Genomic DNA, 72,089 nt, shown 5'->3' with positions numbered 1-72,089 from the left:
CATTCGCAATTATTTTTGATGTTTGAGGTGGTCTGACTGCTAGAGTGCTTCAAGATTAAAATCTACAAAGTTGTATCACAATTAAAACCCTCATAAGAAAAATACTTGCGAAATGACGCCACTATCGTTGTTATCGATACGTTGTTATTGTTACGTTGATAACGTTGTTATCGCTGCGATATCGGATATTGCGTTCAAGTTGATTCATTCTTCTATATTCTATTCTGTCGGTCTCTTTGCAATTACAGAGGTTATAATCACACTTCTGCATGATCTGAGCATTTTATATGTGATCAAGTTTTATTGATTTAATCTTAAAACATCCTGGCTATCAGATCACCTCAAACATCAAAAATAATCGTAAAAGATAAAAAAGTCAATGCTTTTTGATAAAATTTACTAAAAATTTTGAGAAACTTATCTTTTTTAGATTCTGTAAATAGAAATTTTATGCATGAAAAGGTTATACAAAGTTATATATATTCCTTGATTTGTGACAATGCATTGATTGTGGATATAGTGATATCTAATATCACAAAATTTCTGTAACGCTCTTGTTACTAGTGCATTTGGCAAAGAATGAAGATGTCACCTTATCTGTTCATTCGAAATCAATCACCCAGTTAGAGTCCGTCTGTGGTTCACTGGATTGACTGCTAGCGTGAAAAAATAAAAAGATGAGCGCTGGCTTAGGCAAAAATCAATGAAGCTGATCAAATATCAGCCCAAGCCCATGACCATTGTAAGTTATTAACAGGAAGAACAGAACACAAAGTTTCTAGGTCACTGAGTATAATGTAAACAACACTTCTGTAGAGCATTTTTATAGTCCATTTAATATTCTGTCGTCAAACCAATCCTAGAATAGTTTACATCATTTATATAGCAATAGCTTTGAGGAAGTCTTCCTGAAACTTGCATTAGCAAACCAGGAAAAATCTGCTGAAGCATTAAAACTTGTTGGCATGTTTGTCAGTAGTTTTATGGAATTTTATTTGTGTTTGTTCCTTTGTTATATTAGCTAATAAGCAAAATAATGCAGCCTAAGTTCTAAAGAACAACTTGGACCTACGCCATGTTTTTATTCAAACAAGATATTAATATAAGTAATTGGACACACTCACCAACAGAATGTTACGAGTGTATAAGAAGTACGGATTTGCTGAGACCTTTTATTTTTACACCGTTGTTCAATTACTTGAGAAGAAATTTTTCAAATATATAAGCGCTTTGAAGCATAAAAGACAACCCGCCTGGTTTTTACAAAGAAGGTTACGAAGTCCGTTTTCACCTTAAACAGAACTAATAAACTTAGACTTGAAGTCTATACTCTGCAAGTCATTTTAATATTAATGCTAGAGTTTCATATCCCAACATTGATGCAAAGGGTCATAAAACCTCAATTCTTCTCATGCCCAGTACCAATATCATATATTGATCTGACTAACATTCAATATCAGTATTGAATATTGAGCCTCACTTCAGCAAGTTTTTTACTGAGCGAAGTAGAACTATTTAGTAATTTCAAATAATATATGTTTGTACCTATTCATCCTCATCGATTATTTATAACAATAACACAAATATTACAGTGTATTTGTATTAGAGTCAACTTTAGCAACAATAAAACGTACTATTTAATTCATTATAAAAAACTAGATCGATAACTTTGATTTGATATATTTTACAGTCAATATATGTTACACCTTGCAATCTAGAAAGCAAGGTGAAAGACAAAAGTATTACATCTTGTTTGACTTAAATGGTCTGCTTTAATTGATTTTTATATCTTCAAAAAATATACATCACAAGGTACTTACATGTACATCACATGGTACTTAAAACAAATAACTCATATAACACAGCCAGTATTGTGCTGAAAAAAGACAAAAATATTTATGTCAAATATCAGGGAGTAATTGTTGAATTGTGTAATGGTTATAATTAGCTGGTGTCATATGGTCTTCATATTGACACTTATTGTTTAACCAGACTTGTGGATTAGTTCTATAATTACTTCAAGTCTTGCTGTGCCGCCTTACTTGTTGTTTTATTCAGTGGTTCAAATATAACTGAACACATTGCTAAACTTGCTAAGATGTTCCAGACGTTTATGCCAACTAAATACCAAAGTACCATAGTAATTACCCACATTGTGTACATTGAATTATGCTTCATGTGATGCTGCCCAGGTCTGCATCATTTGTTCAGCAGTAGGTATCGTTGCTTATGTCTGGGTTTAATTTTTTTCTACAGCGAACAATCATTTTCAAAAACTTATGCATTCATCTTATCCTCAAAGATTATATTATAATATCAGCTTTTTCTCCTTACAATGACTACATGTGCTCCATTTCTTAGTGATGGTGAAATGTCATTTGACATGCTTTTGTACTCAATGACACTCCATTACAAGTGGCAGGTAATTTGCTACAAGTAATAGACAGTCTGTTGCAGATGATTGGTAAGGTTCAAACATTACTCAAAGTCTTTTACAGGTAGAAAGCAGTCTATCATCTGTGAGGAACAGATTTGGCTTTTGTATGTAAACCGGCAGAAATGGAGTCAACAGGAGCGGACATGTCTCTAGATGAAGTTGGCTCATAATCGGTTGAACTAACTCGCCTGGCACAGAGCACTTTCCTGGCATCTTTCTGTAAAAGACACATTTAGTAGATTAGTAGTGCTGTACAGTAATCAAACCAACAGAATATGTTGAAGTTACTGGCTTACAACTCCAACATACATGTAGTTAAACTGTGAGTAACTAATAGTTATAGCTAATCACTCTATGATTTTACAACCTAGGATAGTATTGAAAATATTAAACTTGGTTGTAGATAAGTAAGGTAATCGGAATTCAAAGGTCAATCTCATCAGATTTAAAAAGAGTTTATCAGAAAGTATAGATATCTTTTCATTATTTGAAATTTTGTTTGCTGTTTTAGGTGATCTGAATGCCAGGATACTTCAAGTTTAAAATGGATAAAACATGATCGCAGTCAAAACACTCAAAATAAAAAGACTTCCACAAAAATGACACCAATGGCCGTACTTCTTGCATGGCCGTCTCATTATAACATCCGCTATTGTGTTTAGGCTGCAGTGTTCCGCGTTTCTATTAAAATATATTTTATTTTGTGTTTGTTCATCACTGTTGGATTACAACTTCAAATATAGCCTCAGATACATTGCTAGAGTTGTTTCAAATAATTTAAAGATAGGTTGATAAGAATTTCTGTAATTGTTTTCCTTTAACTGCTGTGTAAACATATGTGTTGCCCAATGATGATGAGACTATATTATCACCTTTATCACAATTTTTTCTGGGGAAATGTGGGCACACCATTTTATTTTGAACATGTAACTACAATCAAGTTTTGTTGATGCTAATCTTGAAACATTGTGGCAGTCAGATTAACTGAAACAGTGAACAAAACCTTAAAATGATAGAAAAATATCCTTATTATTCTAATAAAATCTTCTCTAAAATTTAACGTGAGTGACCCTTTACTAGTAATGTGTTAAAGGAAGTGTGACACTTGCAAAGTCTAATTATTTTTAAATGATTGCTTCAGAACAAAAAGCTTTCCTCAATCCAAAAGACGCAATATACAAGTGTTTAAGATGCTTATACAGGGAACGTAACACATGTTACTGTACATACGTGTTACATGTAGTCACACATAACAGTTACAATATAGTGTTATATTATAACCTTATAATATTGAGGGATGTAAAATAATACTATAATATATAGTGTTAAAAAATAATGATATAACATATAGTGTTATAAAATAACACTATAATATACAGTGTTATAGAATAACACTATAATATATAGTGTTATAAAATAACACTATAATATGCAGTGCTATAAGATAGCACTATAATATACAGTGTTATAAAATAATACCATATATTATAGTGTTTTACTGTAACACTATAATATAGTGTTATACTATATTATAGTTATATTATGTTTGAATCAATACAGTGTTATACTATAACACTATACTATATTTTCTGTAATAAAATTGATCGTAATTTCATTTAATTTTGTGTCGCACTTTTGAAGTTGACTAGTCTATCTTCTTTCACTCTCTGATGGTTTTAGCTCAGCTTTGCTTAGCTTTGCTTTAGCTCAGCTTTGCTTACTTGCTCTGCAAGTAACGAAAACTGAGCTAAAATTATATAAATATATCATATATATCATATCATATATTTATAAATATGTCGTAAATATACTTATATAAACATTGGTATAATAAATATATAAATAATATATTTATTATTATTGATATTATTTATTATATTTATACTCCAACTGTTTATGCTAATACAAAACATATAGTATCTCTTTGCCTCTTAAGATAATACTTTAATCAAGAGCTTCTTATTGTAACAATAATTTGGTTTTACTGAATTTGCACAGAGAGCTAGAGTATTGGTTTGGAGTTTATAATGAAATTCTTCGTTTGATTTTTCTTTATAAAAGGTATCGTTTGCTTTTTTGTTAACACACTAAGTAACGAAGTTTTGTATAAAACAGCAAAACTTGGTATTTAGCGAAGCTGTCTTTAGCAAAACTTACCATTGTTACCACGAGTTGAAATTGATGTTCGAATCAATCTCGCTGTCTCTAAACGCATTTTTCTACAGCCACAGATATTCTCTAGATATAACTGCTTTTATCCTAAGCTATTGTCTGTTACTGCTTTCTCAATAATTTAAAATTAATTTTTTGCAATTCATCATTGCTTCATCATATTTCATCTCACGAACTGTACTGTGGTCGCTTAATTCTATTAACAGAAATCTATTACAGAAAGCATCTATGGTGGTAAATGTAGTGCATGCTACACGTAACGGATATTAATGCCGAGTTGCTAGGTGCTCAGACACTATTCCAGAAATTCCAGACACTGTTATATCGTTATTATTGATTTTGTATTAGTTTTCATTTGCAATCGACCCAAAAGTGTTGCACTTGCAATTCAAACAGTAAATGAATTAGAGCAGACATGATTGGTTAACATGAATCAAGTACAGCAATAAATCTATTTCACAGTTCCAACCAGGAAAATAAACTGAGTGTTAGCTCAGATTCATGGTAAAAATGTGTCGATCTGAAGCAGGTTCGACCAGCTCTTTTGAGATCTACATGTACTTTAATGGTCAGTATTACATGCCTGGCATGAAGTCATGATTTTGAGTTTCAATAAGTTATCATCAATAGAAAGATGGAGTAAAAATATTGGTCTAATATAAATGAAAGATGCAACTGCAGTTCATTACAGTTTGGCAAGAGATGACACAACCAATCAGTAACCGTGTGTTGTAGCTGTAAGCCATTAATTAAGGCAAGTACTTCTATTACCAGCTACTAACTACTTGTATTACCAGATTTAGAAATATGTTCTGTCTCTGAACACAAGCCCGGCACCGCGAACTTTACTTCTTTGTTCTATAACTACATTCCTGTAAGATTTATTTTTTGATATAGCGTTCTGCATGTAGTAGCAAAATAGACAACTGCTTCTTGTATGTTACAAACTTGCCGTGCTTCAACAGCAAAACGCTTATTCACTGGACAAAGTTAAGAAGTAGTTTCAGATTTTTATACAGGATCACTTTTAGTTTGTTGCTATGGTAACCATAAACACTGAAATGGTGTATTCATTACTAATGACCCCAGAAAAAGCACAGTTTCATATTGCAGGTACTTCGCTCAATGACAATTGTATATATCAACTTTAACAGAGTTCAGTGTTCTAGAAAACAGGCAGCTAGACAGAGAATGCTGTCTTAAAGAAACAATTTTATAGAGGTTGTTGAAGTATATTAACTCTAGATCAAATTGAAATACTTTTTACATAACCTTACTATACAAAATCAGATATGTAGAATAAGTAGTTGGATTTGAATTTTAAAGAACTTCATGCATTGACTTCAAAATATACTCGGAAAAAGTTGTAGTTAAAACTATATTATACTGAACCCTAGCCCTAGTTTATATTATATTATACTGAACCAGTGCCCTAGTTTATATTATATTATACTGAACCAGTGCCCTAGAAGAATTTTTGAGTAAATCCTCACAAATTGAGGTGAGGTCTAAAGTGAGTTCTAGAGACAGTAGTGAGCTAACTAATATTAAAATACTCTGGTGACACAACTGAGTAGCTAAGAAATGTTCATTAACTGACATAAAATGCAGGTAATTAGGTCTGTTTATTATCAATGATTAATGTTAATAGAGAAACTAAAGGCAATGTGTTGAACCTCACTGATGCAGTAATTAATCATGATCTTAATTAATGTTTAGCCATTGGAATAGTTGATTAATCTGGGAAGTATGTGAGTGACGTTTCTAGATGTTTTCACAATCAAAGCTAGTCTTAGCTCAGGTTTTGGAGAATATACTTACTTTGGAGTGTCTGCTATGTTACTGAATATTATTTGAATGTTATTTGAGTATTACCGAATGTTATCTGAATATTACTGAATGTTATCTGAATATTACTGAATGTTATCTAAATAATATTTAGTATTAGTGATTGTTATCTGAATACTGGTCATTGGCCAAAAACACCTGACAAAGACAGGTTTATGCTGTCTACTATGAGCATTGATAGTTCAAATTTAGTATCAGGTTAAACATGTTCTTTTTCACATCATTGTAAGCCTTGAGTTTATACAGACAGGATCTAGAAGAGAAGTGTCTGTCACATGCCAATGAAGGACAAATGACATACTTTGAAGGCTAGCCAAACAAATTGGAACTGGATGCATTATTTAAGGGTTGACTACTGTACACAAGAGAGGAAAAAACATTCGTTGGTTAAAACAATCAGCCCAGCTAAAAACTGAACGAGGTATCAGAACTTAGTGTAATTTTTACTGGATATTGAACCAATCAATTAAGAATGAGTCAGCACTTAGCTCATTAGAGTCAAAAAGGGTCAGCATATTTGACAGCTGGTATTAGCGAATTGTTCTTTACTAGGCTGCAAGAAAGCTGTTCTACAAAATTGACAGCAAACTATCTCATCAAAACTATGAGATTGTATTTTACACAAAAAATTATGTTGCTTCAGTGCGTTGATTTGCTACTATAACTAGAAAAAGTCTGCAAACTTTAGGTTGACTTAAATTTGACCAAAATCTTCTACTTAGTCATCGTTCCTTTAAAAAATCGACTTCAGTTAAAAGATATGCACAATCAGAGATTACTTTTAATAAATCATTTTATGAATTATTCTCAAGGGTCGTGCTAAAACTTTTGCATATGCTAATAAATTATTAAGTACCTTTTTCACAGTTTTAACTCACTTCAGTGTTTGCAACCTCATCAGTTTTTGTATTACTCTATTGTAGATTACACTAGATGAATGTGTTGTCTGGATGATAAAACAGTCTTTGCACACAAAATTTATTTTTACTTAACATGTACAACAGTACAACATTTCCCATTCTAACTTTTAAACTTCATATCATGAGAAAAGTGATTTGAGCAGTTTGAATAAACTGAGAGAAAAAATAAAACAATTGTAAAGGTGGATAAATGTGAAATAGTTAGCAAGTAATCGCTAGATAGTCTGCTTTATTACAATCATTGCAATGAAAAATAATTTGACACATACAATTATTACAAACTGAGAAAACAAAATAAAATTTATGAATATGTTGAATTAATAATAGCAATGATTACATAGGAGTGTGTGTATAAAAAGGTTACAGTTGCAGCAGAAGTTTGTTGTATTCAAAGTTTTGATGCATGATGATACTGGTACCTCTCGATGTTGGTACAAACATAAAAATGAGATATCGGACTGTCTTTGTTTGATACATGTACTTTGTTTCACCGAATGGAGAGAGAATGTAGAGGCAATTCCTACTCCGGATAATACAATTGTCCAAGTCAAAAGTGTTTAACCTTTGCAGATTTAGCAATCAAACTTTAGGGAAAATCAGTAATAGGAGTGTAACGGCACATTTGAAATTAAAATGTCCTATTTGAAAATTACAAATAAAAAATGTAATGAGTAATATTAATAAAAGCTTTGAAAAAAATTCTAAAGTAAACAAATGCAAAAAAGTAATAGTAATTTATATTAGAAAGTACATGTTTAGCATGTGCAATCATGATGAGGATAGATAAAGAGTTCACAGTGTCAAGATAGGCTTAGCCTAGCGGTTATGCATGTTGATTAGTAGACTTGTGGCTTGAATTCTGAGGGTTCAATTCCAGTACATGGGAGATTTTTTTGTCGTTATAACTTTATTGCTATATCTAGACAGACGAACAACGGACAGACAAACTTTGGGATTTATATAAATAGATTATTCAGTTTTTAGTTTTTCAAATTTAAGTTGAATTAAAGTTATTTTCTGTTAAAGCTATCTGAATATTATTTCAATGCTATCTAAATGCTGGTCATTGGCTGAAAACGCCTCATTTGGTAAGAATTATAGAAAAGGTTTTCAGCAGGAATTTAGAGAGTGGTTCTTATTGCACTGTAATAACTTACACTATGCTAGTCTGCCTGTATATATACAAGATTGCTTGGACAGTTTACAAACAAACAAAATCGGCAGAAAAGAGCATTGACATTTTTACGTTGTCTAAATAGACAATGGTGCGTAGTTTCTGTGAAAGGTCTTTTTAAGCTATTATTATAAAAACCCTCTAAGCATTGACTATGATTTTTCAAGAACGAGACAAGCAATGTTCTGGCACAGAGCAATCTAATCAGAGTAAAACAAAAATACAACGATTCAATTGCGCACTCACAGAAAACTTGTCTCTTTATAGTGTTGAAGTATTCAACTTCTCTTAGGTCGCTAATAGAAATTTTGTAGATTATTTCATGAAGTAAGTGAATAAAAAATGATTAATAGGTTGATAGGGTTTATCTTGCTGGTTTCAAAGTGTTCCGTGTTATCAAAAGTAACAATGATCAAATGTTTGTAAGTGCATAATCTCAAAAAGTCAAAAGTGGAACATGAAGCTGGCTAAAGCATCTAAAGTTATATGATAGGAGCAAAAAGAGTTTTTCAAGTGGTTAAGAATGGCAACAAATCACATTAAGGTTAGAGGTCAGAAGCTACACTGCTAAAAAGTGTACCGAGGGCAATTGCTTAGCCAAATTTGGTTCAGCTAGCTCATGGTCAATTTGCTGTGAAAGCTTTCCACCCTCAATGCTCCTAGATCAGTTAAGTCTAAATAATTCTAGACAGAGCATCTATATGATATCATAGAGTGTGAGAATAAGCTATTATAGCATGTGACTGGGTTCAACAGGTTGGTCTACTCAGATAGTAGACTGTATTTCTCATATCATTTGCCTTTTTCATTCGTAAAGATCTTTAGAGGAGGGTAAGCAACAAAGGAAATCTACAGAAAATAACTATATTTGATAGCAACTAGTTAAAGATCTGTAGATTTCATGACGTTAACACACCCACGTGTATGTCAAAATTTAGGTTTTGTTTTTCACAGACAAAACTGTCTGTAATAAAACACACAAAATTTCACAAACGAAATATCTGCTTATTATTTTGTTTTCATTTAAATGGCTGAAGTGTAATTGTTAGGGAGAGAGTTAATGCTATGTTTTGAGCTAAAATCAAACAAGTTACTGTAACCCTCTCAAAGTATTGGTTGTACCCATTATCTTACATATTTGTATAGATTCTAGATTTAGCCAATAACTTGACCTCCTACCCGAATCAGCTACTATCACCTCGACCTGGTCTTCTAAGCATGCAGTAGTTGTGCTCATAGCTTCTTCTCTAGTAGGCTAGTGTCCAAACTGGTACTTTGCCAGCTATGATGAACTTAGGAATGCACCTTCTCATTTTTGTTTTAGTTTTTCGGTCATATGCATTCATATTCACTTCTGTAGGCTCAAGAAGCATTCTCTGATTTTCTGCTGACCAAATTATATAGTAGTACATTTTTAAGCTCAAGTAAGCCAATATTTTAAACAATATTTGACTTTACAATTCACAGTTAGCCAAAGCCTGTTTTATTTTATAACTTTACACATAAAATAAAATTGTTTTATTCGCTTTCACCAACACAAAAGTTCATTAGTAGACATTCTTTACAGAAGCCTATCTTATCTGCTTTCTCTTGTTACATAACCATGGCAGAAAGCTAAGCATTTATAACATTGTCTGTATAATGTTCACCCAGAGGGGAAATTGTGAGTAGAAATCAAAAATTATCCATTGTCCATTGCTTAGGCCTGCACATTGAATAAGCTTAAAGTTTCTCATGTACTTAAATCTACATGCCTGGTGAAGCAGGCATGTAGATTATAGGATTTGTTTATTGACTCTATTGATTCTGTCTTAGATTCTTTCTTTTCTATAGATCACTTCTCCTTATTGATTCTTATTCCTTATTTTGATCATAGAAAGACTCGTGGAAGAGCTCAATAAAAACATTTTCAGCCTTGATCAAACATGTTCATTATGCTGCAAGGAATGGCTACCTTGAGCCCTGACTATCAAAGATGCTTCTACTAGTGGGTTCTGATCCAACTAGGTTATGCTGAAGATTCTTTACTAAAATCAATACAAAACTCTTTTTATTTTTCGACCGTTGAAATCTGACTGTCATATGCCTACACCTATGACAGCCATATGTCCACCCTTATAACTGCCATATGCTTACTTTTATGACTGTCATATGCCTACTCCTAACCACAGGGAAGCTGTCAAACCCCTAAGATAAACCTTACTGAAATATGATACTAAAATAGGGCATCGATTGCTTATAACCTAATGCTAGTTGTCTTACATATACATAGACATATACATGGTATACTGTAACAGATAAGCAACGCTAGTCTATGTTACTTTGGATTAACATAAAACATTCATGATGTGTTGCCCACTAATCATTCTGAAAGGGTTGTTCACTTCACCAAAGCTTCATCATGAGGGTTGTACAGCAAGGTATATTAACATTTAGGCAGTAGATTATCTTCTATAAATAATCGTATTTTTGTAAGGTTGAGCACTAGTAATGCATATCATGGTGACACCTGTCATAGACTAGTAGATGCGCGTCGGTCAGTTCATTGATCCAATTGAATCCATCGCAAATTTGGAATACGCTTAGACTAGATTAAGAACTTCAGTAACTTTGTTGTCTCGATGTTTGTTTGAGTAGATTAACCATAAGGAAATTAGAACTTGAGGCTGCATACACAACTTGTAACTCACTATTTCATCAACTGGTTTCACGGACACCAACTCACATCCGTCTCAACAACATACGTAATATGTGCAGAGCAGTAGATATAGATCAGTCGGTCATGTAACACATCTGTAATAAAACATTTTTTAACTATTTAACAGACATACTACTGATCATATGTCATACTACTGGTGTGTTACATGACATACTACTGGTGTGTTACATGTCATACTACTGGGGTGTTTCATGTCATACTACTGGTGTGTTGCATGTCATACTACTGGTGTGTTACATTACATACTACTGAGGTGTTACATGTCATACTACTGGTGTGTTACATGTCATACTACTGAGGTGTTACATGTTATACTACTGATGTGTTACATGTTATACTAATTATGTGTTACACATCATGCTATTGGTATGTTACGTGTCATCATACAAGTGTGTTACATGTCATTCTACAGATGTGTTACATATTATTCTACAGATGTGCTACATGTCATACTATTGGTATGTTACATGTCATCCTACAATGTGTTACATGTTATCCTACACATGTGTTGCATGTCATACTACTGGAGTGTTTCATGTCATACTACTGGGGTGTTTCATGTCATATGACTGGGGTGTTTCATGTCATACTACTGGGGTGTTTCATGTCATACTACAGATGTGTTACATGTCATACTACTGGGGTGTTTCATGTCATACTACTGGGGTGTTTCATGTCATACGACTAGTGTGTTACATGTCATTCCACAGATGTGTTACATGTCATACTACTGGGGTGTTACATGTCATACAACTGCTGTGTTACTGGTTTGGTGTTGTCAGTCTAACCATTAACTGGTGCCATTTAGATTTATGCCTGTAAGTTTACTTCAAGGTGAAAAACTTAATACCTTACTATGCATGATAAATTTTACAAAATAATAAAAGTAAATTACAAGGAACCGTCAGAAATTTGTTCTAGCTTTTATATTTTGGCCACTGGCGGAAGCTTCGAGAATGTGAATTAACTTGGCCTTTGAATCACATCATTTAATATGTTTTGTAATACTAGAATGTTAATTAAAGGATTGCATGAATATTGTGTACTCACTGTAACCTGTGTACTCACTATAACCTGTGTACTCACTATAACCTGTGTACTCACTGTAACCTGTGTACTCACTGTAACCTGTGTACTCACTATAACCTGTGTACTCACTGTAGCCTGTGTACTCACTGTAACCTGTGTCCTTACTGTAATCTGTGTACTCACTGTAACCTGTGTACTCACTGTAACCTGTGTAAGCTATATCAAATTCAGTTTATTTCTGGCGTGTGCAGCATTTCTGCATATTCATTTAGTCAAAGTCAACTTTCTGATGCTCATTAGTCTAGTGCATGGTGAAAGGAAGCCGAATTTTGAAAGCGTTTTAGATTCACTAATTTGGTATCTTTTGCATGATTTAAAAAATTACCAAAAAAAATTTAAATAGGTTTGAGCTTGTTAAATTAGTTTTGGCTACTTTAACCTTCAAAGTCTGCGAGGCAAGTAGAATCTCAATTTTTTTTTATTTATTGACCTGCTTGCGCAGGTGCTAATCAATAAGCCTCTTGCTCAAGTAATATAAACATATCATCAGATTCAGGCATGCTGACTCGACTACACAGGCCATCCCTACAGTAGCTTATTTTTATATTTTCTTATATCCTATTTCAAAGTGTCCATGTAAATATTCTGCAATATGTGAGTATTTACGTTTGTAGCCTATTTTTAAAGCGAGGTGAACTTTAGCGCTACTTAGGTAATAAAATTCTGTAGCTTATTTTTATTCTGAATAAATTAGGTATTTCAACTTAGCATGTCATTCTTGATCTATATCAGATACACAACATTTGCTACCTAAATCAGAGGCACCAACTACTCTCAAGCTATATAACGACTTCAAGTGTGGCTTTGAAATTCTAAGTCATGTGAATTGTCATAATGTCACACTTGAAAATCTTTTAGAAATTAAAAAAAACTTATGACTTTACCGACTCCAGTTGTTTAGTTGTCTATCGATTGTGTTGGCAATGATAGTTATCAGTGTTGTCATAGAAAACATAAATTAGATGTGGAAAATGCAAAAACATGATAAGTACCTATATCTATGCTTAGTCCAATTTAGAAACTCAATAATTGCAGAAAAAGGTGTATGTATTGAGTCCATCATATGTACATACCTATGTCTATTTATATATTCATTGTGTTGGCAATGATAGTTATCAGTGTTGTCATAGAAAACATAAATTGAATAACAACTAAAAAAACGCAATTAACTGCGTATTTTCAGGCTTAGTCAAATTCATAAATACAGCAGATGCAGAAAAGGGTGACAGTACTGAGTCCATCACATTACCAGACTAAAACTGTGCTAAAGTTGTACATTGATCAGTTGTATTTTTATGGGATGTCACTCCTTAGGCTCATAGATTCGAGGTGTATGAAAATCAAGCACAATGAGGTTCTCATGGAAGTTTAAGCTAACTTACGTGCCTACCCCTACAGCTATCATATACCTACCCCTCCAACTATCATATGCCTACCCCTACAGCTATCATATGCCTACCCCTACAACTATCATATGCTTACCCCTACAGCTATCATATGCCTACCCCCAACAACTATCATATGCCTACCCCTCCAACTATCATATGCCTGCCTCAACAACTACCATATGCCTACCCCTACAGCTATCATATGCCTACCTCTACAACTATCATATGCCTACCCCTACAGCTATCATATGCCTACCCCTACAACTATCATATGCTTACCCCTACAGCTATCATATGCCTACCCCCAACAACTATCATATGCCTACCCCTTCAACTATCATATGCCTACCCCTACAGCTATCATATGCCTACCCCTACAGCTATCATATGCCTACCCCTACAACTATCATATGCCTACCCCTCCAACTATCATATGCCTATCTATCCTTACAACTATCATATGCCTACATCTACAGCTATCATATGCCTACCCCTACAACTATCATATGCATACCCTTAGAACTATAATATGCCTACCCCTACAACTATCATATGCCTACCCCTACAACTATCATAAGCCTATCCCTACAACTATCAAATGCCTACCCTCACAACTATCATATGCCTACTCTTACAACTATCATATGCTTACCCCTACAGCTATCATATGCCTACCCCCAACAACTATCATATGCCTACCCCTTCAACTATCATATGCCTACCCCTACAGCTATCATATGCCTACCCCTACAGCTATCATATGCCTACCCCTACAGCTATCATATGCCTACCCCTACAACTATCATATGCCTACCCCTCCAACTATCATATGCCTATCTATCCTTACAACTATCATATGCCTACATCTACAGCTATCATATGCCTACCCCTACAACTATCATATGCATACCCTTAGAACTATAATATGCCTACCCCTACAACTATCATATGCCTACCCCTACAACTATCATAAGCCTATCCCTACAACTATCAAATGCCTACCCTCACAACTATCATATGCCTACTCTTACAACTATCATATGCTTACCCCTACAGCTATCATATGCCTACCCCTCCAACTATCATATGCTTATCTATCCTTACAACTATCATATGCCTACATCTACAGCTATCATATGCCTACCCCTACAACTATCATATGCATACCCTTAGAACTATAATATGCCTACCCCTACAACTATCATATGCCTACCCCTACAACTATCATAAGCCTATCCCTACAACTATCAAATGCCTACCCTAACAACTATCATATGCCTACTCTTACAACTATCGTATGCTTACCCCTACAACTATCATATGCCTACCCATACGCAGGGAATCCAACAAAACTCTAAGACGAACATAGGTAAAATTTGATATTAAAATAGGGCAGTAATTGCATACAGTTTACTGCCAGATATATATACATATACATATACATACATATATACATTGTATCCAGATAGCTAATATGACTCTATGTTATTTTGGATTAAAATAATCATATTGAGCTCTGAGCTAATAGTTCCGAGCGGTCAGTCACTTTACCACTGTTTCATTATGATTATTTCAAACATGCAAGTTAAACATGGCAAGTAAAATCATATAAAAAAGATCAAACTCAATGAGAGTAAAGACTCACATAAAGTACCACTAATGTACATAAACTATTACATATATTTACTCTTTACGAGGCCTTAAGCTTTGTAGTATTTTAAAAACCTGCAATAGAAAACAAATCAAAATATCTAGGCTAAAATTATATCCAAATATAAAATATTTTGAGGTATTTTGGTGTATTATCCAGATACAAATATACAAATATCTGAATAATACACAAATTTGGATAATTGCATATTATCCAAATACAAATATCTGCCCCATAGTCTAAAACTGTTTTGCATTTAAAGCACGACTTCTGAATTCTATATTTAAATATTGCAAGTGACTTTTCTTGTAGCCTTCACTCATGTTGGTCTTTCATTTGCTACTTATCGCGAATGATAATCAGAATTGGTTACCCTGGAATAGTAACCACAATGAGCTCTAGAAGGAAGTATGGAATCTTGAATTTGTCTTTAAATAGCCTTAATGTCATTTTAAAACTATTCGCATATAAACATGTAGATAGATAATTTTTAAAACTATGTCAAGTTTAAAACCAACTACATTTTCTAAGCATTGCACAGTTCTAGCTTGCGCGTAAACAAATTACTTAAAAATACTATGAGTTACTACCGGTACTGAAAAATAACAATGACATTTTTATGTTTGATGCATCTACATAACATTAGGAGTTAGTCAGAAAGGCTTTCATCTGAGTTCATCTTCGACCATGTTTTGGTAAAAAATCTTTTGAGTCTGATGTGCCCTCAAAAGGCAATTTATGCTAGCTGTATCACAAGTCATTGGCACAGTGGCTTTCAAGTTTTTAAAGGAATTAAGCAGCCAAAATGTCAATATCTAAAATACACAATATTTACTATATTAAGAGCAATGTCAACCTGGTCCATCTGTCTGAAGCCACTATGAATTGATCAATACTGAAATATACACAATTGTACTCTCAACATCTGAGTTAAACTCAGGTATCGAACTATACAGCCAAGAGCTCTCCCAACTGCGCCACTGGACCATCATGCAGCATCACGAAAATAATTTACACATGACGATCTCTCTTGGCGCACGGGACGGCAAGCATACTAATCATTACTATTATAAGAGTTGAGTTCATTCGTCTGGTTAGATGTTGAGAACATCATTGCATTTTAAAGGATTCATACTCATGATTTTCACCATGGTAGACCGAGACTCTAACAACTGCACCAACCAACCACCTTGCGACTCTCTAAAATGATCATATGTACAGTTATTACATCTGACAACCTCTCAAGGCAAATTAGGCTATATACCTAGAGGAGTAGGTGTTTACTCCTCTATGTATATATATCCTTGAGGTTATCTTCCACTGGTCACTTCTAGAAATATGTGACTAGTACTGCAATACTCGATTGATGACCTATGAACAAACCCAATAAAATATTTGTATCATACGCTAAAGGCATTGGTTATAGGGCAGGTGTCCTCTTATAGTTGCCTCAACACATTTAAATATTTATGAATATGTTCGGCCAGTTTTTGTTGGCACTTCGCCATGCATTTGCTCATGCACTGTCAACAGAGCCTACCTAGTTAAGTTGTTACCTCATTAAGTTACCTCCCTGTCAACAGAGCCTCGAATGCTAATATGCTTACCAATAAACACAAAAACTACTGTAAGTTTCCCACAATTGCGCTAGGTAGGGGATTGGAATCATAATACCTCATGTACATCCCCTACGCTAGGTAATCTGAAAGAACCTGCAGTCATGATGAGCGAGTGATATGAATTGCCACACATATGCTTATCTTCCATTAATGAACTTTTGTCAACTTTGTTATAGTGTCTCACTTTATAAAACCAACAAGGTAAAATTATTGTGTTTCTCCTAAAGTTGTAAAAGGCGTGGCGGGAACCAGTTGGCTTGTAGTCGGCTGGTTCAAATAGGCGACACGGTCAGAAGCCGAGCTAGCCTGAATCGGACTACAATCGACTCAACACTTGGCTGGAGGGAGGAGTCTATCAAGTCAAGAAACTATTTAAAGTAGAAGATCCACGAGGGAAAACAGAAGCAGTTTGTACCACCTTTGTACAATACTTGTGCTATGCTCAGTTTTTAATATACAAATATAATATTTATAAGCTTTCTGTAACATCAGTGGAGCATTTAAAGAGTCGGTTGATTTCCTTTACAAAGGTATGCAAATATAATCTAAACACTTTGCGTGCTGCTAATCCTATCCTCTCTACGCATTACTCTTTAGGGAAAGAATCTGAGGGCACCCTTAGAGTATTACCTCAAAGAGTAACTAAATGTCTGAAGTCAAAACAGCAGTAAGCTATGATTACTTCAAAAGATAGTTATGACTGTCAATAGATATTTATAAATATCTTTGAATGGGTGCTGCCCTAGTGAGTCATTTTTTGGAGAGAAAGGATGTATAATGCACAACGCTGCTTTTTACTTAATGAGAAAGTTCTGTTAGTATTAATGTTCAAAAGACCAAACTCTGGTGGTCAATGAAAACAGCAAAAGCAACAATGCTAAAGCCTAGCAACTAGCAAAGTCTCACATTTGCAAATATCTATGGCTATCACATGGCTTACTTACAATCTATTAGTGGTTTGCACCTTCTATGCCTGTTTGAATTAATTCCTTGATCTGTTAACACTAGCAACCGGATGCTCCGAGCCTGCTTTTTGCTAACGACAAATTGTGAATAAAATATTGTTGTGACTATCCTTTAAAACAAGTATGTAGACTTACCCTGTAGTCATGGTTGAAGGCAAAGTAAATAAGGGGTGTGATGAAACAGTTGGTGTAGACGACTCCATACAGCGCCATTGCTATCGTGTCTGAGTCTACTAAAGTCAGCTCACTACCATAGAATACTACCAAGAATATGAAGTATGGAGCCCATATTAAGACAGCAAAAACTCCATTGGCAGCCAGCATTGCCAGAACCTGTAAATTGAACAAGCACTATGGTCATCTGAATTTGGAAGCAACTTAACCTAGTATAGGTGTCATATTTCAGATTTGCAATTTGTGGGATATCAAAGCATAGCCATTTTTACTGAAATAACACCGTGTCTTGTAAGATGTTATGTTTCACAGAATTGCGTTGTGAGCAGATTTGGTATAAAAAACTCAATTTTCTGTCAACAGGGCTTCCATAGTTTTTTGGATTTTTTAGAATTATACTATGAAGTTTGATGTTAGCCGTAAAAATTATTCATTGAAAGTAAGTAGATACTATAAAACATCTGCCTTGTCTTAGTAACTTAAAAAGCAATGATTTGTGGCCGTATATTGATTTGAAATCTCTTCAATGCGGGCTGGTTGGAGCTAATCTGCACTACAGTGGCAGCCGCGTTTATCCATTGAACAGTCACATTACTGTTCAATGGTTGGTCCATCCATCAGTTTGTTTGTATATCTCAGGCCATGGTTTGAGGTGGTGAAAAAAAGTTAGTAGATTCGTTATTCAAAATCATGGTGTTAGGCTACTATACTAAGTAAAATGCGTGCATGGTCACGTCTGCCCTAGTCAGCAGCATTAGATATTGCCAAATAATTGTGCAGATTCTTATTACACTTCACAATCTCTCACATCACACAGGGCCAGTGATTTTCAACCTTTTTGAAGCTGTGGCACATTTTTTGCATTTATAAAATTCTTGAGCAAACATCAAACAAAATGTCACAGAATAACATTCCAACTCAGTAATACTTACAGCTAGTAAAGTCCTTAATGTATTTATACAATCACTTAGTGTGAAACCCAGGCCTCGTTTGATGAAAACTATATAGATATTTTTTCAGGATTGTTAAAAAGGCACACAGAGCTCTTGACCAACTTCTGACGCCTTATAATACCTGTACAAATCTGAAAATACCATTTTGTAGGTAGTTTGAGCCCGTGGCATTTTGCTTAGCAGACTGACACTCTAACCAGATGAACAAATCAGTCGCCTTCCTGTGTTAAAGAATGATTGCATAATTACTTTCTGACTGTTTTTTATGACCCAAAAGCGAATGAACGAACAACAGCCAACAACGTAGTTGAAGTTTAAAGAAGAGGTTTCTATTGATAATTGCCGGCAGCACACCTGAAAATCTCTAATGGCGCTAGATTGCCAGGGTGCTAATTCTGATGCTACTTTTAGATTAGAACCTGAATCAATTTAAATTTGTCAGGTGTGTGTAAATTCATATCAACAAAACCTGCTGTTTTCATCATTACTGGAACTATTTGCTGAGTAAAAATTTTTCTGTCTGTTAGATATCTGCCGTAGGCACATCATCAAAAGTTCAAACCCTTTATAACCCGTCAACAACAATCACACAGCAGGATCATATCAATATTTATCACAATTACTTTCTGCCGTAAGCAGAGGCCTAGCATTGGATGAGTTGAAGTGTGTCAATCTTCAATCTAAACAACTAGCTTAGCATTGGGACAGCTTTTTTGGAATAGTTTTAAAGTCCAGCTACGTCAAAGCTTTCACCCTTTCAAACTTAAAAAGTGTGAAGTACTCTATGGTATGGAAGTACTGTATGTAACTAGATCCAACAGTAAAGAGTCAGCAATTCACTCGTTTGTAGGCAGCAAAAGGGGGTGAAAGAGGAGCAGTTAATCAAGAACTCTATAAAATTGTTAGATTAAAGCCAGTAGTTTGCCTGTCAGAAGCTGAATTTTGAATGCTGACAACATGAGACATGGTTTTGCTCACGTGACTTTTGAAACTGGACTAATAAACTGAAGCTTTCGAACATGTGTCGTTTTTTTGTATTTGTATACAAATCTTTTTCCTATCCTACCAAAAATCATTATAAGAAAAATAAATATTTCTTATAGGCTGATGTATTATTAATAAAATGCTATTTGTTTAAAAATATGGACCACAAATTATATAATCATTTTACTGCATTTCGCTAAGATTTTTCTTTCTTCAAATTGACAGGTGGAAAGAGTCAGGCAATGAGTAGGCTAATTCGATTTGATGGTCTCAATATGTTCGACATATGAACGACTCAGAATTTGCTTATCATAACTTTTCTCTTGAGGCCCTCACTTTGCTCTTTCAAAATCTCACTGTTGTGATTCAGCTTTCCGACCTATTTAGAACAGCTGGTTTCATTATCTGTTAGTAGCAAAGGTATTTATTTACTCCTTCCCACTAATAAACTATTTCTGTTGTAATTAATTTTTCAAGCTGCTCTGGGAGTTTTCACAAAACAATACTTTTTAACATATGATTCAGGAATGACCTAACCAGTAACTAATGCTTAAGATATAGAAATGAATTATATATTCAGATCAAAGCACGGGTTTGTGGGCTTCTGCATAGAAACCCATTACCATTTAGTGCAACAATCTGAATCACTGCTACTTCCAATTTCACAGCTGTGGACAGCATAGCAACAGCATAGCAACAGCTATTTAGATGGTCTAACAAACAATTTTATTCAGAAAACTCCAGGACATCAGGGTTGCGCAAGGGGCACTGTAGTGAGTCATTCAACTAGGAAGTGAATCATTGAGGCCAATTGTAAAGTTCATAAAAAGCATAACATATTATAGTGACTCACAAAATAAAGCCTATTTGATGTTTTTAGGCCACAGTTTCAGATTTACCAACAAAAATAATCTGATATTCTTACCTCTCGTTTCTTAATGCGTGTCTTTGAGGCTTTCTTGGTTCCAATTATATTCTTTTTTCTCAGGCGCACACCGATAATTGAGTAAGCAGCCAAAATTATCAATGACGGAACTAAAAACTTGACGAAATATGTATTTATATTCATCTTTATTCTGTCTTCAGTATAGAAGTTAAGGAGACACACTAAACCTTTGTCAGTACGAACGACATCGGCCATTGAAAGCAGTCCTATTGTTGACCCAAATGATATTATCCAGCCAATTAAAACTACGATGATCACATGCACTTTCTTGTATCGAGACATAACGAATGGAAAATAAGTAGCGACGAACCTTTCCGCTGCTATCGCCCCATGAAATATCAAACTCGCATAAAATGACGAATAACCTAGCAGTTTATGAATTTTACACAGCACTGGGCTGTTTGGATAGTGTGTGAGAGTAGAGTAAGAATGCGTTGGGCTAGCTCCAGGTATCAGCAGCGCCGTTAATATATCGGCAGCGGCGAGATTGAGTAGCTGTATCTTTATTCGTCTGCCAAATTTCTTACCTTTCGCGAGGATAACGATGTTGATAGTGTTTAATGTAACTCCTATAAATAGAACAAGGATCTGAACTGCGAGCACCGTATACAGAACTTCTGGCGGCTTGGTTTCAAGTATAATCGGCTCTTCTTGTAGAGATCCATTGTTCTCCAACTTCATTGCAGTCTGTTTATCCTTTACGCGATGGATGAATCAATCTCTTCAATGAACTTCTCAATGAACTGTGTTCAGTTAAACTTGTGAAGCAATGGTGGCTAAAATAAAATGAGTCACCTTTCTTGATGAATTAGCTTTTCCAGGACAAAATTAATATCTACGTTGCGCAATGGTCCGTGGTAACAAATTCTAACGCGTCTGTTGACAGCTGGAATGTATTTTAAGTTGATAAATTTATACAAATCCCTATAAATACGACTATGTCATTGGCTAATACTTTAGAACACCAATGTAAGCATTAGAAAAAAAACGTCAGTAAACGAAAAAATTGTCGTTACAGCTGCCCTTCTCTTGACAGCTGAAATTTAGTGCGTGAGTGGTTGGAGCAATGCCCAGAGATTATATGCTGTCAGCCAACACTTATAGCTATCATATGAGAAAATTGATAGGCAGGCTTTAGCCATGCTTGACACGCTATCGACCTGTTATTGCATGTCACGATTGGGAGTGTGGAACATATTAATAGGCTTGTAATCAACGGTGCAGAAAAGGCCAAAGTTGAACACATAATGAGAATACTCAGCTCGTTACCTATTTCATGGCATGTTAATCCATGTCTGTCTGGCTTTAAGCAGCATAGTTTTTTTCATGAATCATTTAGTTTGAGGTTTTATTTTTGACATATATACAGAATCACGCCTCATCCCTTGTCACACATTTTTGTGGGTAGAACATCAAAGTACACTGTCATTAGGGTGCACCTTTCTGTAGCATTACATCTCAAGTCTGCAACTAAAATACTTTTTTTGAATTATTCTATCTGTACTGCACCACTACTTTTTGCTTTAAATATTAATTTTTAGAATCAATCTTTTACATTTAATCTATGTTTGTTATTTCACTGGACTGGCTACAAAGAAGAATGCTTCAGTTGGACAACGGTTGTACGTAAACGAAACACATAACTTATGTAAAATTGCTATTTGTCAACAACATTTTTGTATGTTGTAAGTTGACTAAACTTTTATGCGCACAAGGCCAATTGAAGCACCTTATTTGTATATTTTATATAACATAAAACATTTCCACATGTGACTTAAGGTTAGACAACTCTCGCTATGTTGCAGCATATCGATACATCATGCAAACAACTGTGCAGAATTTAGTTCCTCAACTATTTTAGACAACCTTTGAACTTTTCTCAAAATCAAGCTTGTTTGCAGTTAGTTTAATGTATAATAATACTAAGATTTAAAATTTTTAATACTTTTTCTCAATTTCCATTTAGTCTGAATAAAAATGTTATTTTTAAAATGTGTTTATTTGAAACTAAAGACAATTCATGACATATTTTTGCAACCTACATAGTTACTGTTATGGTTTAATTGTTAATTAAACCATAACAAACTTTACTACCAGTGAGTTGGATAAGACAACTCCAACAAAATGCATCAGCTTGGTTCTTTGTTTAATCCAAAGAGTTACAAGTTTTATGAGTCCTAGTACCCAGAGAGTCTAGTGCCCGCAAGAGATCCCCAAATGTAATAACTATTGTACAATTATTTCCAAATGTCACAAGGTTATTGGTGCATTTGCAACATTTATCGCATTTTTGACCTACCAAGTCGAATGTTTTGAGTTAAAATCTAGTATGATGGAATCTTTTTCGCAATCAACTGCCGTGGCTGACGGCTGGACAGACACAGCTCTTCTTATAACAAAGAATAACATAAGCTAGTAAATCTAGAGAATGTGTATAAAAAGGCTCTGAGGCCATGCCATAGAGAAACTTTTTCTAAGGTACAGCCACTCGGGTCGGTTTTTTCGTTGGTTCTGACCTAAATAACGAAATGAACGAAAAACACAGAATTATTTGGGCAAAATTTACAGAATTGTCAGATCTGTGCATGCACACCGAAATCATCGACGAAACACTTTTATTTGGCTAAACAAATTATTAGTTAGCACGATTCTAGCAGCTTTCGCAAATTATATAGTCCAAGACACATAACGCGACACGCGAGAAAAGTACTAACGTGATTTGCCATAGCAAATACGATGCAACTGACTTGATTGTGCTAAAGATAGCAAATCCTTTTACAACGGCACTTTTGCTGCTAAAAAGAAGTTGTTTTTATTGAAAAAAGAAACGATTTGTAGCCATGTTGTCCAAAACGCTAAAAACCAACCATTTAAATGCAATTGAGAGGGTGCTGACTTATTGCTAATCTCCTGAACAAGATAAGACAACTTTCTATCACCTTTATGCAATGGTCTACAGTTCAAAAGCGTGGAATAATTTATATTGTACATATAAAGGTTTTTCACAACTGCATATGTAACATTTATTGTTTCATGCTTTTCTATTATACAGGGTCAAGCTGGACGCTATGTATTACATTACGCACAACGTAAAGTAGTGAGCATTTATTTTGAATAGGTTGAGTTGAGCTGGTTGTTTCGTACTTTTGTTCTTTTGCTATACAAACTGTGTATTATCACTCATTCTGATCTTGCCTCATTCTGCAAAAAGAAAGCCAAGGGACTATATGTAAGTACCAAAAAGTTTTTAATGCAATTATTGATTTTCAATCAAGTAGTGCCAAAACTTTAAAAGTTTAACTTGCTCTTGTTGTTTAAAAATAAATTTAGCTAAAATTAAAAACAGTTAGAAAAACTGCCAGGCTAAATAAGATGAGTGAGGACTTGATAAAGTAATAGGATGTAGTAATACGATCTAGTAATACAATGCAGTAGTTTGATGCCAAATAAAATTTGACAAAAAAATTATTATTTTAGAGCTTTTCTAAAAGGTGCATTATTTTTATTAGTGTTTTTTATTCTTTCAGTAATATTTTAGCAGTCTAGAAAGCCTGGCTAGCAACAGGTCTAAGTTGAATTCTCAAAAAGCTTACCGGTGATGACAGGAATGACCTCTAACCTGTAGTTGAGGCTCCCTTGGCACTAGACTCAAACAAGTCCAGTTAAGATCACAAAGCTATTGCTTGCACAGCAATGCTTTTAAAAACACAGACAGCTAACGAAAAGCATGAATTTCTACAAAATACGTCATTAGATAGGTTATCTAAAGAAAAGCCTTTAATCTGTCCCTCCTTCAAAAATTTTTCGATGTTTTTATAAGTGTAGCTAGATAACAAAGTAATTCAAAATCAATTAGTGAAAGCCATAACAAGATTGTATCGGGCATCTCTACAAAAGAGAGGAGAACCACGAAAGCTAAGTAGGGAATATGCAACGTTTTTGTTTAAGTAGGGTTTAGTTAGAGAACCAGAGCATAAGGTCATAAGGTAATAAGGTCAGAAACTATTAGATGCATCTATAAAGCATTGGCTATAATTGAACTGATAAATTCAATTGTGGTGAAAATACATTCATATACATGTATATGACTCGAAATTAAAATGTATGTAGTTTGATCATATTTGTATAGACTTGACCAATAAAAAATGAAATAGTCAGAATTTAGTTTAGGTAAACATAAAAAACCAGATTTTACAACCGTCTGGTTTACATATTTGAAATTGGGACAAAATAAGGATTAATTTATTTCATAGTATTGACTATTAGCTATATAGCTATTGACTAAATTCACAATAAGTAGCAAGATGTGAATGAAAATTTTAGTTTTCCTACTAGGAGTTCAGTTTATTTCACCTACCTCTGTAGCTTCTAGAGCAAACTCGAGTTTGAATTGGTTAGATTCCCCGTTAGAACTATAAATTTAGTTATTTCAAGCAAAGAACTCAGTCTTGTCAGTTTTTAGCTGACAGAACTATTCTATATACAGATTATTCTTTAAAATCAGAATCTTTCTTAGTTTTATAAGAAACTGTTAAATACATCCTAATAAGTTAAACTTGGAAACAAATAGAAAAATAAGGTTACCTTCATAGACTACACTACTACTAAATGTCAAAGAGAAGGCAACTCTATTACTTATCTACCAAAAGCTGTTATTGTTGAAAGCTATCACGTTAATTTTAATCATCCTTATATGTTATAACTATTATGTTTTTTCGTATTATTTTTGCATCAAACTACATGCATGTCTAGGAGAACATTATAAGCCCTTGTGGTAGTTACAAGTCTATGGAAATCTGCTCGGTGAAGGCTCAGTGAACCTTTTTTAACGCATTTACATTTAAGTACCAAATTGGTGGGCTTGTCAAATACATCATGAATAATCATAGTCTAGTACCGTATCAGCTAAATAGTTCAGCACATGAAAATTGTTTTCTCTTTAATTTCAATTTATTTTATTACAAGAGTAGGCAACTCTTTAGATCCTACATTTTGATTTTATTGCAGTTTGTTAAATTTACATGAGCGTTTTAACAAACGCAGAATTTAAAAAAAAGTTAAGTTTAAATGCTCAGTGATTTTTTATGTCTACTGTGAGTCGTATATTCAGAGATGCAGTAGCACCTCAAAATACGTGTTTCATTATACGAGTGATTCAATGTACAAACAGCCATTTGTAAAAAGTTTTGTCTTGTATGGTAAGTGGGAAATTTCAGTAGAAGAAATCTTCAGTTACAGTGGCAACTAAAATAACAAAGGCTAACTGGTGTTATGGGACTTCTATGAGCAAGAAATGATGACAGAGAAACTTTGGCTTGAGGAATAAACAAAGTAAACGAATGTGACAAAAAAGATTAAAAAATGAACTTTTAGTAGATTTTATCAGAAATTATCGTTATTTTTCTATCATTTGTGATTGTTTTTAATGTTTGAGGTGATCAGCCCGCCAAGATGCTTCGAGATTAAATTCTTCAAAACTTGATCGCTATTAAAACACTCAGATCAAGCTAGAGTGTAAATATGACGCTATAGCTGATATCAACTATACCAATGATAACATCATAAGGGCGTCATTTTGAGACGTACGTTTTTTGCATTTAACCATGATCAAGCTTTGTCAATTTTAATCGTGAAACATTGTGGTAGTCAGATGGCGTCATATTTAAAAAATTACAAATGATAGAAAAATACTGTTTGATAAAATTTACTAAAACTCCGTATAAGTTCATTTTTATAAAAACCAAAAGTAGAAGCGCGTTCATTAGAGGTTCTCTCTGCAGGTGATATCAAAAAAATGTCTACAATGTAGCAAAAATTCACAACTTTGTCAAAACATCCCAAATTAGTTCATTCTGTGTGGTTGCTTTGTACAAAGACAATTGCGTTGTCTATTTTCCTGGCATTTTAAAATCAAGAACATGTCAGACAACTTTTGATTTCCTATCTACTGAGAATGCTGGAAGGGAGGTCAAAATACTAAAATGTGATGATCCAAATTTTCAAATAACAGACATTGTTCTACTTGACGTTTTAGTGAGCTGTGATTCTTATGACAGACAAACTATTCTCAGCCTATTTTAGCTCGACTGCTTTTTATTTGATTAGATAGCTTTGGTTTTAAGTTTTGTAGAGCAATGACACATTGTTCTACTAAACTTGTGTGATTGTGCAATTGACACAAATGGCACAATTACACATTCTTGCATTTGTGGTACATGTACTTGTATTATTCCTTTCACAGGGACAGTATTTTTTAATTGTACTGTTTCTGTTTAAAATATATGCTTACATACAGACATTTTGGAAATGGAATAGGTTGCTTATGTTTGTTTTAATTTTAATGAGAAAAAACAAATTTGTTCATATATGTCAGGGGTTTAGAATTCTTCATCTTAAAAAATACTATTTACTGTATATAAAAATACTCATTATTTGAACTATTTTCACAAGAACTGAAGCAATGAGTTTTGTTTACTATTATTGGCATTTGTAGCTATTAGCTTTTTTAGCTTTTAAGAGCTTGTAATCACATTCCCACAGATTTTGCACCTACAACACAATAGAGTAAGACATGGTGAATCTTATGATACCAAATAACTGTAATGTGAATTTTGTTGCAAGTCAACCTTTAAAGGATGATATTATTCGATAGATTTAAAATTCACAAATTTACGAGCTGTTTGTACCACCAGTTTGTACCACCTTTGTACAATACTTGAATACAATTTCAAATACAATTTTGAATGGATTAGAGTTGTTGCCTTTTTAAAAAGGGAGAATAACTACTACACCAAATTAAAAACTAGTAGCCAGGCTTCTCCAAAAACTTCTAGTACTGAAGTTGATGAAATGACAATAATTTATTGTGATTTACAATTAATTTGTTTGTGTATATGTATTTTTCTGCAAATAAAATTTTTCGTGTGGATCCATAATAAGGTAACTTTCGTGAAATATAACTTTGTGGATAATATTGTCCCGTTGGGTATTATATCTAAAGGTTTTTTAACTCTAGAACTATGCACTACCTATAGTAGGTAGTGCCATCAGTAGGCTGTGTCTGATTAACTCATACATGCTGGTATTTGAACTAAGACTTGGTTCTCATACAAATTTTGAGATGCTAGCTGTATGTGCATGCGTTTCTTTTAAACTCTGTCTCAGCTCACTTTGACTATATTATCAAAAATGTTTTTTGAGCAAAATTTCACCACCTTTTATTACTTGTTCATAAACATTTTTACAGTATTATCAAAAAATATGATATGTAATATGTATTTAACTGTACACCGTTACAAATCTTGTCATGACCTAGAAGCTATGAACATCGCTTCCGTTTTATTTATTTATCATCTGAAAAGCCCCATCCCTATCCTTTCACTCTCATATTCTGTCTAAACTATGGAGCAATTGATACTACAAAAAATATACATAAAGCTGAGCATAATTTCATTTTTGATTGGTTGGATTACAATTATGTTTTATATGCATGGCAGCGGAGACAGAGTCCACAGGTGCTGACTGGTCCCTTGAGTTGGTAGGCTCATAGTCTCCTGAAATTAATCTGTTTTTGCACAGAACTTGCTTTGCATCTTTCTACAAAAGAAAACATATTAGATTGTTGAGTGTTTAATCAAACAGATGGTTAAACTGCGATGATTTGTCCAAAATGTATATCTGAATGAAATGGCATGTGTTAGCCTCGAGGGATTGCAAACGTTTACTTCTTCTTGTTGTTAAAGAAGGCAAAAGTAAACAAGCCATATACAACTGATGTTTTGTTAGATGTTTTGTTTTAAAAAACATCTAACATGTTAAAATAGCGCACAGTATTATTCAATAGGCAGCAAGAACCAAGTATCAGATATTCACAGCTTATGATGTTATTTTGTACTCACTAAAAAATGCTCTCAACAATTGTATTGCTTTCTTTTAATCTGGTGTCAAAAAATATAAGATGTATACATAAACATACTAGTTTTAAGCCTTCCTTTTATAGATTTTGTTTTTGCGTTTATGACATCACATGGCAATATCTTTTTATTTATTTTTTATATTTTTGTATCATTATATGTTAAACATCGTTTCTATAAAATGATTATAGACTGCTCAATAATGTTATAAATGTACATGCATAAAAACATCAAGAATGAGTTAATTTCTAAACTGATTGCCATAATGAAAATATTCCGAAGCTTCTAGCAAAAGATACTAGCAAAGTTAGAATTGAAAGCTTGATTAAGTCATCTAATACAGTAATATTTGCCTATCTACCACTTCAACAACTACTTTAAGTGTTAGTCTACTTGAGTGTTGAGTCAGATGTTGGACGCCTTTTCCTACTAAGGCACTCATTCCCAGGGATGTTAAATGCCAAAAACCGGCATAACCAAACAGGTGCTTGACTAACTATAAACATGCTACCACCTTTTAATGTACATTAAAGCGCCTACGCCCATAAAGCTATAAATTTAGGCCTGTTTCTCAGCTCATCAGCATTCGTTTGGTGACAATATATTGAGACTACTCTACCTTAATTCGAGTCATTTTGTGCAATCTTTAATCAGCTTTACCAGCATTTAAAATATTGTAATCAAGGTGTGCTTGTGCTGATGATGATACTCGATGCAAAAAATCCTAGTGATTAATAAAAGATTTGAACACTTTGACACGCAATGCTAAATATGGTATGACAACAAATATGACAACGGTATGGTATACAATGGTATGACAACAAAACTCATATTTTCATCCAAATAAGCAAGAGAATTTAGGCGTGTTTAGAATGTTAGACATGCTGAATACACTGGCTATCATCTAGTTAGAATCTCTTGCACACAGCTTGTAAAGGTATAATACTTTTAGTGTATCTGTGCATCTATTCACAGCTAAAAATAAAGTAGGTAAGTCTACACATTTTGAGAAAACGGATGTAGAAAAACAAATTTAATTAGTTTTAGGTTTCCTCACGAAGCAACTTTTAGGTTTTTTATGGGTAATAATGTAAGTCAAGGACAAGCACATAGTTAAGTTGTTATAGTTATGTGTCAATTACTTACTTAGCTAGCTGGTGTTTTTAAAGTGATAACTAATGCATTATTTTTGCAGCATTTTAAGAGATTTCACCAAGTTTTCTCCCAGATAGCCTAATACTCATTTTGAATACTGATCTAACTAAAAAATTATTAAAAAGTGCATTTCTGTGACACTCAATTTATAACTATCCCACTTAGGCCTAATACTATGTTGCTATTGTAACGCTGTCAAAGTCAGTATGGTTTATTATCAATGAGTTTTTTTTGTAATTAAATATTTCAAAAATAACACCTGAAAAGTCTCTAATTTTAGCAGCACTGAAGGCATTAGAACAGCCAAATGTTTTGGTGCTATATTGTTGCATATGGGCTTGCAAATTTGGCAAAAAAGTGTGTAGCTGCCAATATTTCAACATTCCAGTACATATGACTGTCTAAAGCGGACAATTCTACAATTGGTTCTAACATATATATAAGCATGGAGGATTTATTATGGCATAAAGTGTTAACACCTCTAGGCTATATTTCTTTTAAACTAAAAAGGAGTCTTGCTGTACAGTATACAGCCCCTTTTAGCACCTGATGAATAGCAAATCTATGAGACATCTGTCAGTGCAAACTAGAACAGACTTCAAACAAAACCTGCTGTATTTAGACATATGTTATTATATGTTATCTAAACTCATATTACTATGAGAGAGCAGTGAGTTGGATTTATTAATGTATCCTAAAAGATATGGCATATTTTTCACCTGGTGAATGTGTGTTTTTTTAACAAAATAAGGTTAGAGCTATTAAGTTATAGTATAACTAAAATGCCGTGATATAACTAGCGGTGATGTAATTAGTGGTGATATAACTAGTGTCGTTGCTGGTGATTCAAAAATTGCTACCTACAAACTAGTACTGATACAATCTTAATATGGACACTCAAACATGTTAGCCAATGAGCCATTTATATATAACACCTTACTAAGTTGTGCAAGATAAGCATTTTGAGTGCAGATATGGAAATGAATGAATTGGTATCGATTTCCACATTATGTATGTAAAAGCATACTACAGTCATTAATCAGCAAAAATGAAATTAATGTGTCATTTTAAACAGGCACTTGAATAGCTTAAATAAACAATGACTTCCCAGATAGTTTAGCCCTGCATAAAATAAACATGTGCCATCTTACACTGGAGAAGTCATTTTATATTCGCGTATAGAAAGTTAACACAAACTTTTAACCGACTGTTTTTTTCTGTTGAAATTGATTGAAAGTGATCTCTTTTATTACACTCTAGCTGCACTTGGGATGAGAAATTAAGTAATGAATGGCTTTCTCATGTCCATGCTTTATTACACTAAAGCTATAGTTATTCATTTGTATTACAATAAGAGTCATGTCCATTTGTCCAAAGCTATGGTTGAATTTTGAGAAAAAATATTGCGTCAAACAAAATTCAAACTTGCAACTGCTGGCTCTTTATATCAACACGACGAACTACTATACTAATCACTCTTCCATGTTTTAGAATTACATGTATGTGTTGTGAATTGTAAAGTGAGTTAGTTAGTCAGTTAATTACACCTGACAATCTCCCCCAGGCTGCCAGAGTATTAGTATTTATAATGTCAGGCGCATTGAGTACATCATTCTGAGCTGCCTAATACGAGATCACATTCAACCACTGGACCTCACAACTTATATGATCTTTGATATGATCACTGATATGAACGCTAAAATGTATGTTGACATTAATTATGCTGTCAATGTTCGCCACAAATTACTGTGTGAAATGTTAAAACATTATTCGGATGTCTAGTTTTACCAAACAAAATGAGCTCAAAGTGGCCTAACCATTTGACTTGTATAAAAGCAATACCAACTCATCAGTATGTCAGACTAAAAACTTGCAAAAATTGATTTGCAAAGTTTACTACAAAACCTATACCTAAATGCCATGGCACGAATTTTTCTACTCTTTCCCCAATGTGGCGTTTTATTAGAGGTGATGTTCAAATGAAGGGTGACACTGTACTTTCAACTTCTTCATCAGAGTTTTGCAAAGGTAAAATTAACCTTTTTATTGGTGAGGCAATGCTAATGTCACCTATATTTTCCCCTCTTCTTCGGGCAGAGCCATTTTCATTTATCTCGAAGTATCAGACCTAGTTAAACAATAAACTAACATAAGCCGCATACAGTTATTAATCATGTTGGTGGTGTTGTTTTTAAAGTTTAAAAAAACCATAAAGCTTTCCAAGTTAGAAAACGGACTTCAATACGCCATAGAAATGGCTGCTATTACCCCATATAGGGTTCTTGAAGAATATTCTCATCATGATAATTTTCATGTTATATTACCAAACATTTTCTGCTTAAATCTATGGAAAGCCAGTGTACTACTATTTTAAAAGAAAAACTAAAATTCATTTTTGCAGGTAAAGTTTAAAGTGTAAAGTGCTTAAAAAGCTGAACATAAGATACAAAATTTTTATAGATTTTATCGGACAGTATCAGTATTTTATATCATTTGCAATAGTTTTTGATGTTTGAGCTGATCGATTGCTAGGACGTTTCAAGGAAAAAATCGATAAAACTTGATTGCAATAAAATTGCTCAGATCAATCGAAATTACGATTAAAACATCTGTACTTACTAAGAGACCAACAAAATAGAGACGCGTAACACTGCAACTTGACAGTAGTAGCCAATGCCAACTATAGCAATGATAACAACTAGTGATGTCATTTTGCTCATATTTTGCTTCTGAGCCTTTTAATCGCGATCAGGTTTTATTGATTTTAATCTAGAAACATCCTGGCAATCAGATCATCTTAAAAATCAAAAAATTGCAAATGATCGAAAAATTATGGCACTTTCTAATAAAATCTACAAAAGATTTAAGTAAGTCCATATTCAGGCAGCTGAGTAGTTTACCTTGGGTAAGTTAGAAATGTTGAAAAGTTTTTTAGTCAGATCTGTTAAATGAGGTTGGGTGAAGATGCCAGACTTACCCTGTAGTCATGGTTAAAAGCGAGATAGACAAGAGGTGTGATGAAACAGTTGATATAAACAATTCCACAGAGAGTCATGGCTATCGTATCAGAGTTTGGAATGTTCATGTGACTAGCGTAGAGAGCCAATAGGAATATAAAGTATGGCGTCCATATTAATACTGCAAGGACTCCATTGGCTGCTAGCATAGCCAGCACCTGTAATACATACCAATTAAGGTTATGCGATATAACATTGATGATAACATGATGTGATGCAACTGAACATATGTAATATAAAACACGTTATTTCTAGAATATAACATTATGCAACGTAATATACTAATAAAGAATGTCATTTACTGCTGCATAATTTAACATAATACATGTATTATTAACATAATACATACATTATATAGTTTAGTTTAATGTGGTATAGTGTAATGAAATATATTATCACATAGCTTCATGTAATTTTATATAAAACATAATATAATGCAATAGTGTATAATATAATGATCTGTAATTTAATGTGACATTCTAATACCTTATTATACTATAGCTTACAAATATCAAATTATATCATATAGTATTATACAATATAATTTAATACATATATTAACTCTTAGTTGTTTGTCTTGTTATTGTTGCTTTTATTGTACATTACAAAATGAACTTACAGAATATTCTTTTATGCAGGGAGTTATCATACCTTGCTATCATAGCTTTCTAAATGTATATATCTACTTATCTCGGAATTTCAGCAGTTACATTCATTTTTCAAAATACAGTTTCTAAAATTTTTTTGTTTTTATTTGTAGGTAGAAAATGTTAGTTTATATTTGCCACTTGTGCATAAAATAGCCATTTATATTAGTTTCATTTTAGAACAACATTAAAATAAAGATGATTCTCTCATACAGCTGATAGCTGACAGCTCTCAATTACAACTAAATAGTTTTAGTACTGCTGGTAAAACTCTTGGTCAAGTGTATGAAAGTCACATCAGAGCTATCTTTATAGGTGTAAATGCAACTCTTACAGGTTCGGTTTATGGTGTGTCTATTTTCACTGCTCATAAAGTTTCAGTAACTTGAACTTGGCCTTTTGTGTTAGTACATATAAGAAATTTTATAATTACGATTTGGTCGGAAAGACTTTTTGCTACATTTTAACAAATATTAAAAACATAAAATCAATATATTTTACCATAAAATGTTTATATATAATCAAGTACATTTTATTTTTAAATCTTCAAATTTCAAATCTTCTAGTTTCAATCTTTCTTTTTTTGTCACTGTTTGCAATATATTCATACAATATGCATTCATTTGTATATCCAATACTCTTTTCTCATTGTGTAACTTGCTTTTTTATTCTGATATTGGGTAAGCTGAAAAGTCTATTAATGACCTTGTTTTCAAAAAGGTAAGTATTGGATCGTTTCTATTTGGCTTGCTTTTCTTGAATGTCATACAATCATCATCATCTTAGCATCATACAGATGGATGGTGTATATTGAAATTGGAAATCTCCTACCTTCAACTTTAGCTGCTTTTGATCAAAAGATTATAACCCATTCAAAATAGTTTTTTTTAACATTTGGTGTGAAATCTTATGATAAAAATGTATGGAAATTTTTAAACCCAAAAAACATTAAACTGATTTTGTCTCATGTTGAGCATAGTTCACTGGCCAAAGCAAAGAGCAGGACATGACAATTAAATGACACAGAACTTTGAGCAGCGATTGGAAAAAACAAAAACATTTATCAGATTTCCTTTGTCAGTTATTATTCATAATATGGATAATATCCAATCCGTGTTTCTATATAATCACAAACATCAAGCTTGTATAATACTAAGTGTTCATAGAAGGATAGTATAGCAACGCCTGGGTGCCAAAGCTCTGAGCCGGGTTAACATGCAGATCGTGTTTCTATGGGTTGCACAATCATCGCTATAGTAGAGCGATGGTGGTGCAATGCCATACAGCTTTCTTTCTGGCATTTTCAGTTTCAAGTAAGAACAAATAGATTAGAGCTTTTCAACAACAAAAATTTCTGCAGTAAAATGAAAAAGCGGAAAAAAAGACCTATGCACCTGCACAAGTGTGACACCATTGGCCTTTTCCATGGCACAAAGAGAGCGTGTCATGGCACTTTCAAACAGTGAAACTGAATCGCAACAGAATGAGAGCAACCGGACTGTTTCCATGATGACATTACAGTGCCATATGGTGTGTCGCTGTGCTATCGTTGTATGAAAACTCAAGGCTGCTTCACACTATATCGCCATATGTCAGCGTTTTCTCTGTGGTTATGTGAACCATAAACCCATTGACACGCCGAGAAATTTTGCGGCTGTCAAACTTTTCAGATATTTCGCCGAGCATCGACAACCGCCTTTCAAATCTCAACCATTTCGGTGATGGTAATTTGCGGTCATGGATAGCGTGATTTCTTATTTTTGTTTATGGTAGTCGCTAGTTAAAAGTTTATGAAAATGAAGAAGTTTCCTTGCAAAAATTTAAAAAGAAAACTGAGAACATTACGCCACGGAGTATTTTCTGATGCAAACGCAGATGGGTTTGTGATTGTGTGAACATTGTTATTATCACTGATCACCGAAGTATTGTGGCATCAACGCTGAGATACGGCGATGTAGTGTGAACCAACCTTTAGTATTATTTCAAGTATATAGTTCTATTACTATTTCTAGTACTATTTTCTATTACTATATATAGTTCTAGTACTATTAAAGACTAGTACGCTGGCAGTTTTGAGCACTGCGAGAGATCATCAAGCAGTATAAATATATGTATAATTATTTGTCTAAGCGGAAAGGTGGTTGAATGGTGCAAATAGTAGTGGGCTTGTCTGGGAATCTAAATATCGAAGTTTGATCCCTTTTTGGTGAAATCCTTTTCATGCACGTTCAGTGTGGCTTCAAAAAATGAACAGACACTGCTCTCTCTATCGTGGAGATTTCCCCAATGAATATATTAATTTGTTAAAGACAAGCTCACTCATCATGTGACTCATCATAACACTGTATGACTAACAGGAAGTTGAAAGTACCTCAGTGGCTACTGACAATGAATTAGACTGTCAGCTGAAAACAAGTATCGATATAGATTTCACCAGTGTCTGCTAGTTTCACTGTATTGATATACAGATACAATTTGGGTTAAACAGTTGGTCAGCGGCAAGATCCAATTAGTCCTTATTGATTTGGTTCATTGAGAAAATTTTATAACTTAGCTGATGCATTTTATTATACGCTCTGATTACGTTGTAATGTCAGTTAAACTAGTGATGAATTTTCTTGCAAGTACAGACAACCCTAGTTTATTTAGACTAATATAGACTGAGTTATATACGGACATTGAAAAATGAGTGCTGTACAGTACTCAAGCAGCCTATATTGTCTTCTACACATACTCCTAGGTTACAGTATACATGTAGTATAATACCCATATACAGTATACATAAAAGAGTAAAATACATGGTTATACTTGCAATAAGTTACAGTATAATAATAATAGCAGTAATAATAGCAAATGAAAATTACAACACTTTGGCAGAAAGCCCACACATGTGCGTTGCTTGTGTCATCTGTCGCAAGAACCATGTTTTGGTCAAAATTGCCATCTTTTGGACAAACATGGCCATACCAGACAATCTTATGCACACTGGATGTTGTTCAGATAATTGAAAATCCAAAAAAGTAAAGTCCAAAAAAACCAGATCGACTGTATGATTATTTTATAGAATCTGTTTGTTGTATATATTAAAATGTCTTTCATCAGGTAGCAGCACTATCAGTTACAACCTTTTGCCTTTCTGAGCGAAAGCTGCATAAGATGAAAAGGCAAAAGTATTAAAAAGTCCTATGAACTTGGTCAAGTGCCTTTAAGCTAAATGGCAAAGAAGCCTTGACAACTAAAAAGATACTTAACCGCTGTTGATAGTTAAAAACTGTCCATTTTTTCATAAGCTATTGGAGTTTGAAACGTTTTTTAATTGAAAGTTGAATATGTTAGCCTGTGTTAAATAACAACACTAGAAAAGGGCCGTTTTAAATTGATAGTAGACTTTAGCTGCCAAGTTTATTTTGTTTTTGTTGAGTCAACTATGCTTTCAGCTGGGATCAATGTAATACACCTATATAATGCTCTGAATATATAATTACTGTATGCTAGGCAATTTCATGGTATTGAGATGTTAATTTTGAGACTTAATTCTCGTACAACCTTTGAGTATTAAGATTGTAATTGAAGGCTGCCTTACTAATGTATGGGGAATCATGATTTCTTCTAAGAGTTTCCCTATGTTCTATTGAGTATTGAAAAGAGCTTCTCAATAGCATTTGGAGAGCTGCAAAATCTCTCATTTGTCTGCATGTATGCTACCCTAGGACACTTAAGAATTCGCGGCATCTAACTTTCGTGTTTTCGCGGAGTCATCATCACGCGAAAAATTCATGCGCGAAACTAAACTATCATAACGAACTAGCGAAAATTCGAAATTAAATAGCTATGTTCTACACAGGCCTGTATTCACTGGTTGCAAGTTGGGGGGCTAATGTTAGACGACTAGTTATGAACATCTGGGGTGTGGAGAAGGAGGGGGGGTGCTGTAAGCTCCCAACAGGTTTCTCTTATGTAGGGCCTCAGCCGGGCCTCTCACGTGAAGTTTTAAAAAATTTTATTGGCAAGTATCAACATTTTTCTATTTTTTGAGATTTGCTTTGTTTTAGCTGATGTGACTGACAAAACGTTTTAAAATTAAAACAGGCAAAACTTGTATGCAGTTAAAAAGCTCAGAAAGAAGACATCTTTTTCTTTTAAGCGTTTTAACAAAGATCATTTTTGCCGATTTTATTTCAAGTTCATTAAGTAGAATATGGGCAAGCAGATGTTTGCTAAAACTTGATATTTTGCAAATATTTATAAAAGTCGTTAACAAGAATATTTTGCCGCTGATGAAGATAATAATGACGCCTAAGAACTACTAAAAGTTGATGTTTGTATCTATGGCTTCGAATAAAGTGATATTCTACAGCGATAAAAACCTTTCTATAGCCGTTGGACTATGAAATTCCTAAAAAGTTGGGGCGTCTTAGCCGGCCAGCTGTCCAAGGGAATACGGCCCTGTAGTTCATTGATATCCACAACAAAATCGTGATATTAGAAATGCAGATAATTTTGTGTGTGATTGAGCTCATTGGGAAATTTCTAGTAAATTCGTTAATACACCGAATGAGCAGCATGGCAAAGCAAATTAAGATAACAAGTTTTTTTGGAAAAGCCAAGACAAACGAAGAAGATGATGATATCAGTTTAGTCACCGAATTTGTAACTGATGAGGATGAAAGTTTGGTAGGTGAAGTCATACAATTAAATAATACTTATTGTAGTGATGAATTTTACTGCCAACCAAAAACGATAACAACCCTCACCAGGTCCAACCATGTTATACAGTTCTGGTTGTGATGTTGGTTGTTATCTATTTTCTTTTTTATGAGACATGTACTGTATTTGATTTTTTTTAAATTTGAAATATTGTGAACTCAAAACGTGCCATGGCCATCGCTTGCTATAAATACTTGAGATCTAATATTGGTACCATATCGGTCACGACGGAAAGGACCGAGACGTCATTGATAGTCCAAGAAACAAATGGCAGCAAGCGATCACGTTGAATTATCGATTTCTACCATACATTTATACTTGCGGGTTACAAATACAAACTAGTCGCAAATATAAAAACTTTTTTTACTAGAGGACCGGACCTGAGGAATCTAATTTGTTTGTTCCACTGTATTTATTTTCACATCACTATATTTTCGCACTCATCAGAGCTGCGAAATTAAGTTGCAGCGAAATTTTACTTTGTGTGCTACTCACGAAACTAAATACTAGCGAAATATAAGTGTCCTAGGGTATTCATTACACATGCACACCAACAAGAGATCAAATGAAACGATTATAAGGTAGTAAGAAAGCCAGGCTTTCAAGGGTCACCCACTTATCATACTAATTATCTCCTGCTTTTCAATATACTTGTAATGATAAATGTTAGTTCTCTGTGAGGGCATGCACAGTAAGCTAGAGTTATTAGCTCCTGATTGTAGCTGTCAGCACGGTCATGACAGAGCTTTTAAAATTGGGCTACAAAGGAGGTTTCTGCAACGAACACATGTGACTACCAAAGCGTTTGGCATCAGCAGCATGTTGGTTGTTGCAGCATTTTTTGTATTGCTGTTATCTTATTGACTAATTGTCTACTGAAAAATGTACCATTCTTAGGAAAATTTTGGAAATTATTTTTGAATGCTTTCTTTTATTACTTTTAGCTTTCCCATTTAGGTGTCACCACCACAAATGGTATATCTTGGTACAAAATATATTGTGACCATTTGCGCATGGGATTTGGTGCAGGAGCAATTGCAGCTGGAAGCCCTTCCTATCACCACAACTGGTCCTCCTGTGATTTGAACCGGCGACTTACGGATTCCATGCCTGCGCACTAACCACTGAACCATTGCTGCCCGTTTTTGATGAGTGTTTTTGAAAGCTAAAAGTTTATCAAAATTTTTGTAAAGTTATAACTTTATTGGCTGGTATATCGCCAATGCAAGTAATACTAAAATACAACTGGTTTTGCATCAATCATCATGGAAAAACAACAGCATGTATGCTCAACTTGGGTACCCACTAACCCATTGACAACAGCACCTCGCGAAACATTGAATTTAAAGAATCGCTTTGTGTAGCTATGCCTTTAGGCCCAAACAAGTTACCCATAGAGTTTAGTTGATGTCTTAGAAGGCTCTGTTAGGCAAAAATGAGCTATTATTTACATCATGATGCACTCAGTAAAGATTCTTAGTCTATGAGTCAAGTTAGTCACTGTTTTGCACAGTTGTAATGAAAAAACGATGACAAATATTAGTAATTCAAGTTTTAAAAAAACTTCCTAGCCATTAGTTTGAAAAAAATATATAGCTATAATTCATGTTCATCAATACTAAAAATGGCTTTAGCTTCTTTGCTTGTGTCTGTTCATACGTAGCTAACTGGCTCATGTCAAGTTCTTTCATTGCTGTGACTCTAAAGCTATGCGCTATACCAGAGCACAGTTCAAAGTTTTACATGCTGGTAAGAAAACAAACCATATGCATAAAAAAGTATTAATTTTGAAATGTGTTATTGTATTAGGCAGCTGTTTATTATTATGAAAGTATTCGTGAAATTTATTTCAAAATAAAACTTTATATATATATATATAATGTTTTCCAGATTGACTTCATTACGACATCTGACTAGGAATCATGGTATTATGATGGCGCGGGTTTAGCGCAATGATTGTCATAAGCTAGCACATCATTTCACTGAATCGATTAGTCTGACACTTGTGAAATCTTTTCTGTGATACACATTCTGATTAATGACCTAGAATGTCAAAGTTCAAAAGATCACACCTCTGGATAACAAACCCAAGTCTAGTTTTAAAGTTTAGTTATATAAAACTTTTATTTGAACACCGCGCCACTCTATTTTTAACCCTTCCCTTAAAGTGGCACCTTATTAGAGGTGGCGTTCAAATAAAGGATGGCATTGTATTTTTCAAATGCCTGGTCGGAATGTTGAGATGATAAGTTTAACCCTTTCACAGACAAATCGAATGTCGCCCATATTTTGCACTCACCTTCGAGCGGCGCAACAATAACCTTTTTGGATGCAAGAAATTTGCTAACTTGCCTCCAACTTGTCCTAGATTTTTAAATAAATTTCTACGAGGAAGCTGATAGATGTCTCTACCAGCCGATATATATTGCTTGCTATTAACCAATGATGATCTTATAGCCAGTTTTGCAATTTGTTGGAGCTTTGAAGCTTTTTATTTCATTTTACATTTAAAGGTATATTCTCATTTGATAACTATATTTAACAAGGTTGCATTAAAGCTCATTGCACCCATCGATATGTTTGTTACAGTTCGTAGCCAACACTGGTGTTTTATGTTTAACAGAACAAAAGTTTTGAGTGTCGATCCGTTGTAAGCTGAGTTCAGATTACCGCAATCATGCTTTCAAATAATATGTTATAAATATGCAAATTCATTAGCTTAATAATAATACTAATATTCTATTAATTGCTAAAAATATTTATTCAAAAACAAGTGACTTACACAAACCATAATTATAATATATGCTGCAACAAAAATTAATATTCTAAAGCAAATTCTAATATTTTAAAAACAAAAGTATTAGCATCGTTTGCTCGGCCAGTTGCGTTCTGATGGTTGCTTCTGTTTAGAACCATTTCATATTTTCCGGCTGTTCAATACCTTTCGCTATGGCTTCTGACTTCAACCTGTCTTTTGCGCAGTTGAGCAAGTCCATATTAGCATCAGAACAATTTTTAACAAAGCAAAACTTTTTACGTGTTCCAATTTTCAACAGAGACTTTTAGTGTGAATAAAGAAAAGCCGCGTTTAATCAAAATAACCTCAAAAAGTTAGCCTCAAAATATGTAGTAGCATGTTTTCATCGTAAATACAAAAACTTATGCCTGAGAAAGTTTGTAGTTGTCAAACTTTACCAATATTTCACCGAGCATCGACTACAGCTTGTACAATGCGCACGATTGCACTTTTTCTGTCATTTGCTGTCGCGGATAACATGATTCATTTCTTTCCGTTTATGATAGTTGCTGCGAGACTTGTATTTGATTCAAGTACACAAAAGCAAAGAAACTCCTTTGAAAAAAATTACAAAGAAAATTAGGAACACTCTGTCACGGAGTATTTGTTGATGCAAACGCGGATAGGTTTGTGATAGTGTGAACATTGTTATCATCAACAATCACCAAACATTCCGTGTATCCGATCACCGTGTGAATTAGCCTTAAATATGCTGGTTGAAGTAGAAGCTAGTAAAAAATGTGACATACCCGTAATAAACTGCCGGATTAACATTGGCTCCAGGGAAACAACCAACCTGCGGGTGCGAGTAGAATTGAGGCTTTCATTTCATACATCCTGATTATTACTATGTTTAAATTGTATGAATGCTGCAGGTTTGGAATTTTTCGCCCGTTTATTTGTTGAGTTACCACCGTGCATTAAGTATTTTGATGGACATTTGCGTGTTGTAGATTAATGCGGGTGCTTTATTAAAAAGATAAGGAAATCAATCCCAAAAGTCATATCGGTGCATTTCTGTGCCGTTTAGCAGCACAGTTTCAAAATAGGAAGGACTGAAGTGTAAAAAATGTTTAAAATGGAGTAGCTTGCTTGCCATATTCTTGCACATCCGTTCGCTTGTGCCGTTTCCATCATTTACAAGCATGAAGCGTTTGATAAGAATTTGCGGGTAACAAAACTTGCCGTTACTTGTTGTCACTTTTCCATCTCGCATATGAGGCAAACTTGCAGACCAACCTCATCATGAAGACATTGAATTAGGAGGGCTGCATGAGTTAGCCACGTTTAGTAATCAAATATTTGTATACACATTTCTCTGAGCCTGTCTTGTCAAGCTCGATGATCAATAGAGGTAATCAATAGAGCGTGACACTGTAAGCTATTTTTATAAAGTGACTGAAGACTTGCTTAGCTTTCAAAAAGGCTGGCATGTCCAAAGGAAAGGCACTTTCATGCTAGTTAGGAGATGATACCAAAAACTTACAATGAGTGTGAGCATGCAGTGCACCTGTTTGTACCAAACATCTGTTATACAGAATAAATTTACTTCTGGTACTGGTCAATGCAGTTCATTTTTGAGCAGTTCTAGAATTTTATAGAATAAAGAATGCAACTGGTTGATTCCCCTATCAAAACGTAAATGTATTGTTTACAGCTACAAATGCTGATTCAATGATGTTTTAATCAAGTGATCATCATAGTACACTACATCTGGCTAAGCTCACAAGGCTGGTTCACACTGTATCGCCGTATTTCGACGTAGTCTTTTTTGCGGTCATTGTCGTCTATGTTCTTTGTAACCCAATAGCATTGATAAAGCAACCCGGATATGTCAAGAAAGTTCGCGAGAGGCTCTCATTGTAATAAAGAGTGCAATTCTTAGCTACAATAAGAGTCGTCTTCGTTTGTCCGAAAACGCCCCAAGAGTAATAAAAAACAAATGCTTGCACCACACAGAGGTTGAACTCAGATGTTCAGATTCCCAACCAAGCGATTTACTACCTGCGCCACTCAACTACTTTTCACTTCTATGAATAATTGTGCACATATTTATTACACATGATGACTTCTCAGGGCACACCAGACTGCCAGTTAGCATTTACTATAATGAGAGTCAAGTCCGCCCATCCGTCCGTCTGAGCAAAGAAGTCACGATTGTAGATTGAGATCAATATGTACTAGATGCAAACTCGTGACATTCGGCTTAACAGCATAACACTTACGCCTAGGTTGATCATCTACCTTGTCGTATATCAGAATTACTGTCATATAATTAATACACCTGATGATCTCGAATGACACCCAGACTGCCAGGGTACTAGTGGTAATCATGATTTAGTGTTCAGCATGTGTGATTCATTTTAAATGGTAAGTACCAACTAGCCAAGGTGGTAATGTGATAATAATAATAATAATAATAATAATAACACAAAGAAATCAGAAAGATGGAATTTGCAAAAAATAAACATGATAGACTGTTTTCAAATTCTTTCATAACTCAGCTTAAATAAACTTATTAGCTACTGAAAACTTAGTCAGCACCGCTGCCAACTTAATATCTTTATGTGAGGTTTTATTATTATACATTGTGCGATTGCAAAGTTGCGCAGTCATCTAGTACAAATGTACCTTGAGTAGGTAGATTGCACTTTTGGAATTTAGTGCTCGGAGGTAATATTGACTGACAACACTATGATAAGTACTGAAGGAGGAATAAGTGATATGCATTCAGTTGTTATGCGGTTCAAAAGTTGCCTTCTAGGGAAGCATTTATGTTGGTGCATATTAATGATTACCACCAAAGGAGGTGCTCCGGTATCATAAATAGCATAAACTGTTTATTATGCAAGTAGATTGATGCTTAACAAATTGCAATTTTATATGCCTGACATTTACACGGTATCAAATTGATGAATCTTTATTAGTTGTTGTGAGTTAGATGTATGTAAAGAGAGACCTGAATAATAGTGAGCTTGAAAGATGTGACCATTCTAAAAGTTCAGAGACCTCCATTTGACATCATCATAACAAGGGTTTGCTATGATCAATGACTGTACGAGGTCACTAGTTCATTGCACTCCTTCTCGGGCCAGGTTAGATTTTATCAATGTTTTAGTCTTAATTTGTTAGTTTTGTTGCAAACTCCAAAAAATAATAAAAGACAATATAAAAAAGTGAAAGAGAGGCAAGAGAGAAAGAGAGCAAGAAAATCTTGAGAAAGGAGAGAAAGCAAGGTATAGAGAAAGCAAGACAGAGGAAAAGAGAGACCAGAAGAGAGACAGAGAAAGAGTGAGTCAAGGAATGAGTGGGATTGATATAGAGTGAGAGAGGGAAAGAAAAGATAAAGAGGTAAAAGAATTTGACTACCTATAAGTAAAAGGGAAAGGGAGATAAAAAATAGAGAAACACAAAGAGAGAAGTAGACAGAGGTAGATGCAGAAAATGATTCTGGTACAGATGCAAAATGGTAGTTACATTTCCCTTTTTATCAAATTTAGCAGGTACAATGTATTTGGTAAAACTTACATTAGCTATAGCCAGATGGCAATTACTTGTAAAATTTAATTATTGCAAAATGAATTCTTAGTGTGTATCTAAAACATTTTAACAAACAAAAAAATAGAGTAGAGGAAATAATTTTTATCAGTTTATGTGACTAGCCATAGACAGTCAGAGCAGGTGCTCCCAACAATAGAAGACGATGGTTAATATTTGATAGGCAGTTGTTTACTTACCTCTCGATTCTTAGTTCTCTCTTTTGAGGACTTTTTAATGCCAATTTTTTTCTGTCGCAGTCGGTACCAGATCATTGTATAAGCAACCATAATTACAATTGAGGGAATAAAGATCTTAACAAAATATGACGGCACATTCACGTTGACCCTTGACTTGAGGTAAAAGTCTACGAAACAAGTAAAACCAGTCTCTGTCGGCACTAAGACAGATGCAAGCATCATGTCTATAGTGGATCCAAATGATAGCAGCCAACCAAAGAGAATGACAGCAATTATCTGCGGTCTTTTGTAGCGAGATATTAGGAAGGGAAAGTAGACCCCTACAAATCTCTCTATCGCTATAGTTCCATGAAATACTAGACTTGCAATAAAAGCGGAATATCGTATCAGCTCATGCATTTGACACAAAGCTAAGCTGTTCGGATAGTTTGTTAATGTGGAGTACGAATAAACAGGACTTGATCCAGGAACATTTATAGCAGATAAAATGTCTGCCACAGCAACGTTCAATAACTGCATCTTTATTCGTCTGCCGAACTTCTTTCCTCGAACCAAAATGATGATGTTGAGCACATTTAAGGTTACGCCAGCGATGAAGATGATTATCTGGAAAGCTAAGAGTACGGACAAAGTCTGTGGTGTAGTCAGGCTAGCTGGATATAAGCTACTCGCGTTTTTCGTTAGTGTTTCGTTTTCTTTGCTCCTATTTTCAAAATCGTCCATATCCATCGCATAACTTCTGCTCAATCACTCCACCAGTTAGTGAATGAGTCCCTATATCTTAATTGTTATTACGCACTTCACGGTTGAAGAATCTCCGGTTAACAAACAGAGAGCCAATAATTGGAAAGGCTATCTTTGCAGATCTACCTTAGGCATGTCTGAAATGTTTGTGCACCTTGTATATATCATCTTTTAATGTCATGTGAAGTGTCAGAAGCCAAGAATATTTTAACCAAAGGTACTTTAGTGAGAATATCATCAGAAATAAAAAACAATATTATTGCCATTGTGGTTTTAGCTAAAACTTTAAGCATTCCCAGAGCAGCCTACTCAAGTTCATACAGGCTCTCTGTTGCGGTTTGTAGTTTATCTTAGATAACTTGTTTACACAACATTTAAAGCTCTCATTGATGCTTGAAACCAAACGGTAGCTCGATAGTATTTTAAAATTTCAAACTTTTTCAAAACGTTTTTCAAACTTGAAAAATATTTCACAAAATATTAGTTTGCGTATGTTGTCTTTTACTGTATGACTTCTATTTGTATTAGTTTTTCTTTAGGTGTCAACTCTCCAAGCTTTTGTGAAAAATAAATGCCACATTAACAGAAGGAAAAAATCAAAACTTGGCAAAAAGATAGCATCGCGGATTTTGAAGCTTTATGCTCGTTTTGTTTGCTGTCTCGTATTTATCTTGGTTCAACCCTTAAATCTTTCAGAAACAAAATATAGAGTGATTAGTTTAAAATCATGTTCATACTCTCCATTTGATTAGCTGCTTTCAGACACATTTTTGAGCTTACATGAAGCAGTTCTCCCTGTAACTAGCACAAACTGATTTACATCGCTGATGCATATATAGAAAGGTACAGAGAAGATCTTAAAGATGCCTTTTGAAAGACATTTACAAGAGAGGAGCTGTGATTCAGTAGTTAGAGTCCAGGTGATCAATAGGCTTATGGCTCAAGTAACAAAAGACCCATTGTGCTGCTAAAAAGGGCATTCAACCACAATTGCTCCTGTGCCGAACCTCATTAGCAAATAGTGACAAATAAGTCCTATGCCGGAAGAAAGACCGTAATTTGGGAAAACCGCTAATGGGAAATGCCGAAACAAATATAGGAAGACAACGACTAAATCATTATTACCATTTATTGTTGCTGGATGACTAATATGATCTGGAGTAAGTTTCAGCATTGTTACTGATATGCTGCTAAGTAGTGAATGGCAGCGCTGACTTTGATGCACTACAGATTAGTTGATGTTAAAAGTCCTGACGCATTGCTGATCAGTAGCTGATAAAGTTACCAATGAATGACACAAGAGGTGGGCAGCATTACATACCTTAGCTATGACTGCCATGCCTCAGTACTTGAATGCCTCTGTATGACACACAAGTTTATTGTTTGTTACCAAAATTTGAAGCAAGGAAGAATTAGAAGGTTAGATGGTCTTGTGCTTAATAAAAGCAAGGCAATGCACAACTCAAATTTAGACAAAGAATGACATGTTGAAGAGATGTAAGAAAAGAAGTAAGAAAGACTCTGAGTTTCAGCAGTAAATGACCTAGTTATACGAGTGACAAAAAATTCAGGAGAGAAAAGTAAAAGTGCATTTGGTATGCTTAGCCACTCCAACTTATTTGCCTCTTATTTATGCTCGCTGCCTCTTATTTATGCTCGCTGCCTCTTATTTATGCTCGCTGCCTCTTATTTATGCTCGCTGCCTCTTATTTCTGCTCGCTGCCTCTTATTTATGCTCGCTGCCGTCAACTTTTTAATCTGTATATATAAATCTTAGTGTTTGCCTTTTTGACATTTTATTAATCTCTGTGTTCAGTTATAGAAATTAAAATCCACCAATGAAAAATCTACACGGCATTTGATTTGATCTCAAGACCTCCAGATCTAGAGGCAGCAAACTAAGCCGTTAAGCTACACGCAATACAACCTATTCATTGGGCAAATAAGGATTATATTGGTTAAAATACCCACAGCACTTGCTTGGGGTTAATAGCTAGCACTGTTGACTGGTATGCAAGCTGGCTCAAAAAGAAAAGGAAATGTTTTAGCAAAGATTTTAGCACAGATCTAGATTTCCAGGTAAGTTACTCAAGTTTATTTGGTAATTATTCTTTTACTTGGCTCTTGGTTAGTTATGTTAACTATTCTTGCAACCTCCCAGTCCCATGCGCTATAATAAATCAGCATGTGTAATAAGTATTCACACAATTATTGTGTAGATGTGTCTGGCTGCTAAGCCAAATATCTGAGTCGAGTTCAAATCCTGTACACTGCATTTTTTTCAACCTGTAAGGTTAAAAACCAAGACCTTAGGTTTTAAAAAACCTAAGGTTGTCTAACCTAAGGTGGCTTTGGACAAACAGACGGAGGAACACGATTTGTACTATAGTAAAGGTTATATTATATATTATACTATATTTATTATACTATATATATTAATTATATTATATTAGATATATATTATATGTCATATTATACTTTTTGGAACCAAAGCGATGATTTACAGGTCAATCCTAACTGATAACTATGAGGCAAAGTTTATGTATAAGTCAGCGAATTATAAAATTTTTTAGCCTCATGTGTTTCTGAGAAACTAACGCCTATGTTTGGGCATCCTACAGCAAGTAGCTTTAATTAATATAAAGATATTATGGTATATTTTATCTGCAGTGAACTTATGGCTATTGTTACTACACAAACAATGCCTTGTAATAAATGTTATCGAAAAGTAGTTGTAATCTAACCTGAAAAAAATTTGGTTGAAAGGCTACATAATGTAGAAAGAAAACATTGAATCATATGTCTGTACCAAATATCATACAGGGAGTGTCTCTCTACTCACTAGAACTAATGCCCAGTAGACCAGAACAAAATGTCTGAAGGAATTCAAGTATCTATACGAGGTAGTAGCTTAAGCTAGTCATCATCAAGTACTATCATGATTATACCATCATTACGATGAGCACATGGGAGATTAACAATATGGATATCTCTGGCAATGCCACTAAGAAAAAAGTTTTACATACATGTTCCTTGGGCCACTATTAAATTTTAAACGAGTATTCTTAGATGCTTGGAATTAGACGTAATATGAAAATAGGAATTGCGGATCAGTAAGCCTTTGTGTGTTTCCTATTTTAAAACTGTAGCCTCATTATTTGTACTATTTTTAAAATGTTGTGGAAATCTGATATTTCAATCTTAACTATCAACAACAGTCGGTGTCTAAGGCTAGCAACAAAACTGTCTTACTAAATAAAAAGCCACAAATCACTCCACCTTTTCTCCCATAAAATGATTAATACTAATTTGTTTATTCTGCAAAGTTCCAGTAAAACCTTTGAGGTTGGCACACTAGTGGTGCGCACCATTCTGTCTCATTGTCAAATGCATTATGTAACAATGACGTCACAGACGTGGTACATAGTTGGAAAACTAGGACAAATTTCATACAATGAATTTGAAGCCAGGATGAAGAGGGTATATTATTCAAGGCCTGCTTCCAGCTAATCTTTATTCCTCCCATTTTTAAAGTTTTGGTTGTCTACTCCATATACCGTAAGTATTTCTGCTTAGATGTTTAGTACCTCTTGAAGCGCGTGCATCACTTCTGCAGTTTATTTTTTTGTTTTATGTTAACAAGGTTCTACTGACCCCTAAACATAAACGGATAAAGTGTTTTAAATTAAGTTACACATGTGAGGTTAAGTTTAAGTTACAATAAATAGATACATTTTAATATGCTAGTTAAATACTTGTCTGCACATTTTATAATAGATGAAATGAAATCAGACTATATTTGTAAACAAAGCATATATTTCCGTGTTTTTAAAACTGCGCTAGCCTTTGCTATAATAAGGCTTGTGTCCATCCATTTAACTAAAGCCACAATGAGATGCTGGGAAAATAGATAACATTATTCAGGATTCGAACTCACGCATTTCAACACAGTAGCCTGCCACTTTAACCACTGTAACACTCACCTAATATTACAGAATAATTGTATATCTATTTATTACACATGATAATATCTTATGGCTCACTGGACTGCCTCAGTAGAACTCTCTATAAAAGTTCCACTGATTTGATCAAACCTAAAGTTGGTCAGAACTCAAATAAAGTTGCCACAGGTAACTTTATTTGAGTTCTTTTATTTGAGTTCCTTTATTTGATGAAATTTATTTAAGTTGAGAACAACCCATTTCTGTAATGAAGGGTGAAAAGGTATTCATGCGTTCACAACTACGTAATGAACAGCTAAGGTTAATCCTACGCTCTTCTATAATCAGTATAAACAATCAGTTAATCCCAACTGACCTAGTTAACCCTCCAGCACCATAAGACTTCTTTAAAGATGAACTTACGCAAAGAATATTAGTAGATTTTATCAGAAGTATCGGTATTTTTCTATCATTTGTGATTGTTTGTGGTGTTTGAGGTGGTCTGACTGTCAGAGTTTTTCAAAACTAAAATTGACAGATCTTGATTTTGTTGGAACGTTCAAGAGAAATATACGTGACAAAATGATGTCACTAGTTGGCAGCTGCCAGTCTTTTTCAGTATTGATATCAGCTATTACATTCAAGTAGCAGCGTTACGCGTCTTTATTCTGTCAGCCTTTTTGCTGAAGCGCAACTATAGACGTCATAAACACACTTCTCTTGAATCCGAGCATTTCAGCATTGAGCAAGTTCTGTTAATATTAGTCTTGAAATATCCTGGCAGTCTGATCACCTCAAACATGAAAAACAATTGCAAATAGCAGAAAAATGTCGATACTTTCTGATAAAACCTATTAGAACCTTGAGTGAAATCATTTTTAGGAGTCTGCTCACCAAACATAATTATAAGTAAATGTTTGTCCATAAGTTCTTGTTTTTAAATAATTGTACGTGTGTCTAATATTCTAACAGACTTAAAAACAGATTTTTTAAGAGGTGACAGACAATATGTTACTCTTGTAATAAAAAATCTCTTATTTAGTTGTAAATTTCTACCCAGTACCTTGTCAATTCATGATACGGCACCAATAACTTTAGTTTTATGTGTAGAAATACCATATTTATGTTACCAAAATCTTAAGCTTGTTCAGTTTCATAAAATATTGAATTTATAAACCTACACAAAACTTTAGATATAGTAAATTTTAAATGGAATTGCAATTTCACGGTTCTGTTGCTAGCACTGGTTACAATATTGATTACTGTTTGATATTCCTTCTGTCACCAACCAATTTACAAAAACTGCTGAGAGCTAAAAAAGAAAGCCTTCTTTCTTTTGGCTTTGAGTTACTGGCACTTGAACCTCGAGTGTCTGGCTGCAAAAGTTACCATTTAATTGAGTGTTATGTTGTAATATAATATATTGTAATTGCAAAATTATAGCACTTTGTTTATTAATATACATGTACATAATGATTTGTGATAAAACTAAATATTCCCTCTACAGTATATTGGATCTCTGGATTAACATCTTTTTGATAGTTTCAATGACAGGTTTGGAGTGAACAAAAAGCATCATTAACACAACTAGAAAATTTAACACTCTATCTTAACTATAATATATACTATTCTCTCTTATTGATTTTAAATTAATCGTTTAATACTTATTTTTAATAAAATACTAGGTACTTGCTGCTAGTGATCTGACAGCACACACTGGCAAATGCCTTAATGGCAGTCAGCACAACTAGTTGCTTAGTAGGTTCTTCAAAACTGCTGACACCTGCTCAGGATATTCAGTTTAGCTTATTTCACACAAACTTCCATTTACTCCTAAAAGATGGCCACTGCCTTCACATAAAAGGCATTCTCACAAGCTCTTGCAGAGGTATGTATGTTACTAGGAGTTGCCTGTCACTGATGTACATAAGTTAGCTTGGCTTAAGACTGTGCACGTAGTATAGGCATTCTAGAACAATACAGAACATTTTAGAACAGTACAGTTCACTCTTACTTTTCAGTTCTTTACTTTCCTACGCTTTTAAATGTCTGGTCAATGTCGGAGGTTAGGAGTTGCCTGTCACTGATGTACATAAGTTAGCTTGGCTTAAGACTGTGCACGTAGTATAGGCATTCTAGAACAATACAGAACATTCTAGAACAGTACAGTTCAATCTTACTTTTTAGTTCTTCACTTTCCTACGCTTTTAAATGTCTGGACAATTTCGGAGGTCGTAACAATTGTCCGATGTCTGTTCAAAGAATGGCAATTTCGATCGATAGATAGCTTTCACAACAGATTACACAAGCGGCATGTGCAGGCGGGTTTTTCTGTCAGATTGTTGTGTATGGTCATGTGTTATTATTACTGATATTAATATTATACTGTACCCTGTTGCAGGTATTTCTCTATTTTACTCTCTTTTGTGTACTTTCGGCGCATATTGTCACCTAGGATTATTTGTACGAGATGATATAGGCAGTTTAATGTACTGTACAGTACAGCACTAAATTTTCAATGTCTGAACCTTGCCCATTCTATATTAGTCTAAACAAGCGAGGGTAGTCTATACTAAATTATTCAGAACAAGAACAGTTATTGTCATTTCTGTCATTGATAGTATGTCTTTTGATAGCCTGGTATTCTAGAAGCTTCCACAGATATTAACTAAGATTGATTGTCTCACATGACTTTTTGGCAAGGGCATTCTACCAGTCACTCTGAATCACCTGATATATATGTACATGCATGCACACGACTTACGTCTGTAACACACCAACTGTGACGCCACATCGTTTCGAATATGCCAATATTTTATTTCTGTTTTTCATAACGATTTGGTTTGACAACCGCGTGATGATATGGATATTTAATTGAAGAATAAGGAATGTCGATTTACGAAGGTCGTTAGGAGCTGCGCGTTTGACTTGTATAAATATAAAATAAATAGCCTATTTATTTTACTTGTTAACGTCACGCGCTGATGTGGCGTTAAATTTTTTAAATTTTGCAAAACACGCTCATTAACTTACTAATTGCATATTTTTCGCTGACTTTGTTAAAAATGAAAAATAGGCTGAAATGAAGACTTTCACACTCACATTTTGGCAAAAATAGTGGTATTATAATCTATCAACTCTTTTTTGTGAACTGGTAGAGCTAGCCAAAGCCTTCCCAAAAAGTTTGCTTTAATTCTAAACACCTAAAGCTAATAATATCAGCTCTGTGTAGCCACCTAATAGTTTATCAACATTTTGAAACCTAATTTCTCATTTGATTAGAAGTGCCTTCAGTATTTAGACTATATATCAACAATTAATAGTTCAATCAACCTGAATTCCTGCGAATAAACTGGAAATACACTAGCCACAATATGATTAGTATTTCGTAATGGTATGTGATTGAAAAGTGCAAAAGGACAAAGTGAAACTACTTAGCCGAGTTTACTGGAGGATAGGATTCAGTGAGAAAACAACTCCTTGAATTATCTCAGTCAAAGGCTTTTAAGTGTTAAACAGATATCCTAAGTTTGTGAATGTGCTAAATTCCTGTCTTTTGAAGATAGATAAATACTAATCATTTTTGGTCAGAAGAAATAATAGCAGGAAGCGGCCATATGTTCAAAGCAGATTATAGATAGCTAAAATACCTAAATTTTAATTATTTATCTAGTTTGGACAAAATAAGTTCATCAACAAGTATGGTACTAAAAATATTTTATGTGGCTTTTGGTATATTTCAGTTGTTTATCATATTGGGTACACATTTTCAAAAATGGTTGATAAAGACATTCCAGAATTGAACAGAGATCAGTTATCAAGTTTGTACTTGATACTTGAGTACTTGGTGCAAAATAGCAATTTCACAAGCATTCTATAAACTCGTTACTAAATACAAATGCAAACTCAACCTACCAGGGTTCAGATCAATTTAGTTAGAAGGTGGCATGTCTGATGGACAAGGTACTCAAATGCGGATGATCCTATCTTACACGTATACCCTCAATCTTTGTTGTTTGCATGGGTTACAATCTTCTTAGTCAAACATTTTGAGTCCAACTTGAAGATTTAGAGGCAGGCTAAGATATGTTTTATTGATTATGCAAACATGAAAGCAAATATTCATAATAATTATATTTTGTGTTGCGCAAAAACCTTTCTTATCCATTTGGCAAATACTTGTATCTCTTGCAGCATTGATTGCACGTCAATTTACCCAAAAGACTTTTGTTTTGTTAGATATTCGGTGCACAACTTAAAAACTAAAGGCCGTTTTACATTTTATCATCATATCTCAGCGTTGTTGCCACAATACTTCATTGATTGTCGATGATCACAATGTTCACACTATCACAAACCCATCCGTGTTTGCATCAGCAAGTATTTCGCTACGTGGTGTTTTCATTTTTTAAGGAACCTCTTTGTGGTCGTGCGCTCGAATCAAATGCTAGTCCCGCAGTAACTATCATAAATAGAAATAAATAGATAATGCCATCGGCGACAGCCAATTGTCATTGCTAAAATGGTGTGCATTGTACAGGCTGTCGTTGATGCTTGACAAACTATCTGGAAGGTTTGACAGCTGTAAACTTTCTCGACTATTCGCGTTGCTTTGTTCGTAGTCTACGGTGCCAAAAGGACAGTGTTGGCATACGGCGATATACGGTAGTGTGAACCAGCCATTAGAGACAAGGCATGATATACATGACTGATAACCACTGATGCAGACATGAAAATAAAAGATCATTATAATTATATCTTGAGTTGCACGAAGCCCTTCTTCTCCAGATGGCAAACTCCTGAATCTATTGTAGCATCAGTTGCATACTAATCTGACCAAAACATTACTGTTTTGCTAAACAGTGCAGACCCTGTGGCAATTGCATTTATTATAAGCTTTTTTGGCAAATCGTTTTAAAAATTTAGTAAAGAGTTATATTTAATGAAACTCGTCTTGCGTCTTGCAGACAATCAAAGTAGACACCAAAAATCATTAAACTTCACACTCTAAGTTTGTCCAATAAAAACTTGTTTTACGATATAAACAGGCAAAAATTCTGGGTAGGAATTTCGTTGAAAGTGTAGTAAGATTGCATATGGCATAAATTTGTAATGATTGCCACCTTTTTCATGTCAATGAGTCTAAACCATAAAAAATGCAACTTAGTTTGATTCGAAAATTTGGCAAATAGATTTTTAACTTAATCACTAAGCTTTACAAAGTTAGCGTTACAGTACCTCACCAATTCATAGATATATCTATATCAGCCATTGCTTAAGTACGAATGGCGTTACAGTACCGCACTAGTTCATAGATATATCTAATTCAGCCATTGCTTAAGTAAGAATGGCGTTACAGTATAGCACCAACTCATAGATATATCTAAATCAGCCAGTGCCTAAGTAAAAATGATCTACTGCAGACTTGAAGCTGTTTATCGAGATATGCCAAAAAGCCTTATTGATTAATGGATTATCACTCCTTTTTGCATGTGCAATCATGCCACATTAGTCAATCAATCAATTCCCACCCAGCAAAAACAAGTCATTTAAATTTAACATCGTTGTTGATATAAGTTCTGAACATCTCACAAAGCAAGTCATCTTTGTTCTAGTACAATGATTTCTTTAAAAGTACAACATTTCTATAAATAAATAACAGACACACACAATTTTGTCATTGTGTGTGTCTGTCTGTCAGTCTGCGGAAAAGATATGCTTTTCCTACATTTTTAAGCCAATTTCATTCTAACATGCTCGGTGCTTGCCATTAGGTTGCCAAACATATTTGGTGTCAAAATTCTGTCTGGAGCCTGTGAACCAGCAACTTAAACACCTACCTGCAGGCTGTCTGATTGATAGTGGAAGAAACCTGCATTATTACCTGGCAGTTTATAGCTACAAATCCTATGATGGTTCACTCTGGCAAACTAATTATTGTTTAGTTTTCATACCTTTAATGTTTTCTCAAACCAGACTTTCATGCATGTTTGACTTGAGTTGATTTGGTCCTAACTTTATTTCACTAGTTAAAGCCGACTAAAACAAATCAGGAGTCGGAAAGCAAATAAAACAAATAAAGTAAAATAACTATATGGGAATTCAGTAATATTTAAAAATGAACTTGCCCAAAACCTTCAGTAAATTTTATCAGAAACTATCGGTAATTTTTGTCAGTGTCCTGCTGTCAGTGTTTTTCTATCATTTGCAACTGTTTTTGGTGCTTAAGGTGATCTGATTGCCGGATGTTTCAAGATGAATAAAAATTTATTGGGATTAAAGCGACGGCTGACAATCTCTCATGGTACGCTAGACTGCCAGTTTACTAGTTTGTTCATCTGATTGAAGCCATGGTTAGAGATTAAAGGTTAAAGGTTAGAGGTTAAAAGTTAATCAAAAATATTACATCGTACAAGTTTTAAACTTATGATATTCAAATTAGCAGATGGACACCAAGACACCAGCATCAATCAGCCGTATTCCCAACTTTTTAAATAATTGTGCAGGCACTTACACTCAGTGTCTTATCGGCACGCCTGATGATTTCTCACAGCATAGTAGACTGTCAGAGCACCAGTCTAACTTAACAGAAGCAACATTTACAAACTGTCTATGAACCCTCCAAGAGTCATTAGACTGGCTGTTACTGTGTGTTCTGAAATGAAGCATCAGTTATATGTAATAATAACTTAACTTAGTTTAAGAAGAGCTTAGCAAACCTCAGTCTTAAAACTAGAAAACAAATATTAAATCATTTCAAATTTTAATTCATTCCAAGTTAATGTGCTTGAATACAAAGCTTCTATTTTGATAGCAGCTTTGCATTCAAACACATCAGCTTAAAATGAAATAAAATATTGGATAATGTAATATTTGTTTCTTAGTTTTTGAACTTAGATGACCAACTCTGGCACAATGAGAACCTAATAATTCTTAAATTGCAATTGACAGCAGCTTCTATTAAAATCAATAAAGAAGGAGAGCGTCTTTTGCTGCTGTTTCATAAATCATGCAGGCGAGAGTAGCATCATTGATTATAACGAGTTATTAGGTAACCCGAAACACCCCTCGCCGCTGCCGTGAAAGGAAGTATAAATAAGCTCTCAGCTGGCAGCATAATTAAACAGTTTCTATAGCAACCTCTCAAGCAATGAGATACTCTATATTTATTCATCAAGCTTCAAGACATCTTATCAAGGAATCTATAAACTTGAGTGAATAACTGGGTACAAAGAATACTGTCACTCGCTAAAGCTAACCATGATTTATTAAAATGTATCTAGCCGGAGTATGTCAGAAATCGCTGTCTCCAAATTCTTAGTAAAATCAATGTCTTTTCATCATGATACAACTTGCCACTACTAGCCTATTAAATTACTGAAACTTAAATATTCTCAGTTGACTAAGTTATTGGCTCTGATGGTGCGAACGTATGTGGTGATGCAGTGTTACTGCTACAGGAATCTGGTGGCATGCCAATAAAATATTCTATGGCCCTATGGCTACCATAGTATGGTCATCATATGACCATTGTGTATGCTGTTACTTGCCCAAGTTCACTCACAATAAGTCAGAGAGAGTAACTCGACTTATACCATGGGTTTTATGTACCAGCAATGCTCTTCCTTATTAGCTGTGCAGAACATAGAGTAGGTGTTGTTTTGCTTAAACACCTGGGCTATAGCATATAAAGCTAGAAGTATGTAAGGTGAATGCACGATGATGTCATTTTAAATTTTTATCAGCAGGGATAATTTTCACTTAGTGATATCATAAGGTTTCACTAAAACTTGGCATTTTTATAAATAATATATTGATTAAAACGACATCATCAATATAATAACCATAAAGAGGCACTCACAGTGAAGGCGGTATTCTGCTGTTTTTTGCCCACCAGTTTGATCTTGCCAATTCCTAGGACATGCTATCATTGACCACAATAGTTAATATTTTGACAGGATGGATTCAATGAGTCAACCCCCAATTCAATGAGTCAACCCCCCCAAATCAATGAGATGCATGTTTTAGACAATCCCTCAAGCATTCTTTGGTGTGTCATGAAGAACTCCAAAGTGACTAAAGCTGCATCTTTCAGACCCACCCAATAGTCTTGTATGCTGCTCACAAGAATTAAATCTAACATCAAGTACAATAGTTAAGGCAGCCATAAGGCAGGGCTCAATAGTAAAGCACCAGAGGCTCTGTCAAGAAGGCATGTTTAACCTTGGAAAACATGCTTTTCTGTTTTGAATTTTTACTACCTAAGAAAAAGGTGCAATTGCACTTCTGCTACGTTCAAGGCAATGGAGCTTTTATGTTTAGTGTGTGCACATGGGGCATTAGCTCTGTAGTGAAGAGGTCTTGCTTGCACTGAACACAAAACAGGAGTATGAAGTGTTAAATATTTTCTGTTACAAAAAATAATGTCTAAAGTTATTTTTTACTATAAGTTAATCCATATTTCTTTCTCTTTCTTTTTAATGTTATCAAGTATACAGTATTATGCAGACGTGTACTTATAAGAATTTTATAGACAAATGATACTATTTATAGCGGTAGAAGGATGCTTCTTTCTTCTTAAGGAGGGGCATGACAGAATAGAGCATGATAATATTTACTATAATAAAAGCCGTGTCTGTCTGTCCTAAGCCGCGCAAAGAGGTTAAGAAAAAGACTGGTTTTAATGAGATTTAGGGTCACAGCTTTCAGCTTGGTGGACTGATTCTCTACTACCTCGGCCAATCAACCACCTTACCCCTATTCAAACTAATTGTGCCTCTAATTTTAAACCTGAGGATCTCTCACGGCACCAGACTGCCAGGCACTAGTTGGGAGTAAAATATTGCTATGGCAGACTGTCAGGACCAGGGCCATAGCGATTGACCTCCTGGCCACCACAGTCACAGGGCTGAACCGTCCGGTTACAAGAGAAGTCTCGGTCATTTTTGAGGAAACCCTGACGACTAAGGAGACCGTACTAGAAGACCGAACGTAAAACAAGAAGAAGTGGGTGGAGCCTAAAAAGGAGAAAAGATATAAAGAGTTGTTCGCACACGCTCTTTGCATGTTTGCATATGGTTTATTGACTATCTTACATGTAGGCTGATGTATATTTATTTAAATGTATATATATTTATTTAGTTATATATATATATATGTATATTTATGTATATATTTTTTATTTATTTATATATAGGCTATATATATCGTTAGAGTTTAACACTCGGTGTTAATGCTTGACTGTTTTTTGGAAAGTAAAGAGAACCGGCAATTTCTTTTAAGGCCCATGCACACTATCGCTCAAATCGACGATTAGTTACGCGATGGACCCCAATGATGGGCGGCCATGACGTCCTTTTGCTATGAGCAGCCAATGTAATCATTGCTAGCGACGATGCGATGGACTTCATGTTGGAATTCGACTCCGATGATGCAGCTATTAGCATCTTGATTAGCTTTTTGTTGACCGCATCGAATCCAATTTCAGCAGTTGTGAAGATCAATGTCAATTCATATTAGCAAGCGTGGCAAAGAACTACGCTAGTGATGAATTACTTAATCAGATAATTAAAAGATAACAAAAGGACTCGCCGATATCACTAATGCAATTTTGTAATTTCCAATTGGTGGTTGGTTAGTGGTCTCCTACAGCTAACCGCTCATAGTGTGTACACCTTATCTTTGGTGATGTCGTAATAACAGCTCATCGCTGCTGTCCATCACAGACTTGATTTGAGCAAGAGTGCGCATGGACCTGTACAATATAACAATATTGTGTCGTTGCAAGTATGCAAATTGGCATAGCTGCCGGCTGGTGATGCATAGAGACTCCGGCCTTACAGGTCGTAGTCTTATCCAAAAGCGTCTCTAATCAGGTTTCAGAACACAGACAGGTCGATACAAACAAAGTTACATTAGTGATGGCATATAAAATGGTCTCCATGCTCAAGTGTCATATATTTAATTTCCAAAAGTACTGATTCACATATTTAGGTAACACCCAGTTGACATATTTTATGCATGATTGGTTAATGATACTAAGTTTCTCTCTTAGAGCCTCCCTTTGGTTGTCACCAAGAGTTTTCGCAAGAGGAACTATCAACAGGAAGTAAATAGTGTTCTAGACATTCTGTTAAACAAAGGGCCCTTAGTCTACAACCTAAGTCTAGAAACCTAAACAGTTTTAGCTTTTGGGGACTCACAAGTCTCAAAATATATAATTACAAGTCTTGCCTTTTGCCTCAGTTTTTAGTCAAATATTGCAAAGGGTGTACTGCTTACAAAGGGTGTACTGTATATCTTGCAAAGGGTGTACTGCTTGCTAGTCTCCACAATTTTAACATTTTCGAGAATTGGAAATAAGTGACAAGTTCCTTGTTGAGTAATTTGAATTTTAACCCCATCTGTCGAAAATATTAGTATTGTATGAGTCTCATCATTTCCCTCTTTGTTCTATTTTGTGTTGATTGTGTTCAGCTTGTAATTTATGACTACTAGGAAGGCCTGTTAGCTTGAAGTTTCAACATAACTGTCCATGACTTGTTTTATGCATTTCCCATATATTATTTCCTTTTCCGTGATAATTTTGGCAGTGGGTCCGGATAACGACATCAGCAGCGGTGTATTAATCAAATGCAGCTAAAATCATTAGTTTTAGATTCAGTAAGTAGCCTTAGCTCTAGGCACTCATGTAATGCACATCCATCGATGAGTATTCTGCTAGAAACTATAAACTTTTGAAGCTGCAAACACACAAGGCGATATTTAGTGCGATATCGCGCTGCGTGGTGCTAATCTGCTTTAGAGCGAGCTCAGCGAGCTCATGCAGAGCAATAACGGTAGACATTCTCTAGCACAATTTTATCGCGCGTAAGATGCATTTCGGTTAGTTGGTTTTTCCCAGAATGCATTTCTATGACTGGTAATTTTTTCGTATCAATGCTCAACAACTTACTGCGACAACATTTCGCGACAACTCAGTTTGTAAGAGGAACATTCTGTGAAACGTTATCAGAATGTTTGAAAGTGCCTGCACAGTTACATCCCCCTAATGTTCTACAAGTAACGTTCCCGAAACATTAGCTAATATCTTTGAGTCAACATCATGAAAGGAGTGTTTGTGGAATATTATGTAACTTTTTTAATTGTGGGAATGTTGTTGGGAATTGAACTATTGGGCAACTGGACTATTTCTCACATCGTTGCTGGAACGTTAAAAAGGGTCTACATGTTATTTTTTGACAACAGTGCAACGAAACGTTTCTGGGATTTTTTGGACCATTCCTAGACTGTTTTGAGAATATAAAATTGTTAGTTGAGTCAGGAGAAGCTGTAGCTCAACGGTATGATAAGAGTAACTAGATCCCCCAAGGCACTCTCAGTTGACTCTGTAATTAATTCAGTTATTCTCGCTTCTGTTAGGCAAGAGAGATGATCATCGTTTATATCAGGTACCCTGTCTGATATGACGAGTCTGTGTAATGAACTTTTATTGTGCTCTTTTTGAGGTATGGTTGCTATACAGACCACTGCTGATTGTGAATTGGCAACAAAAAGTTGTATAAAATGTTTGATGCAACGCTTGGCTTCTGCTCGTGCTGTCAAACCACAGCTATTAATTTTACATATTACAACATTTTACCGAGTATTTTTAGTCAACAAGCATAGCAGTAACAGAGTATTCATGATTTTCATCATTTTATTATTCTACATTGCTGAATAAATTAATCATTTACATTATATACATGTAAATAATTATTCAAAAACAATACTCGCTCTTCTTTTCATCAGAATGTGTTTCGCACTTGTAAAAATCTTCATTAGTTTGTATAGATCTATAGATTGTATAGATCTATAGATTGTATAGATCTATAGATTGTATAGATTACTTTATAATCGTATTTGTAGGCCTATGAGGTGAAGAGGATGCAAAATCATTGCAACAAGACTAGACTTTGTCAGGATGTCATGAATTCTATTTTAGTGATATCATAGCTGGTTAGATGATTCTTGTACATACCATTCCATTTTTACTCATCACTGAATGTTTTAGACCTTGCTTTGGGTAAAAGTTATAGTCTGTTATCTTGTACATCTTGTAAACAACTCCTACTGGGTTTTTAATTGGTACTTACAAGTGAGCATCTGCATATGACCATATCATACTGTAGATCATGAGGCGTTTAGCTTGTAGGCGTTTGACACTCACATAGACTTTCTCTATATATATACCGCATATATATATATATATATATATATATATATATATATATATATATATATATGTATATATATATACCGCATATAAATATATATATATACCGCATATATATGTATTTATATATATATGCGGTATATACATGTATGTATACCGCACATTGACTGTCTCAAAGTCTGTTCGCCTACCTTGTTGTTTTATGGCAAAAGGTAAACTCTCGTTTGTAATGGGATTTGTCTTCCCTGCCTACGCTGAGCTGCACTGATAAGGCTTGAATAGCCGAAACAGTGCTGTCTGTAGTTTGACTATATATATATATATATATATATATATATATATAACTTCAAGTTTACATGGCCCATAGGCCATATTAGAGTTTTCTAATTAGTGTTTAGCCCAAGGAACTGCTTGTTGTCCGGGCTACAACTTCTATCTCCCTCAAGCATTTCTTGTAACAACCGTAAATATTGTTGAACATGATTGGCATCACAGTACACTCTGCATGACAAAAAACACCTGGTGCGTACTTCTAGTTATTAGTTATGTAACAGCAGTATGAACTATTTATTTATTATTGGTCTATTGGTTGCATCGATGGGTAAATATTCATGGTGTATTTCGCAGTTTTTAATTGGTGTAGAAACAAAAACCTTGCGAAGCATTCATAAATAATCATTTGCTAGCATCAGGCAAAAAAACTACAATTGCTATCAGCGATAGGCTCTCAGCTATCAAAAATCTATAAAGCAAATTTCTCAATTAAGGCTCAGACCCAAAAAGTTATGTTAGTTCACGAATTTATCTTAATACACGAATTTTTTGTCTTTGTCAATTGCAGCAGATGTGCAATATTCCTGATCATCCACAGAGCATGAATAGTTAGAAATGGATTATTTATAACATTCTATTACCGCCTAGTGACTTAGAGGTCTACAACTCCTGACATGCAACCAACAGTTTGGGGTTCAATTTCCAAGAAAGGACCACCAGAGATAATATAAATGGAATCCAACGTTAAATTGTCATCTGCATCTGATCATGTTTCTAGTTGTCAAGGCTTTCATACCGCTGAACTCAGACATGTCCAGCCATGCTCATAGAACCATATTTGCGCTACATTGCTTAAAAACACACACAGCCTCTGCTTGCAGTAAGCTAAGTTAACATCATACTCAGTCTTTGAGGGATTGTTCACACGTGTAATATGAATGCTATGTTATAATCAAGGAAACAATATATTTGTAAGTGTATATCAGCCATAAATCAGAGTCTGTAAGCCGTAATTATTTGAGGAACATTATAGGTTACAGAGGTTGTTCACCTATTATGATTAATTAGGATCAGGTTAACAAAGAGAATCTAAAAACTGTGTAAATCTTTCAGCTTTTATATGCATTAGATCACTTGCAGTTTATACCTAGGCTTACATGTATTATATTGCTGACTAGCTCTCTGCTGGTTTAGCTTGCGACTCCCTAAAAACAACGATCTCGACTGGCTGGTTTGTTTTTTCTTCTATCTCATAAGAAAAATATCGCAAAGAGATCTTGTAGCCAAAACCTATTTTGCGAATAACCTTGACTTTAGTAGCCTTTGGTAAATAGCAAGAAAGTTCTACAATCTTTGTTCTTTAGTTGGTAATCTCAGCAGTTTGTAGACTTTTTATTCTTTCAATCTACTGAGTCATTTATATTGATTTCACTTCTGTTTTTCATGTTACAAATGATTAAAAAATTTTCATTAAATTCTCCACAATGCATCTAAGATGCAGAAGATAAGGCGTGAATTAGCAAGGATCACTTTACACTCAAGCTATAAACAGAAGTCTGCTTTTTCTCTCTGTTGCTGTCACACTGCTAGGAGCTTTGCCTATTACTAAGTTTTCACTCAGCTAGGGCGTAGTGACACAACTCAAGATAGCTCTGCAATACCATCATGGAAACAGCCGTGTCACACTCATTCTGTCATAATTTAGTCATATGCTGTTTGAAAGTGAAACACCAGTGCGATGTGCCATCTTTGCCCCATGGAAATGGCCTTCGCAACCATTGAGTGTTGGACTTGTGCATACGCATGAGTCTTGCTAACCTGTTGCTTTATACACAGACATATGCATTTGCATTAGGCATCGTACAACCATCGCTCTACTATAGCACCCTATAGAAACATGATCTGCTTGTCGACCCATGTAGAGCTTCGACACCGGCACACCCAGGTATCTAGGCACAATCGCTGAATGGAAACTTTTTCTGTCACACTATTTGCGACATTCCCAAATATATAAATTATATTTATATAGCCTATATATAGTATAAATATTATATAAATTATAATAATAGAACCTACCTGTCGGCTCCTTGAATCCTTTGATTTGTTGTTTGCAAATATTTTTTTCTTGTGCAGTCGAACGGCTATCATGGTGTACATGACTACGATTACGATCGACGGAATTAGAATCTTCACAAAATACGTCGTCACATTCAGCGTCAACCTTGACTTTCCAAACAAATTCGCAAAGCATGTGAATCCAGTATCTGTTGGGACAAGAGTAGCTGTCAGTATCATGTCATTCGTCGAGGCGAAAGATATCATCCAGCCTAATATAATGACGATGATCACATGAGTCTTTTTATAACGTGACATGCGAAGAGGAAAATACACACTGACAAACCTTTCTATGGCGATAGTTCCATGAAAGAGTAAGCTCGCATAGAAGGAGGAATATCCAACAAACTTGTGAGTTTTACATAAAGCTTGGATGTTAGGATAACGCGTGAGCGTAGCGTATGAATACACCGGACTTGATCCAGGTACCATGAGAGCTGATAGAATATCTGCTACAGCCACATTGATCAGCTGTATTTTTATGCGCCTTCCAAACTTCCTTCCTTTGGCGAGTATGAAAATGTTGATAATATTCAGTATTACACCAACAAGAAGAATGGCTGTCTGGATAGCTAGTACTACAGAGATAGTGTCTGAAGAAACCTTTGGTTCCTCGATAGTCGAGTTGCTCTGTAGGCTATCTTCTCCTCTACTTTCCATTTCATCCATCCGCTGTACACTCACTGCATGAGATGCGTATCCGAGCTCTACAAACTGCGGATTGCTTTAACAACAACAAACAAGCCTGTTTCACACTCTCTGCCCTTCTCGTGCACTTGTGACTCAACCAATGACGTTTAAATATTTCTATTGATTGATCGTTATTTTTATGATCAGCTCCTAATTGTATCACTGTTGTGTTCTCGAATTAGATAAGGCGTGTATAGTGACTGCAAATTAGATGAGCAATTTTTCCTTGACTACCATGTATAGTGTCTGCAAGCTAGATGAGCACTTTTTCCTTGACTACCCTCTTTTATTACCCCGGAGGTCAACTTTATTGAAGTCTCTAATCAGTGTTTATGAGGTGATAAACTCAGAACATGAAAAGTGGCTATCCGGCAGCTCCTGCTGTTTTTTCATCTTAATGGCTGCAGAGTTTGTGGAAAACCTTTTAGCTAAAATAGCATCTAAAACCTCTCAGCTTGGTCACTTTTTATCGCCATATTTTCTAATGTGTGGGTGTGTACCTATCAGGGTTACGGATAAGCTCTGCACTAAGCATAACAAAATGGAGAAGAATGTTGTGTCTTCTACATGAATTACATAATCTATGGCTAAATTAGAACTAAAATATTAAAATTTTTAAGAATTTTGGTTGGGCTTAATAAAAAATTTCAAAATTAAAACACTCTAAATATAAGGAAGAACTAAAATATGAGTAAGAATACAAAGTGAAGATTGTTCAATATGAAGAACTTCCATTTTTATTTAGCTCACATCAGCTTATCATTTATACACCTCAGTGTTTTCTTAACAACTTGTTAAATTTTTTTGACGTTGCACAATAGTTAAAGACAAAGTAATCAGTAGGTGTGATTGAGATGGTATAGCCTGGTTTCCATAAGACAGCGCAAGGCGCGCAACAAGGCGCACGACGTCGTGTGTAGGCCAGTTGTGATGTGGAAACATCAACGCATGACGATCGCGCGACGTGCGTACGCTGATCGCAAGGATCCAACAGAATGGATCCTTGCGACGGGTGCGAGCGATGATGTATCTCACAATACACCGCTTGACCTTTTCAACCTATCCCACAACTCAAACGGAGAGCTGTTTTCCAAAGAAATCGGTCTCCCGTACGAAAGAGTAAGCCTGGTTTTCCTATGACAACGCAAGGTCGCAACGGAGGGCTATTTTCCGAAGAAATCGGTCTCCCGTACGAAAAAGTAAGGAAATTACCCGCCCTGTCCAATGCAAGCATGGCGCCTACGCGCGTTATGGAAACACTGCGTCGCTGCCCAAGAAATGAATTGCGCATGATCACTGGGCCCGCATGATCATTGCGCTATCATATGGAAGCCAGGCTCTACTAATGATTTTCCTTGGTACAGATCAGCATTATGCACACTTAAGTAAGTCTTTTTAAATAGTAGGCTGGCTATACTGGGTTGCCTGTGTGTTCTATACCTCAGTCTCTTTATCCCTGAGCTGACCCTGGCACAAGAAAGATCTGTTATCAGCACTAAATATGTCATTGACTGTTTATATTTGTATATGTAGGCCTAAATCAACTATAGAAGTTCTATTTTAAAGTCCTAAACAAATATATCCTATTGCTTCTATTATGTAAGGCATTCTTGGCTTCAACTACTTTGAGATGTTTATCAAATACCCTAGGACACTTATATTTTGCTAGAATTTAGTTTCGTGAGTAGCACACAGAGTGAAATTTGCTGCAACTTAATTTCGCAGCTCTGATGAGTCCGAAAATATAGTGATGTAAAAATAAATGCACTGGAACAAACATAATTAGATTCCTCATGTCTAGTTCACTGGTAAGAAGATTTTCAATTTGGGACTAGTTTGTAATTGTGAACCGCAGGTAGAAATGTGTGGGCCAGATTGATAATGCAATTTGATCGCTTGCTGTCATTTGTTTCTTGGATTATCAATAAACAAAGCTATTTAATTTTGCGTTTTGGCTCGTTCGTTATGATAGTTTAGTTTCGCTCATAATATTTCCGCCAGAGGATGACTCAGCAAAAACGCAAAGGTTAGATGACGTGAATACATAAGTGTCCTAGGGTAGTCATAGATAGCAACCTTATACCTATACAAATATAGTTGGCCAATATGTGAATAAAATCAAAATACTATCACACTTTCGGCTAGTTGAAGGTTAGTTGAAGTGAAACCTAATTGGTTGATAGAATGGCATTTCATGATTTTGGACTATTACTGACATTTGTTGAACAATAGTGAGTAATATTTGTTGTAATCAAAGATAGATATCTTAGATGTGATTGTTGAAGGTTATATTATTTCATACGAATGACTTAATAAAAGACACTGCATAAGCAGTAGACCTCCTTATAAGTACTGGTAACTCCTAGTGAGCCAAACATAACCTTTACTATAATAAGAGTCATGTTCGTTTGTCTGTTCATTCATCCATTCAGAGCCGCGGTTTGAAGTTTGGGTAAAGGAATGTATCTTACAGGATTCGAACTCGTGATATTTGGCTCGGTAGACGAAGGCTCCACCATCTGCACCAATCAACCACCTCTTGGCATTCCAGAATAGTTGTCTGTATAGTCATTAAACCTGATGATCTCTCACAGTTCATTAGACTGCCAGGGTACTAGTAGGTCATAGGGATCAGCAATATATATAGTAGTTATGGAGGACAGTAAAAAGTAATAGTTATATCAAATACACATAGTTAATACTATAAAATAAGCATAGCTCATTGCAATTAGCCTCGGCTCTATTAGTCACTATCTTAGTCTGTTGATTACTATCATAGAAAAGGCTATCAATGTATTGTACTGCTTTATGGTATGTAGTAAATTGAATGCTTGGCTTTTCGGATCAGGTTTGAGGATGAGCCCTTATAGAGTTTAGTGCCAATATATGCATCATAGTTCCCATGATGCATATATTGGCTCCACCACATAAGCATTTTCATTTCTATTATCGTCTCTCTAAATTCTTAGAAGCTCGTTCCTCCTGTCATGCTTCAGGTTAAATGATACGGATAAACGGTAGCTTTTTTCTCTTTTGCAGCTGGTAGTAGCAAAGTTACTTTTGGCTTTAGACAAGAAAGGGGTGTGCCATTCCTTTGTCATGTGGTAGACCCAGTCATTGTGCCATTTTTTTAAACCAATTACAAAAATTAGATTAGTCCATTTTACCATGCCAACGTTTAATTGTGTTGCAAGTAACCCTGGTAACTAGATTTTTCAATGATTCAATTCATTTTTTGTTATAATTCTTTTTGCACAATAATTATTGTGTTCTTTGTATCATGCGTAACATTACTCTTTAGTTCAAAGCATTCTTTCGCATCCTTATTTCACAACATATACTGGTATTGGATAACTTAGGTGGATATTAGGTAGATTCCATACCCTCCGGTTGTTGGTGACGTACATGAAATATTTGTCTCCGCTATGTTATGTTATAATAGAGAGAAAAGCATGACTTGTTGGCAGCATGCTCTAAATCATGTCAGCTGAGCAACTTGTATTATATACTAGCAGTAACTTCCTCCCGTAGCAAGCAAGTAGAGTTTTAACACAAAATGCTACACTGCTTTTATGACAACAATCTATGAACTCGTTCATTAAATAAAATCTTCCTTAAAGCGTGTGAAGGTGCATTATTGAGTTTCTACTCTGATAGGTGCTTTTATGTCAAAAATGAAAGTTCTAGGATTGCCGTTCAAGCCTGGTATTGCTCGCAGAGAGCTTGCTGTTTCACATTTATTGAGCAGTAGGTAATGTGTAAAGCTTTGACAGCCTGATCTTTTAGCTCTCCTTTATAGAATAATTTTTGAAAGACATGGATTACCATTCATATTACTAGAAATTCCCTGTCATACAGCCCATGAACAAAGTGATATTGGAAAAAAGAAAGGGTACTGATGGTTGAGAAATGCAATATTAGCAGTCAAATGGCAGTGCAGTGCAATAGGAGAACTGCAATGGTCGCTGTAATGTACTGGGTGTTATTATGTACAACAAACAGCAATAATGAAAGGAAAAGATTATATGTTTACATCTCTACCCGCAATAGGAGAAATGCAATATTAGAAATAAAAAACACTGATATTATTAGAATAATCAATATTATTAATATTGTAATACAGTAATAATGAAAAACCAATGCTCAATTTTGTTTACATTTCAAAACGTCATAGCTCACAATATCAAGAAGTTTTGATATTTATATAGATTTTTAGAAAATCTATTTAACAAAACTATTTAGAAAAAATAATAACAGTAACATATTGCCCAACATCGATCTTGTAAATTTGAATTCTTATAATCAAATCTTATAAAATCGAATAATTATTCTTATAATTAAATATTGTAACAATCTCATAAGAATCGTTAGAAAAAACATCATCGTCATTTCCTTTACTTTCACTGCTTTGGACATCAGTTGGAATACCAAAGTACTCGTCAGTGTCCAAAATGTCAGTTACTTTGAAATCGGCAAAAAAAGAAATGATTAATTTTCAGTACTTCAACGTTAATTACAGAAACCTTCGGCAATTGAACAATGCTATAGACTGGTGAAATGTGCACGTTTTTTTTGTGAAATGAGCACGACATAGTTGTTCTATTCTCTGTCGCTCGGCGTTTTGTTTGCCGGTCTTAATTTTGATGAAAATAAGGCTTGTCAAGTTTTAATAACGATTTTAAATTGAATTAATCTGTCTATTTATGTATAATCCGATCAGATGGGTAAGGTTTAGAAAATTTTCTACAAATAATAAAGACTTGGTAACATATCTAAATAGGTTTATATGTGTTTTGTATCGTTATTATACTTAAAAGACTCCATTGAAAAATGGTTAAATTTGTTGATGAGATTTCGGTACAAGGGTTTGCAATGGCCACTGATGAATAATTTTCGTGAGTTGTGTGCACATATGCATTTATCATAAATCTCCCAAACAATCGTTTCGCTCATGTTTAGTTGTGGGAAAATATAAATTATTCTGTACTGCCAGAAGGTCGCCGATTTGAGTGGGTAATAGCAGAGAGGTTCACAGAGAGGTACCTTGTATCACCAATTTTTGTAGAGCATATCGTAGCTGCAGCACCTACACTTTACTGCTAGTAAATAAAGCTACTCTATCAGAGGATGTGATAGTCCTGACCTGCACTTAACACACTATAATTTAATTTTTTGAGAAGCGAGAAGTTTTTGTTAAATACGAGAAGCATCATTAGGGTCTTTAGGCAGGACTAGGTGAATATCCGGTGTTGCTTTGGGTAATAATAATAATAATAGTAATTTTTTAGTTAATTTTTTTAATTAATAGTTCACATTTTGAGGAAGGTCCTCTCTTAGTGGAATTGAGGAAGATGTTGGATCCTTTGGCCTTTTGTTAAGACCCGGACTCAACATGGACTACAACCAGTCACCTACCACCACACGACTGTGAAGAAAAATTTTTACAGTAATAATAGTAGTAATAATATGTTGTTTTGGGTAATAAAATACTGACCTAATAAATTTGAGTAACTTAAGCTAGTCTGAATATTTACTATAATAAGAGCCATGTCTGAAGCCAGCTTAATAATCGTTATGTTCTCTAATTAATGATCTCCAACGCAATCATGTTAGTAACAACCAACAGTATTTTCCTAAGCCTTTAAACATATTTTAACCAATGTAATGAGTATGACTATAATTATTCCTTTGTAGAGCAATCTAGCCGCTTGGCCTAGTAGGTTAACTATACAGACTTGTAAGTTTGAGTTCAAATCCAGTGCGAACCAGATTTGTCATTCCTAAAACTTTATCGCTACAACTAGACACACAAACGACAGACAACAGACAGACAAACACTGAGATCTATAGATTTATAAATTTATAGATAGATTAAAACTTACATTAACGCTTTGTGTTTAGCGACTGTTTGTCAATACTCCATTAACTACGGCCTTGACAAGTGTCAACCTTAAACTTCCTACAATGTTGTATAGGAAATTGTAATAAATATCTTGAATTTCAGCTTAACATTAGCAAAAGCAACTTTAACCTGATTAATATGGTTATATCTGCTTCCAATTTAACATCGCACTGAGCTTTGTAGCTGTTGTACTGGTTGCACAATTTCTGTTTTATGGTCTTATCACTGGTTCTTGCCGGTGTATTAGAATCAATAATGAATAGGAAATTCTAACTTCACCTGCTTGTAACCGATCTAGCTTTAATCCGTAAAAGTATTGCAGTTGATTTAAAACTGTATAGATATCCTTGAAAAACACATAAGCAGCATCTGTAATACAAACTATGCAATTAATTGTTTTATTTCATTGAATATGATTTTCTTGTTGCACATGTATTAGCATAGAAAACTCAAACCACTCACCTGGATTTTAATCCTTTTCCTGAGCCTATAATCAATTTGTAGATCACGTTGAGTTTCTCAAGCACTCTTTATTCACATGAGTAGTAAATTCAGCGTGAGTCAAGTTACTCTCTGTATGACTTGTCATACACTTTGTATGACTAAATTTGGATGAGTCACTTGAGTCAATTTTTTTCAGTTATTAATTGTCTAAATGATGTGGCCCTCTAAGTAATTCTAAACACAGAAGTAATAGCTATAGAGGCCATGCCAGTTCCATATCTAGATTGGTTGCCTAGCTTGCAAAATTCTAAAAGGAATAACCTTATTTTGTTGCTTAGCTTCATTAGACATAAAAAACCAAATTTACCTGAGATTGTAACTAATTCTTGCTCTGTCATACAACAACTCTTTTTTGGCAAGTTATTAGCCAGCCTTTTAGGGCCAACCTTCTTCCATACCAAACATTTCTTTAATATTGCATAAAATGATTGTATTATTTCAATTTATATTGACTTTGTTGGCATAAAGTCAGGCAATAAATATATTTTACTGATTTAATATGCAAAACCCTTTTCTGATGGATTTGTGTCATGGACAGTAGTTCAATAATCATCATCACTTTAGACCGAACTTGCCATGCCTCAAGTGCTTGAAGCACCCAAAACCTGTAACCACTCCCAGCTCTCGCATCATCAAATGAAGATCTTAGTCTATTGTGAAAATGAACAATTCAAAGTAAATCAGTTAGATGAGT

General features: G+C 34.6%; 2 protein-coding genes across 3 annotated transcripts; both read right to left on the bottom strand.

Annotated features, from left to right (window-relative positions):
• Positions 1-1,584: 1,584 nt before the first annotated feature.
• Positions 1,585-21,771, bottom strand: LOC137387638 (kappa-type opioid receptor-like). The gene is made up of 3 exons (XM_068074118.1): positions 21,019-21,771; positions 18,118-18,315; positions 1,585-2,654 (listed from the first exon to the last, which is right to left on the bottom strand). Exons 1-3 carry the CDS (start codon positions 21,718-21,720, stop codon positions 2,514-2,516), a joined length of 1,041 nt encoding a protein of 346 aa, XP_067930219.1. The 5' UTR covers positions 21,721-21,771; the 3' UTR covers positions 1,585-2,513.
• A 6,466-nt stretch (positions 21,772-28,237) lies between these two features.
• LOC137387333 (kappa-type opioid receptor-like) lies at positions 28,238-65,051 on the bottom strand. 2 transcript variants are annotated; one of them, XM_068073719.1, is made up of 3 exons: positions 64,261-65,051; positions 33,085-33,282; positions 28,238-28,635 (listed from the first exon to the last, which is right to left on the bottom strand). In XM_068073719.1, the coding sequence occupies exons 1-3, from the start codon at positions 64,966-64,968 to the stop codon at positions 28,489-28,491; spliced, it is 1,053 nt and encodes a 350-aa protein (XP_067929820.1). In that variant the 5' UTR covers positions 64,969-65,051; the 3' UTR covers positions 28,238-28,488. The 2 variants fall into 2 exon arrangements, with proteins under 2 accessions (XP_067929820.1, XP_067929819.1); XM_068073718.1 differs by lacking the exon at positions 64,261-65,051 and adding an exon at positions 45,013-45,759.
• Between the last annotated feature and the right edge of the window lie 7,038 nt (positions 65,052-72,089).

This window comes from Watersipora subatra, chromosome 2 (assembly GCF_963576615.1).
Source record: "Watersipora subatra chromosome 2, tzWatSuba1.1, whole genome shotgun sequence".
Classification (NCBI taxonomy): Eukaryota; Metazoa; Bryozoa; class Gymnolaemata; order Cheilostomatida; family Watersiporidae; genus Watersipora; species Watersipora subatra.
Note: the sequence above shows the minus strand (reverse complement) of the source record. Positions and strands in the feature narration are given on the sequence as shown.

Bases quoted from the DNA above. Each gene is read 5' to 3' on its own strand.
- LOC137387638 (XM_068074118.1), bottom strand. From the start codon at position 21,720: ATGAAGTTGGAGAACAATGGATCTCTACAAGAAGAGCCGATTATACTT. The intron at 18,316-21,018 runs GTAAGAATATCA...TTCAATTTACAG, and splicing joins CACGCATTAAGAAACGAGAG to GTTCTGGCAATGCTGGCTGC. The intron at 2,655-18,117 runs GTAAGTCTACAT...TGTCTTTTACAG, and splicing joins CCTTCAACCATGACTACAGG to AAAGATGCCAGGAAAGTGCT.
- LOC137387333 (XM_068073718.1), bottom strand. From the start codon at position 45,741: ATGGATATGGACGATTTTGAAAATAGGAGCAAAGAAAACGAAACACTA. The intron at 33,283-45,012 runs GTAAGTAAACAA...TATGTATTACAG, and splicing joins AGAGAACTAAGAATCGAGAG to GTGCTGGCTATGCTAGCAGC. The intron at 28,636-33,084 runs GTAAGTCTGGCA...TTTCTTTTGTAG, and splicing joins CTTTTAACCATGACTACAGG to AAAGATGCAAAGCAAGTTCT.